This window comes from Triticum urartu, chromosome 1A (genome assembly GCF_056163025.1).
Source record: "Triticum urartu cultivar PI428250 chromosome 1A, HENAU_Tu73, whole genome shotgun sequence".
NCBI lineage: Eukaryota > Viridiplantae > Streptophyta > Magnoliopsida > Poales > Poaceae > Triticum > Triticum urartu.
Window position 1 is genome coordinate 570,482,794 of NC_141873.1, and position 71,637 is coordinate 570,554,430.

General features: G+C 48.1%; 3 protein-coding genes and 2 non-coding genes across 6 annotated transcripts; all 5 read right to left on the reverse strand.

Annotated features, from left to right (window-relative positions):
- Window positions 1-36,475: 36,475 nt before the first annotated feature.
- LOC125530320 (iron-phytosiderophore transporter yellow stripe 1) lies at window positions 36,476-40,194 on the reverse strand. 2 transcript variants are annotated; one of them, XM_087532225.1, is made up of 8 exons: window positions 40,131-40,194; window positions 39,280-39,680; window positions 39,018-39,187; window positions 38,589-38,686; window positions 38,320-38,454; window positions 38,013-38,202; window positions 37,785-37,902; window positions 36,476-37,683 (listed from the first exon to the last, which is right to left on the reverse strand). In XM_087532225.1, the coding sequence occupies exons 2-8, from the start codon at window positions 39,656-39,658 to the stop codon at window positions 36,752-36,754; spliced, it is 2,022 nt and encodes a 673-aa protein (XP_087388351.1). In that variant the 5' UTR covers window positions 39,659-39,680; window positions 40,131-40,194; the 3' UTR covers window positions 36,476-36,751. The 2 variants fall into 2 exon arrangements, with proteins under 2 accessions (XP_087388351.1, XP_087388356.1); XM_087532230.1 differs by lacking the exon at window positions 40,131-40,194 and adding an exon at window positions 39,964-39,982.
- A 5,236-nt stretch (window positions 40,195-45,430) lies between these two features.
- LOC147992869 (galactoside 2-alpha-L-fucosyltransferase-like) lies at window positions 45,431-48,103 on the reverse strand. Its single transcript, XM_048694748.2, has 2 exons — window positions 47,760-48,103; window positions 45,431-47,112 (listed from the first exon to the last, which is right to left on the reverse strand). The coding sequence occupies exons 1-2, from the start codon at window positions 47,965-47,967 to the stop codon at window positions 45,629-45,631; spliced, it is 1,692 nt and encodes a 563-aa protein (XP_048550705.1). The 5' UTR covers window positions 47,968-48,103; the 3' UTR covers window positions 45,431-45,628.
- A 2,685-nt stretch (window positions 48,104-50,788) lies between these two features.
- On the reverse strand, window positions 50,789-50,859 carry TRNAG-GCC (transfer RNA glycine (anticodon GCC)). The gene has a single exon. It is a non-coding gene; the product is annotated as a tRNA-Gly (tRNA).
- A 1,964-nt stretch (window positions 50,860-52,823) lies between these two features.
- Window positions 52,824-52,943, reverse strand: LOC125533432 (U5 spliceosomal RNA). The gene has a single exon (XR_007294306.2). It is a non-coding gene; the product is annotated as a U5 spliceosomal RNA (small nuclear RNA).
- A 10,549-nt stretch (window positions 52,944-63,492) lies between these two features.
- LOC125530360 (protein MIZU-KUSSEI 1-like) lies at window positions 63,493-65,083 on the reverse strand. Its single transcript, XM_048694768.2, has one exon. The coding sequence runs from the start codon at window positions 64,709-64,711 to the stop codon at window positions 63,809-63,811; it is 903 nt and encodes a 300-aa protein (XP_048550725.1). The 5' UTR covers window positions 64,712-65,083; the 3' UTR covers window positions 63,493-63,808.
- Between the last annotated feature and the right edge of the window lie 6,554 nt (window positions 65,084-71,637).

Here is a 71,637-nt window from a genome sequence, read left to right on the forward strand (position 1 = left end):
TGATGCAGAACCCAATGTCGTCGGTCCTTTCTACAACCTTGAAGGTCTCATCACCCATATCTTGGTTCAAGGGACAGCCGTGAATGAACCTGCAGATGTTGCTGAATCAGATGAAGCGCCTGCAGCACCGAAGCCAAAGAAGCAGCCAAAAGCTTCAAAGTCTGCCTCTGCTCCAAAACTCTCATGAGCGAAGCCACTGGCAACTGCACCTCCTGAAGACAGTGTGCAGTCTGAAGATTTGTCCCGCATCTCCAAGCCCCAGAAGGTCAAGATGCCTTTGCCACACACCGGCCAAGAGCTAACAGCTGCTGCCATTCTGCGCAATGATGCCATTGATCTGTCAAGTGATGAAGATCTTGCAGATGACGCTCTTGAGCAACTCATCAAGAGCAAAGAAGAAGCAGAAATCTTCAATGATCTGCCTCTCTTTGATGTAACAATCATCCACAACTTCATTGATGAATGGTTTGACACGCCAAACATCAGCTTCAACGATCTCCAACTACCCATTGGCCTCAGTGTCGCCTTCCATGGCGCCATTGCTTCAGAGTTAGCTATCGCCCAGCGCATTGTTGAACTGAAGCAGAATATTGACTTTGAGAAATCTCAGTTCAAGAAGCATATGGCCAAGCTCAGCGTGCAAGACGTGAAGAATTTCAAGATTATGCTGCACGAGCTCAAGGAAGCCTTTTTAAAGAAACGTGCAGAAGCTCAGGGTTCTCGTGAGCGCATGAAGGTCCTGGCTGATAGGTGTGTGCAAGCCTACAATGAGGTTGAGAAGCGCAAGGCCCTTGGGCGTCCTGGCATCGACCCCAGGATGGCTGCCAAGAAGCAGAGGAAGCCCGCTATGGCTGAACCTGAAGCACCACGGCAAGAGGCAGATCCCCTTGTCTTCCCAACTCACATGACTGGCCCGAAGCCAAAGGCCAGGTCAACCGCTTCAGAACTGAAGAAGACCAGGACTGCTGAGGCTGAAGCAAGGAAGAGAAAACATCCTGAAGCCTCTGCTACTGCCCCGCCAAGAAGAAAAGAAAGACCAAGAAGGAACGGGCTGCTCCCACAGAGCCCTTGATTGTTGAACCTATTTCCATGGTTCACCCCGACGCTGATCCACAAGAACGTCAACTGACTGTCCATGAGCCGGCTTTCACAGAGGCTCATGAAGCTGAAGACTTTCCAGCAGCTGATCCCATCGCTGCTGAAGACATTGGTCACCATGACCATGTAGAAGATGGTGCAGTCCTTCCTCAGCTCGAGCACAGCGAACTCATCAGCATTGGTCGTCCTCTGACGCTAATTGCTCAGGATGCTTCATGGGCTGATCGCCCACAAGAGGAAGAAGACTTTGAGGCCCAGCCAACTCCAACTACACAGGCGTCGCCTGCGTTGCGCAGGCTTCGCAAAGGACCAAGGCCTCCAGTCTCTGCGTCTGAAGCTGAAACCGCTGAAGACATTTCGGCTGCATCAGCTGATGAAGAAGAAGCACCACAAGCTGCTACTCCCCTGTCCCACCAAGAAGCATTTCTCGAGGAGAACGTGATCGTGATCGACCCTCCTGCTTGTCAAGTGGAGGTTGAACATTTTGAGGCTGCTACCACCAACACCATTGAAGCCACTGACGCTGTCATGGCTGAAGCAAATGTGGAGCTCTCACCAACAAAAGCACCAGAAGTCAGCGAAGCCACTGATCTCGCTGCTTCTGTTCCCGCGTCTGCTGCCGGTCCCCAATTTGACTATCATGTTGAGCACAGGCCTCAGGTACAGAAGCCAATCCCAAGATTGCCAAGGTTCCCAGGTCCTGCATCAGCACCTGGCTCCTTCAATATCAATGGCTTCAGAGCAGACAACACATTCTTCAACAGCTCCAGCAACCCCCACTCCAGGGAAAGAATATCATCTGATCGGTTCTGGAGTTATCCGCAGTGAAGCTATTACTCATGCGTTCTTTACAACCAAGGTCGCATCTTCCCACACAAGCGCCTTGACATTGAAGCAATAGCTGGTCTGCCCTATCTGGAAGAAGCTCTGGATTGCTTCAAAGAGGTTGGACTGCTGCCGTTCGTCACTGACCAAGAGCATTGGAATGAAGAGTTGCTGCTCCAATTCTATGCCACACTTCACATCCGCGGGTATAGCAGAGATCTGAAGACTTGGGTCCTGGAGTGGATGACAGGAAACGTTCATCACGAAGCCAAATACTTTGACATCATTGAGCTCATTGGTTTGCCCACTCCTGGCGATCTCTACGAGCATGGCTGTCAGCTTCATAGTGAAGCTATTGAGAGCATCTTTCAGAAGACTGAACCTAATATGAGTCAGATGCTCAGTATGATGAAGCCATTGCCCCAAGATGCTGCTTATCCCACGGAGTTCTTCGTTGAAGACCTTGAGTATCTGCCAAGAACCATTTATCACATCATAAGGCGAACTCTCTGGCCAATCAAAGGACATTCTCCCCATGCCAAGCTGGAAGGTGCAATGAAGACTTTGGTCTTCTACATTCTTCATGGAAAATGCTTCAATACACAGGATTTCTTCATTCGCCAACTTGCTGCATCTGGCTCTGATCTGTTTGGTTTGAAGTTCTACGCCCCTTGGGTGATGCGGCTGATCAAACTTCACTCCGCTATCTCATATCAGCCCTCGGCCCGCAACCATCGGATCTTTTTGCCTGATGTGGATATGTCTATTGAAGCCATCTATCCTGAGCCTGCCAAGGAACCTCTTAGTCTTCAGAATGCAGAGCATCAAAGTTTCACTCAGAACGTTGAAGGCGCGGAAACCGTAACTCGTGTGTATCCTTTGGCTGGCACTACACGTGCACCGCATCCTGCTCTCACTGAAGCCACTGACAGTACAACTGCTCCACGACCCAAGAAGCGCACTCGTGTTCTCAATGACCGAGAGCTTCTTGTGGCTCTTCATCAGAAACAGGATATGCATCATGACTGGCTGAAGCGTCAGATGCAAAGCCTCTTGGTGGATGTTAATCGCATTTGCAATCTTGCCACCAAGAATGCTTTTGTTGCCCATGAAACCTCTCGCCGCACATGGAAAGGGCTAATGCTGATGTGTTCTGAAGATGATCTTCAAGAGGATGGCTTCACTGAGCGATTCAAGTTTGACTCCACACCTCCTCGAAGGGCAGTGCTGCGACGAACTCCATCCCTTGAAGACTCCGAGTTCTCTTCCTCTACTGCAACTGTGAATGCCAGAGTGATCGAGGATGAAGACGATGCTACTTCACCGCCACCTTCTTCAGCATGCTTCGACTCTGCTCCAAGCTCTTCAGCACCGCCAAACACCACCAACGACCCTTCTGCTTCACCTACTCCTCATGGGAACGAGTAGATGCTCTATGTCTTCAAACCTTTTTGGTCCTTACTGACAAAAGGGGGAGAATCATATGAGGTTGATAGTCTTCAAGTGGGTCCGTATGGGCGGGTGCTTTATATTTTGCTTCGTGCTTACAACTCTCGTTTTGCTACATTTGGTTCTTTGAGTTGTAACACTTAAACTCGATGGTCGTCTGCTACTTATCTGCCACCTTGTGTTGCGACGATAAATTCCACACTTAGATCATTCTGCAGACGTCCATTTACCATTATGCATGTCATTATCTTCATATACTTTCACATGCATAGTGGATTGTCATCATAAGTTGAAGTGGATCTCCACAAGTACAACCTGCCATGTGCATTTGCATTCCAAAAGCAAATTACTTATATGCACATCTTCAGGGGGAGCCCTTGCAACTTATGAAGACAATTCCTTATCCTTTACAATTTCACAGATTATATTCCCCGTTGAAAACTTCAACTAGTTTGTCATCAATCACCAAAAAGGGGGAGATTGTAAGTGCATCTAGTGCCACCCCTAGTTGGTTTTGGAGTATTGACGACAAACCTAGTTGAGGGACTAATGTGTTTGTGAGAATTGCAGGATAACACAGGTAGAAGTCCCTCATTGATTCGGTTTTCCTACCAGAGATGACCCCTAAAAATGTATGAAGACATTGAAGTCAAAGGTGGTATATGAAGATATTCACATTGAAGACTATGACAAGAGAAGACACCACATGAAGCCTATGGAGCTCGAAGACTTAGATCTTTCGTAGTTCTCTTTCTTCTGTGTTGAGTCATAGGAACCACTGTACTGTTAAGTGGGGTCCAAGAGAACCAGTCAGAATGACTGAAGTGATGCCTAACCAAAACCTATGTCTTCGAGTGAAGACTATGAGAGCGAATCTTGTCCAGAGTCGGACAAGTCAGCTTTGCTTGAAGCCCAAGTAAAGTTGCCGTGTGAGTTTGAAATCTGACCGTTGGAACACGTGTCAGTTCCTTAGTGACCCAGGGTCATTTCGGAAAAATCAGGTCGGGTTGCAAGTGGCTATAAATAGCCCACCCCCTACAACCATAAACGGTTAGCTGCTCAGATTCAGAATACGGCTTTTATCGTTTGAGAGCAACCCACCTCAAAGCCTTTGAGAGAGAATTCCTTGCGAGGATAAAGCCCTAACCACCCAGAGCCAAAGAGAATTAGTCATCACTTAAGTCTTCTTGTCTGTGTGATCTGAAGACTTATTACACTTGAGGACTGTGCATCCTCCAGCCGGTTAGGCGTCGCGTTCTGAGCATCCAAGAGACATTGTGGATTGCCGGTGAACGAAGTCTGTGAAGGTTTGGGAGTCTACCTTGAAGACTTACCAGAGTGATTGGGTGAGGTCTGTGTGACCTTAGCTCAAGGGGAATACGGTGAGGACTGGGTGTCCTGAGCTGCGTGTTCAGGACTGGGTGTCCGGGACTGAGTGTCCTAAGGTTTAAATACCTAGCCGCCCTAACCAGACGTACAGTTGTCACAGCAACTGGAACTGGTCCAACAAATCATTGTCTTCAGCGAGTCACTGGTTTCATCTTCCCTTCCCTTTACTTACTGTTACTCCTTGTGAAGTCATTGTATGTTCGCACTATCTTTTGTCTTCACTGAGTGACTGTGTGTTCTGTGTGGCTTCACAATATCTTCCTACCTGATCCTTACTACATTGCTGCTATTAGTCATTGTGCTTTCACTCTATTGAATACTTGACTAAGGCTTGCCTAGTGTAGTCTACCTTCCGCTACAGGGTAATAGGTTTATTTCTATCGTTTGTCTTCATAACTTCCACGTTTTGAAGACTTTCATAAAAATCGCCTATTCACCCCCCCCCCCTCTAGTCGATATAACGCACTTTCAATACCACTAAGACCGAATACCTTAGGGAGTGTTCGGCGTCACGAGTTTGGCCTTATATGCATCAGCTCCGAATCATTGTCTTTGGTCAAATGTTGGGTTTGCCCGACTCCTGTGTTTTGGTGCCTTATGTTCCGCTTTACTGGCTAAGGTAGCACCAGGAGAACTAATGCGATTATGCCCTGGTTCATCCGGATGAGCACCTCAGTAGAGAAAGCCAAAAACTGACTGTCATGATATAGCGTGAGACTGGTCAACCAATCGACGACCTGTCGGAATGTTAGAATTCCTCCGCCTTAACGAAGGGCCATTTTCCGGCCAGGCATGTACGCACCCCGGGATCGAGAGAGTGCGGAGCCACCAGGGGCTATCCAGTAGCCCCCCTGTCAAACTCCTATGGCTAAGTGAAAGTGCTAAAGCATTATAGTCCAGTTGCCTCGCTCGCGCTGCTATCACCTCATTAATAGGACCAAGACGTTGGGTTAAGTGTGAACGCGTGTTTGTGCGAGCACCTCCGCATTATATGCGTGAGGGTTGAAGCCGACGACTGCAATCTTTCAGGTTATACACATGTATACATAAACGGCCGCACAGGAGGCATCATATTACTTTCAGGCAAAAGTATAAAAATAGCCTTACAAAAATTTATAAAAGCATTTCTCTTACAATGAGATTACATATCACTCAAACATAATATTTTTTGAGCACTGGGTCTCTATCAAACGAGCACCCTCAAGAACTTCTTCAAAGTAGTGCTCAGCAGCCCTTCGACCTATGGCCGAATCCCGCGCTGCAACGGTGGTAGCATCCATCTCCGCCCAGTATGCTTTAACACGGGCAAAGGCCATCCGTGCGCCCTCTATGCACGCCGACCTCTTCATCGCATCAATGTGTGGCACCACGTCAAGGAACTGTTGCACCAAGCCGAAATAAGAGTCCGGTTTTGACCTTTCCGGCCATAGATGATCCGCAACAGACCTCATGGAGAGTCCGGACAACCTATTTAGTTCGGCCCATTCGGCCAATTGGTCACTCAATGAAAGTGGACGCTCGTAAGAATGGAATTGTCTCCAAAACAGCCGGTCTACTTCACGGTCTATCTAACCCTGGAAATACTTGGCCGCATCGGCAGCGCTCACCGCCAAATCCATGTATACATCCTCCAAACTCCACAGCCGATCCAGAGGAGCATATCGTGGATCTCCGAACTTCCTCCGCAACATAAAGGATTTCCCGGCTACAATATCTCTGGCTTCCCGCAGATCCTCCTGCTTTGCCCTCATAGCAGAGCGGAGGTCCTTTCTCGTCGCAGCAGCCTTCTCAAGGTCCGATGCCTTCGCTTGGTTTTCCTTTTCGAGAACCCGGCAACGGTCGGCGGCGGCTTTTAATTCTATGGCCATCTTGGCCATCTTGTCTCGGCTCTCACCATGCGCGACCTTCTCGGCTCGCAACTCTTCGACCGCCTTCAAAGCAGCCGCATTACCCAACCTCGCTTGTTCCTTGGGTCGGGCTAGTTCCGCCCGCAAGGCTTCAATGGTGGCAGCTCCATCTGCAGTCATAACATATTAAAGATACTGGCTTCATACTGCTCTTACTATGCGGCGTTTACCAGATAATGACGCTTACCCTGTGCCTCGTCAAGCCTTTTGTTAACAAGCTCGATGTCGGCGTCTGCCTCATCCAACTGCCATTCTAAATGGGAAAACTCGCTCGTCCGGCTAGCCACCGGAGCCTCCATTACCTGCAAATAAAGGCAGTATGGTTATTACCTGGGAATATGATCCTCTGTTTGTCGTCATTTCCGACGACAACCAGAGTCTCAGGGGCTACTATCTACACAGGGCACACCTAGCATGTGCAGGACTATCATACATTGTTTTACGTACCTCAAAGCCTGTCAGTAGACTCATAAAAGCTTCATGCAATCCTCTTTCGGCGGACGATATCCTCTCCATCACCGTATTCATCAGCACACGGTGTTCGTCTGAGATGGCCGCTCGCCCCACCAACTCCCTCAGAACATCCGATCGCACACTAGACGGTGTCGGACTCTTTTGTCTGCTCTCTTCGGGAACCGGACACTGGGAGCTTCGGGGGTCAACGGGATTATTTTCTGGCCTCGCTGGACTCGGAGAAGCCCTCCGCGACGACACTTCAGGGTCACCCGCTTCCGGAGCGGAGGAGTCCGGAGGAGGCGTTTCACTCTCCATCATCTCTGGAAGGAGATCCCCCAAAGACGAGCTCATTTGAGAGGGGCTAAGGCCCGAACTACAAAGATATATGCGGTGGTTACTTTCTCAGAAGAAAAAGATGGCGTATGTGTACTATTAAAGTATTTCGGGTCAATTACGACTCGTGGGAGAATTGATCCCCCCCCCCCCGCAGACTTTGTGCGGCAACAGCGCCCCCCAGGGTAAGACCCTCTGTGGGAGACTTCTTCTCCCGTTTGGAAGCTTCGGCTTCCGAACCCCCGGGCGCGGTCCTTTTCCTCCCCCGGTCGTCTTCCTTCATGAAGACGCTTGCTCCCTCGGTTAGAATGGGCAGCGTTGGGGGCCCGCGTCCGCCCGTATTATCCTTCCCGGTATCTTCCTTCAAGGGCTCCGGGCAGGGTGCGACCTGGAGCATCTTTTCCAGTACCGGATTTTCCAAATCCTCGGGAAGGGGGGCCGAACACCGGATCAGCTTTGCCTTTGTTAGCCAGTCCTGGTCAAAAAGCAAACTCTCAGAGATAACTTCGTAACAAGTGAGAGATAGTATATTTGGCCGGAAGATTCCCTACCTGTTTGGCGGCACGGATACTGCTCAGGCCCACTTGAGGTCCGAAGAACGACTTGTACATCTCCTCGTGCATCAGGCCGAGGAAATTTTGAATGACACGCGGTCCCTCGGGATTGAACTCCCACAAGCGAAGGGGCCAGCGTTTGCAAGGCTGGACTTGACGGACCAGCATGACTTGTATCACCGCAATCAAACTGAGATCTCCATTAAAGAGATCTCGAATGCGGCTTTGCAGCATAGGCACATCCTTGGCTGGACCCCAGCTCAGTCCTCTGCTAATCCATGACATCAGTTGTGGTGGAGGGCCCGAGCGGAAAACGGGGGCGGCCGCCCACTTGGCGCTTCTAGGAGCCGTGATGCAGAACCACTCCTGTTGCCACAATTCAGATACCTCTGGGATGGAACCTTTGGGCCATGGAGCTCCCTTCATCTTGCATATTGAGGCACCTCCACACGCCGCATGTTGCCCCTCGATCATCTTCGGCTTTACTTCAAAGGTCTTGAGCCATAGGCCAAAGTGGGGGGTAACCCGGAGGAAGGCCTCGCACACGACGATAAATGTCGTGATATGAAGAAAGGAGTCTGGAGCTAGATCATGGAAATCTAGCCCGTAGTAAAACATCAAGCCCCTGACGAAAGGATCCAAAGCAAGGCCTAGACCTCTGAGGAAGTGGGAGACGAACACGACGCTCTCGTTGGGTTCGGGGGAAGGGACGGCCTGCCCCCGGGGAGGCAGCCGATGTAAAATCTCGGCGGTCAGATATCTGGCCTCCCTCAACTTTTTGATGTCTTCTTCCGTGACGGAGGAAGGCACCCATCGTCCTTGAAGGCTAGATCCGGACATGACTGAAGGTTCGGAGCACCTGACCTGGACCTTGGGCGTTTGAGCTTGAGGCGGGGGAAGGATTCGATTGAACACGGGAGGGAAAAGTAGAAAGCCTTGTCCCTTTATAAAGAGGGTGAATATCAAGCGTCCTCTCCGTGTCCGCTTGGACTTGCCTATAATCTAGGAGCCCCAGAAGCGGTTGGGTTACCCACGCCCGTATTGATGAGAATCTCGGAATAAGGAGACACGATCTCTGCTTCGACAAGACGTGTCAAGGAAACCGCCTCGCATGACGCGCTAAGGTGGGATAATGAAACGACTCGGATGAAGGCTTGGTTGTGGTGTGTCACACTACGGAATACGTCAGCAGATTAGATTTGTGTAAATATTATTCTCTCTATGGCAATATGTGGAAACTTATTTTGCAGAGCCGGACACTATCTTTGTGTTCAAAATCTTCTATGAAATACTTGGAGGAGGAACCCGCCTTGCAATGCCGAAGACAAACTGCGCGCCGGACTCGTCGTCATTGAAGCCTGGTTCAGGGGCTACTGAGGGAGTCCTGCATTAGGGGGTGTTCGGATAGCCGGACTGTACCTTCGGCCGGACTCCTGGACTATGAAGATACAAGATTGAAGACTTCGTCCCATGTCCGGATAGGACTTTCCTTGGCGTGGAAGGCAAGCTTGGCGATACGGATATATATACAGATCTCCTACCATTGTAACCGACTTTGTGTAACCCTAACCCTCTCCGGTGTCTATATAAACCGGAGGGTTTTAGTCCGTAGGACAACATAGACAACAACAATCGTACCATAGGCTAGCTTCTAGGGTTTAGCCTCTCCGATCTCGTGGTAGATCTACTCTTGTACTACCCATATCATCAATATTAATCAAGCAGGACGTAGGGTTTTACCTCCATCGAGAGGGCCCAAACCTGGGTAAAACTTCGTGTCCCTTGCCTCCTGTTACCATCCGGCCTAGACGCACAGTTCGGGACCCCCTACCCGAGATCCGCCAGTTTTGACACCGACACTGGGCTCCTTGGCAAGGGCAATAGCTCCAGTGTTGTCACAGAAGAGATTCATCGGGCCCGACGCATTGGGAATGACTCCTAGGTCGGTAATGAACTCCTTCACCCAGATTGCTTCTTGTGCTGCCTCCGAGGCTGCCATGTACTCCGCTTCAAATGTAGATCCCGCCACAGCGCTTTTCTTGCAACTGCACCAGCTTACTGCCCCACCATTCAAAATATACACGTATCCGGTTTGTGACTTAGAGTCATCCAGATCTGTGTTGAAGCTAGCATCGACGTAACCCTTTACGACGAGCTCTTCATCACCTCCATAAATGAGAAACATATCCTTAGTCCTCTTCAGGTACTTTAGGATATTCTTGACCGTTGTCCAGTGTTCCATGCCGGGATTACTTTGGTACCTTCCTACCAAACTCACGGCAAGGTTTTCATCAGGTCTGGTACACAGCATGGCATACATAATAGACCCTATGGCCGAGGCATAGGGGACGACACTCATCTTTTCTCTATCTTCTGCCGTGGTCGGGCATTGAGCTGTGCTCAATTGCATACCTTGCAATACAGGCAAGAACCCCTTCTTGGACTGATCCATATTGAACTTCTTCAATATCTTGTCAAGGTACATACTTTGGGAAAGACCAATGAGGCGTCTCGATCTATCTCTATAGATTTTGATGCCTAATATATAAGCAGCTTCTCCAAGGTCCTTCATTGAAAAACACTTGTTCAAGTAGGCCTTTATGCTTTCCAAGAATTCTATATCATTTCCCATCAACAGTATGTCATCCACATATAATATGAGAAATGCTACGGAGCTCCCACTCACTTTCTTGTAAACACAGGCTTCTCCATAAGTCTGTGTAAACCCAAATGCTTTGATCATCTCACCAAATCGAATGTTCCAACTCCGAGATGCTTGCACCAGCCCATAGATTGAGCGTTGGAGCTTGCACACCTTGTTAGCATTCTTAGGATCGACAAAACCTTCCGGCTGCATCATATACAATTCTTCCTTAAGAAAGCCGTTAAGGAATGCCGTTTTGACGTCCATTTGCCATATCTCATAATCGTAGAATGCGGCAATTGCTAACATGATTCGGACGGACTTCATCTTCGCTACGGGTGAGAAAGTCTCATCGTAGTCAACCCCTTGAACTTGTCGATAACCCTTAGCGATGAGTCGAGCCTTGTAGATGGTCACATTACCATCTGCGTCTGTCTTCTTTTTAAAGATCCATTTATTTTCTGTGGCTCGCCGATCATCGGGCAAGTCAGTCAAAGTCCATACTTCGTTTTCATACATGGATCCTATCTCAGATTTCATGGCTTCTAGCCATTTGTCAGAATCTGGGCCCGCCATCACTTCCTCATAGTTCGAAGGTTCACTGTTGTCTAACAACATGATTTCCAAGACAGGGTTTCCGTACCACTCTGGTGCGGAACGTGTCCTTGTGGACCTACGAAGTTCAGTAGCAACTTGATCTGAAGTTTCATGATCATCATCATTAACTTCCTCTCTAGTCGGTGCAGGCACCTCAGGAACATTTTCTTGAGCTGCGCCACTCTCCAGTTCAAGAGGCAATACTTCATCAAGTTCTACTTTCCTCCCACTTACTTCTTTCGAGAGAAACTCTTTCTCTAGAAAGGATCCATTCTTGGCAACAAAGATCTTGCCTTCGGATCTGAGGTAGAAGGTAAACCCAATAGTTTCTTTAGGGTATCCTATGAAGACGCATTTTTCCGATTTGGGTTCAAGATTTTCAGGTTGAAGTTTCTTCACATAAGCATCGCATCCCCAAACTTTTAGAAATGGCACCTTAGGTTTCTTCCCAAACCATAATTCATACGGTGTCGTCTCAACGGATTTCGACGGAGCCCTATTTAAATTGAATGCGGCAGTCTCTAAAGCATCGCCCCAAAATGACAGCGGTAGATCGGTAAGAGACATCATAGATCGCACCATATCCAATAGAGTGCGATTACGACGTTCGGACACACCATTACGCTGAGGTGTTCCAGGAGGCGTGAGTTGTGAAACTATTCCACATTTCCTTAAGTGCGTGCCAAATTCGTGACTCAAGTATTCTCCCCCACGATCTGATCGCAAGAACTTGATTTTCCTGTCATGTTGATTCTCAACCTCACTCTGAAATTCCTTGAACTTTTCAAAGGTCTCAGACTTGTGTTTCATTTAGTAGACATACCCATATCTACTCAAGTCATCAGTGAGGGTGAGAACATAACGATAGCCACCGCGAGCCTCAACACTCATTGGACCGCACACATCAGTATGTATGATTTCCAATAAGTTGGTTGCTCGCTCCATTGTTCCTGAGAACGGAGTCTTTGTCATTTTACCCATGAGGCATGGTTCGCACGTGTCAAATGATTCGTAATCAAGAGACTCCAAAAGTCCATCTGCATGGAGCTTCTTCATGCGTTTGACACCTATGTGACCAAGGCGGCAGTGCCACAAGTATGTGGGACTATCATTATCAACCTTACATCTTTTGGTATTCACACTATGAATATGTGTAACATTACGCTCGAGATTCATTAAGAATAAACCATTCACCAGCGGGGCATGACCATAAAACATATCTCTCATATAAATAGAAAAACCATTATTCTCGGATTTAAATGAGTAGCCATCTCGAATTAAACGAGATCCTGATATAATGTTCATGCTCAATGCTGGCACTAAATAACAATTATTGAGGTTTAAAACTAATCCAGTAGGTAAATGTAGAGGTAGCATGCCGACGGTGATCACATCGACCTTGGAACCATTCCCGACGCGCATCGTCACCTCGTCCTTCGCCAGTCTCCGCTTATTCTGCAACTCCTGCTTTGAGTTACAAATGTGAGCAACCGCACCGGTATCAAATACCCAGGAGCTACTACGAGTACTGGTAAGGTACACATCAATCACATGTATATCACATATACCTTTAGTGTTGCTGGCCTTCTTGTCCGCTAAGTATTTGGGGCATTTCCGCTTCCAGTGACCACTTCCCTTGCAATAAAAACACTCAGTCTCGGGCTTGGGTCCATTCTTTGGCTTCTTCCCGGCAGCTTGCTTACCAGGCGCGGCAACCCCCTTGCCGTATTTCTTGAAGTTCTTCTTACCCTTGCCTTTCTTAAACTTAGTGGTTTTATTCACCATCAACACTTGATGTTCCTTTTTAATCTCCACCTCCGCTAATTTCAGCATCGAATATACCTCAGGAATGGTATTTTCCATCCCCTGCATATTGAAGTTCATCACAAAGCTCTTGTAGCTCGGTGGAAGCGACTGAAGGATTCTGTCAATGACCGCGTCATCCGGGAGATTAACTCTCAGCTGAGTCAAGCGGTTGTGCAACCCAGACATTTTGATTATGTGCTCACTGACAGAACTATTTTCCTCCATCTTACAACTGAAGAACTTGTCGGAGACTTCATATCTCTCGACCCGGGCATGATCTTAGAAAACCATTTTCAGCTCTTCGAACATCTCATATGCTCCGTGTTGCTCAAAACGCTTTTGGAGCCCCGGTTCTAAGCTGTAAAGCATGCCGCACTGAACGAGGGAGTAATCATCAGCACGTGACTGCCAAGCGTTCATAACGTCTTGGTTCTCTGGGATGGGTGTGTCACCTAGCGCTGCTTCTAGGACATAATCTTTCTTGGCAGCTATGAGGATGATCCTCAGGTTCCGGACCCAGTCCGTATAGTTGCTGCCATCATCTTTCAGCTTGGTTTTCTCTAGGAACGTGTTGAAGTTGAGGGCAACATTAGTGTGGGCCATTTGATCTACAAGACATATGCAAAGATTTTAGACTAAGTTCATGATAATTAAGTTCACCTAATCAAATTATTCAATGAACTCCCACTCAGATAGACATCCCTCTAGTCATCTAAGTGAAACATGATCCGAGTCGACTAGGCCGTGTCCGATCATCACGTGAGACAGACTAGTCAACATCGGTGAACATCTTCATGTTGATCGTATCTTCTATACGACTCATGCTCGACCTTTCGGTCTTCCGTGTTCTGAGGCCATGTCTGTACATGCTAGGCTCGTCAAGTCAACCTAAGTGTATTGCGTGTGTAAATCTGGCTTACACCCGTTGTATTCGAACGTTAGAATCTATCACACCCGATCATCACGTGGTGCTTCGAAACAACGAACCTTCGCAACGGTGCACAGTTAGGGGGGACACTTTCTTGAAATTATTGCGAGGGATCATCTTATTTAAGCTACCGTCGTTCTAAGCAAATAAGATGTAAAACATGATAAACATCACATGCAATCAAATGGTGACATGATATGGCCAATATCATTTAGCTCCTTATGATCTCCATCTTCAGGGCGCCATGATCATCGTCGTCACCGGCATGACACCATGATCTCCATCATCGTGTCTTCATGAATTTGTCTCGTCATCTATTACTTCTACTACTATGGCTAACGGTTTAGCAATAAAGTAAAGTAATTACATGACATTATATGTTGACACGCAGGTCACAAATAAATTAAGACAACTCCTATGGCTCCTGCCGGTTGTCATACTCATCGACGTGCAAGTCGTGATTCCTATTACAAGAACATGATCAATCTCATACATCACATATATCATTCATCACATCCTTTTTGGCCATATCACATCACACGGCACATCCTGCAAAAAACAAGTTAGACATCCTCTAATTGTTGTTGCAAATTTTTACGTGGCTGCTATAGGTTTTTTAGCAAGAACGCTTCTTACCTACGCCAAAACCACAACGTGATATGACAATTTCTATTTACCCTTCATAAGGACCCTTTTCATCGAATCTGATCCGACTAAAGTGGGAGAGACAGACACCCGCTAGCCACCTTATGCAACTAGTGCATGTCAGTCGGTGGAACCAGTCTCACGTAAGCATACGTGTAAGGTCGGTCCGGGCCACTTCATCCCATGATGCTGCCGAATCAAGATAAGACTAGTAACAGCAAGTAAATTGACAATATTGACGCCCACAACTGCTTTGTGTTCTACTCGTGCATAGAAACTATGCATAGACCTAGCTCATGATGCCACTATTGGGGAACGTAGCAGAATTTAAAATTTTCTACGCATCACCAAGATCAATCTATGGAGTTATCTAGCAACGAGGGAAAGGGGAGTGCATCTACATACCCTTGTAGATCGCGAGCGGAAGCGTTCAAGATAACAGGGTTGATGGAGTCGTACTCGTCGTGATCCAAATCACCGATGACCCAGCGCCGAACGGACGACACCTCCGCGTTCAACACACGTACGGTTGGGAAGACGTCTCCTCCTTCTTGATCCAGCAAGGGGGAAGGAGAGGTTGATGGAGATCCAGTAGCATGACGGCGTGGTGGTGGAAGCAACGGTGATCTCGGCAGGGCTTCGCCAAGCTCAGCGAGAGGGAGAGGTGTCACGGGAGGGAGAGGGAGGCGCCAGGGGCTAGAGGTCGCAGCCCTCCCTCCCCCCTATTTATATAGGGGTCCAGGGGGCGCCAGCCCCTCTAGATCCCATCTAGATGGGGGGGCGCCGGCCAAGGGGGGTGGCTTGCCCCCAAGCCAAGTGGGGCGCCCCCACCCCTAGGGTTTCCAACCCTATGCGCAGGGGGAGGCCCAAGGGGGGTGCACCAGCCCATCAGGGACTGGTACCCCTCCCACTTCAGCCCATGGGGCCCTCCAGGATAGGTGGCCCCACCCGGTGGACCCCCGGGACCCTTCCGGTGGTCCCGGTACTGTTGGAAATATGCCCTAGAGGCAATAATAAAAGGATTATTATTATATTTCCTTGTTCATGATAATTGTCTTTTGTTCATGCTATAATTGTGTTATCCGGAAATCGTAATACATGTGTGAATACATAGACACCAACATGTCCCTAGTAAGCCTCTAGTTGACTAGCTCGTTGATCAACAGATAGTCATGGTTTCCTGACTATGGACATTGGATGTCATTGATAACGAGATCACATCATTAGGAGAATGATGTGATGGACAAGACCCAATCCTAAACTTAGCACAAGATCGTATAGTTCGTTTGCTAGAGTTTTTCCAATGTCAAGTATCTTTTCCTTAGACCATGAGATCGTGTAACTCCCGGATGCCGTAGGAGTGCTTTGGGTGTACCAAATGTCACAACGTAACTGGGTGACTATAAAGGTATACTACGGGTATCTCCAAAAGTGTCTGTTGGGTTGACACGGATCAAGACTGGGATTTGTCACTCCGTATAACGGAGAGGTATCTCTGGGCCCACTCGGTAATGCATCATCATAATGAGCTCAAATTGACCAAGTGTCTGGTCATGGGATCATACATTACGGTACGAGTAAAGTTACTTGCCGGTAACGAGATTGAACGAGGTATTGGGATACCGACGATCGAATCTCGGGCAAGTAACATACCGATTGACAAAGGGAATTGTATACGGGGTTGCTTGAATCCTCGACATCGTGGTTCATCCGATGAGATCATTGAGGAGCATGTGGGAGCCAACATGGGTATCCAGATCCCGCTATTGGTTATTGACCGGAGAGCCATCTCGGTCATGTCTACATGTCTCCCGAACCCGTAGGTCTACACACTTAAGGTTCGGTGACGCTAGGGTTGTAGAGATATAATATGCAGTAACCCGAAAGTTGTTTGGAGTCCCGGATGAGATCCCAGACGTCACGAGGAGTTCCGGAATGGTCCGTAGGTGAAGAATTATATATAGGAAGTGCAGTTTCGGCCATCGGGAGAGTTTCGGGGGTCACCGGTATTGTACCGGGACCACCGGAAGGGTCCCGGGGGTCCACCGGGTGGGGCCACCCATCCCGGAGGGCCCCGTGGGCCAAAGTGGGGAGGGGAACCAGCCCATAGTGGGCTGGTGCGCCCCCCTTGGCCCACCCCATGCGCCTAGGGTTGGGAACCCTAGGGTGGGGGGGCGCCCCACCTGGCTTGGGGGGCACTCCACCCCTTGGCCGCCGCCCCCCCTAGGAGATCCCATCTCCTAGGGCCGGCGCACCCCCTAGGGGGCCTATATAAAGGGGGGGAGGAGGCAGCCGCACTCTTGAGTCTTGGCGCCTCCCTCTCCCCTGCTACACCTCTCCCTCTCGTAGTAGAACGGCGAAGCCCTGCTGCGGTGACCCCTGCATCCACCACCACGCCGTCGTGCTGCTGGATCTTCATCAATCTCTCCTTCCCCTTGCTAGATCAAGAAGGAGGAGACGTCACGCTGACCGTACGTGTGTTGAACGCGGTATTGTGGGATGAAGCGGCCCGGACCAACCTTACACGTACGCTTACGTGAGACCGGTTCCACCGACTGACATGCACTAGTTGCATAAGGTGGCTGGCGGGTGTCTGTCTCTCCCACTTTAGTTGGAGCGGATTCGATGAAAAGGGTCCTTATGAAGGGTAAATAGAAGTTGACAAATCACGTTGTGGCTTTCACGTAGGTAAGAAAACGTTCTTGCTAGAACCCTATTGCAGCCACGTAAAACATGCAACAACAATTAGAGGACGTCTAACTTGTTTTTGCAGCAAGTGTTTTGTGATGTGATATGGCCAAAGTTGTGATGAATGATGAATGATATATATGTGATTTATGAGATGTTCATGCTATTGTAATAGGAATCACGACTTGCATGTCGATGAGTATGACAACCGGCAGGAGCCATAGGAGTTGTCTTTATTTTTGTATGACCTGCGTGTCATTGAGAAACGCCATGTAAATTACTTTACTTTATTGCTAAACGTGTTAGCCATAGTAGTAGAAGTAATAGTTGGTGAGCAACTTCATGGAGACACGATGATGGAGATCATGATGATGGAAATCATGGTGTCATGCCAGTGACGAGATGATCATGGAGCCCCAAGATGGAGATCAAAGGAGCTATGTGATATTGGCCATATCATGTCACTATTATTATTTGATTGCATGTGATGTTTATCATGTTTTTGCATCTTGTTTACTTAGAATGACGGTAGTAAATAAGATGATCCCTCATAATAATTTCAAGAAAGTGTTCCCCCTAACTGTGCACCGTTGCGACTGTTCGTTGTTTTGAAGCACCACGTGATGATCGGGTGTGATAGATTCCAACGTTCACATACAACGGGTGTAAGACAGATTTACACATTCAAACACTTAGGTTGACTTGACGAGCCTAGCATGTACAGACATGGCCTAGGAACACATAAGACCGAAAGGTCGAGCATGAGTCGTATAGAAGATACGATCAACATGAAGATGTTCACCGATGTTGACTAGTCCGTCTCACGTGATGATCGGACACGGCCTAGTTAACTCGGATCATGTTATACTTAGATGACTGGAGGGATGTCTATCTGAGTGGGAGTTCATTGAATAATTTGATTACATGGACTTAATTATTATGAACTTAGTCTAAAATATTTACAATATGTCTTGTAGATCAAATGGCCAACGTTGTCCTCAACTTCAACGCGTTCCTAGAGAAAACCAAGCTGAAAGACGATGGCAGCAATTATACGGACTGGGTCCGGAACCTGAGGATCATCCTCATAGCTGCCAAGAAAGATTATGTCCTACAAGCACCGCTAGGTGAAGCACATGTTCTCCTTGCAGAACAAGACGTTATGAACTCTTGGCAGACACGTACCGATGATTACTCCCTCGTTCAGTGCGGCATGCTTTACAGCTTAGAACCGGGGCTCCAAAAGCGTTTTGAGAGACACGGAGCATATGAGATGTTCGAAGAGATGAAAATGGTTTTTCAAGCTCATGCCCGGGTCGAGAGATATGAAGTCTCCGACAAGTTCTTCAGCTGTAAGATGGAGGAAAATAGTTCTGTCAGTGAGCACATACTCACTATGTCAGGGTTACATAACCGCTTGACTCAGCTGGGAGTTAATCTCCCGGATGACGCGGTCATTGACAGAATCCTTCAGTCGCTTCCACCGAGCTACAAGAGCTTTGTGATGAACTTCAATATGCAGGGGATGGAAAAGACCATTCCTGAAGTATTTGCAATGCTGAAATCAGTAGAGGTAGAAGTCAAAAAGGAACATCAAGTGTTGATGGTGAATAAAACCACTAAGTTCAAGAAAGGCAAGGGTAAGAAAAACTTCAAGAAGGACGGCAAGGGAGTTGCCGCGCCCGGCAAGCAAGCTGCCGGGAAGAAGCCAAAGAATGGACCCAAGCCCGAGACTGAGTGCTTTTATTGCAAGGAAAGTGGTCACTGGAAGCAGAACTGCCCCAAATACTTAGCGGACAAGAAGGCCGGCAAAACGAAAGGTATATGTGATATACATGTAATTGATGTGTACCTTACCAGTACTCGTAGTAGCTCCTGGGTATTTGATACCGGTGTAGTTGCTCACATTTATAACTCAAAGCAGGAGCTGCGGAATAAGCGGAGACTGGCGAAGGACGAGGTGACAATGCGCGTCGGGAATGGTTCCAAGGTCGATGTGATCGCCGTCGGCACGCTACCTCTACATTTACCTACGGGATTAGTTTGGAACCTCAATAATTGTTATTTAGTGCCAAGTTTGAGCATGAACATTGTATCAGGATCTCGTTTAATACGAGATGGCTACTCATTTAAATCCGAGAATAATGGTTGTTCTATTTATATGAGAGATATGTTTTATGGTCATGCTCCGATGGTGAATGGTTTATTCTTAATGAATCTCGAGCGCAATGCTACACATATTCATAGTGTGAGTACCAAAAGATGTAAGGTTGATAATGATAGTCCCACATACTTGTGGCACTGCCGCCTTGGTCACATAGGTGTCAAACGCATGAAGAAGCTCCGTGTAGATGGACTTTTAGAGTCTCTTGATTACGAATCATTTGACACATGCGAACCATGCCTCATGGGTAAAATGACCAAGACTCCGTTCTCAGGAACAATGGAGCGAGCAACCAACTTATTGGAAATCATACATACTGATGTGTGCGGTCCAATGAGTGTTGAGGCTCGCGGTGGTTATCGTTATGTTCTCACCCTCACTGATGACTTGAGTAGATATGGGTATGTCTACTTAACGAAACACAAGTCTGAGACCTTTGAAAGGTTCAAGGAATTTCAGAGTGAGGTTGAGAATCCACGTGACAGGAAAATCAAGGTCCTGCGATCAGATCGTGGAGGAGAATACTTGAGTCACGAATTTGGCACACACTTAAGAAAATGTGGAATAGTTTCACAACTCACGCCGCCTGGAACACCTCAGCGTAATGGTGTGTCCGAACGTCGTAATCGCACTCTATTAGATATGGTGCGATCTATGATGTCTCGTACCGATTTACCGCTATCTTTTTGGGGCTATGCTTTAGAGACTGCCGCATTCACTTTAAATAGGGCTCCGTCGAAATCCGTTGAGACGACACCGTATGGGTTATGGTTTGGGAAGAAACCTAAGCTGTCGTTTCTAAAAGTTTGGGGATGCGATGCTTATGTCAAGAAACTTCAACCTAAAAAGCTCGAACCCAAGTCGGAAAAAATGCGTCTTCATAGGATACCCTAAAGAAACTATTGGGTATACCTTTTACCTCAGATCCGAAGGCAAGATCTTTGTTGCCAAGAATGGATCCTTTCTAGAGAAGGAGTTTCTCTCAAAAGAAGTAAGTGGGAGGAAAGTAGAACTTGATGAAGTATTACCTCTTGAACCGGAAAATGGCGCAACTCAAGAAAATGTTCCTGAGGTGCCTGCACCGACTAGAGCGGAAGTTAATGATGATGATCATGAAACTTCAGATCAAGTTGCTACTGAACTTCGTAGGTCCACAAGGACACGTTCCGCACCAGAGTGGTACGGCAACCCTGTCTTGGAAATCATGTTGTTAGACAACGGTGAACCTTCGAACTATGAAGAAGCGATGGCGGGCCCGGATTCCGACAAATGGCTGGAAGCCATGAAATCCGAGATAGGATCCATGTATGAAAACGAAGTATGGACTTTGACTGACTTGCCCGTTGAGCGGCGAGCCATAGAAAATAAATGGATCTTTAAGAAGAAGACAGACGCGGATGGTAATGTGACCATCTATAAAGCTCGGCTTGTCGCTAAGGGTTATCGACAAGTTCAAGGGGTTGACTACGATGAGACTTTCTCACCGGTAGCGAAGCTGAAGTCCGTCCGAATCATGTTAGCAATTGTCGCATTCTATGATTATGAGATATGGCAAATGGACGTCAAAACGGCATTCCTTAATGGTTTCCTTAAGGAAGAATTGTACATGATGCAGCCGGAAGGTTTTGTCGATCCTAAGAATGCTGACAAGGTGTGCAAGCTCCAACCTCGATTTATGGGCTGGTGCAAGCATCTCGGAGTTGGAACATTCGCTTTGATGAGATGATCAAAGCGTTTGGGTTTATGCAGACTTATGGAGAAGCCTGCGTTTACAAGAAAGTGAGTGGGAGCTCTGTAGCATTTCTCATATTATATGTAGATGACATACTTTTGATGGGAAATGATATAGAGCTTTTGGACAGCATTAAGGCCTACTTGAATAAGAGTTTTTCAATGAAGGACCTTGGAGAAGCTGCTTATATATTGGGCATCAAGATCTATAGAGATAGATCAAGACGCCTCATAGGTCTTTCACAAAGCACATACCTTGATAAGATATTGAAGAAGTTCAATATGGATCAGTCTAAGAAGGGGTTCTTGCCTGTGTTGCAAGGTGTGAAATTGAGCTCAGCTCAATGTCCGACCACGGCAGAAGATATAGAAGAGATGAGTGTCATCCCTATGCCTCAGCCATAGGTTCTATTATGTATGCCATGCTGTGTACCAGACCTGATGTAAACCTTGCCGTAAGTTTGGTAGGTAGGTACCAAAGTAATCCCGGCAAGGAACACTGGACAGTGGTCAAGAATATCCTGAAGTACCTGAAAAGGACTAAGGAAATGTTTCTCGTTTATGGAGGTGACAAAGAGCTCGTCGTAAAGGGTTACGTCGACGCTGGCTTCGACACAGATCTGGATGACTCTAAGTCACAAACCGGATACGTGCATATTTTGAATGGTGGGGCAGTAAGCTGGTGCAGTTGCAAGCAGAGCGTCGTGGCGGGGTCTACATGTGAAGCGAAGTACATGGCAGCCTCGGAGGCAGCGCATGAAGCAATTTGGGTGAAGGAGTTCATCACCGACCTAGGAGTCATACCCAATGCGTCGAGGCCGATCAAACTCTTCCGTGACAACACTGGAGCTATTGCACTTGCCAAGGAGCCCAGGTTTCACAAGAAGACCAGGCACATCAAGCGTCGCTTCAACTCCATTCGTGAAAATTTTCAAGATGGAGACATAGATATTTGTAAAGTACATACGGACCTGAATGTAGCAGATCCGTTGACTAAACCTCTCCCTAGAGCAAAACATGATCAACACCAGAATTCCATGGGTGTTCGATTCATCACAATGTAACTAGATTATTGACTCTAGTGCAAGTGGGAGACTGTTGGAAATATTCCCTAGAGGCAATAATAAAAGGATCATTATTATTTTTCTTTGTTCATGATAATTGTCTTTTGTTCATGCTATAATTTTGTTATCCGGAAATCGTAATACATGTGTGAATACATAGACACCAACATGTCCCTAGTAAGCCTCTAGTTGACTAGCTCGTTGATCAACAGATAGTCATGGTTTCCTGACTATGGACATTGGATGTCATTGATAACGAGATCACATCATTAGGAGAATGATGTGATGGACAAGACCCAATCCTAAACTTAGCACAAGATCGTATAGTTCGTTTGCTAGAGTTTTTCCAATGTCAAGTATCTTTTCCTTAGACCATGAGATCGTGTAACTCCCGGATGCCGTAGGAGTGCTTTGGGTGTACCAAACGTCACAACGTAACTGGGTGACTATAAAGGTATACTACGGGTATCACCGAAAGTGTCTGTTGGGTTGACACGGATCAAGACTGGGATTTGTCACTCCGTATAACGGAGAGGTATCTCTGGGCCCACTCGGTAATGCATCATCATAATGAGCTCAAAGTGACCAAGTGTCTGGTCACTGGATCATGCATTACGGTACGAGTAAAGTGACTTGCCGGTAACGAGATTGAACGAGGTATTGGGATACCGACGATCGAATCTCGGGCAAGTAACGTACCAATTGACAAAGGGAATTGTATACGGGGTTGCTTGAATCCTCGACATCGTGGTTCAGCCGATGAGATCATCGAGGAGCATGTGGGAGCCAACATGGGTATCCAGATCCCGCTGTTGGTTATTGACCGGAGAGCCATCTCGGTCATGTCTACATGTCTCCCAAACCCGTAGGGTCTACACACTTAAGGTTCGGTGACGCTAGGGTTGTAGAGATATAATATGCAATAACCCGAAAGTTGTTCGGAGTCCCGGATGAGATCCCGGACGTCGCGAGGAGTTCCGGAATGGTCCGGAGGTGAAGAATTATATATAGGAAGTGCAGTTTCGGCCATCGGGAGAGTTTCGGGGGTCACCAGTATTGTACCGGGACCACCGGAAGGGTCCCGGGGGTCCACCGCGTGGGGCCACCCATCCCGGAGGGCCCCATGGGCCAAAGTGGGGAGGGGAACCAGCCCATAGTGGGCTGGTGCGCCCCCCTTGTCCCACCCCATGCGCCTAGGGTTGGGAACCCTAGGGTGGGGGGCGCCCCACCTGGCTTGGGGGGCACTCCACCCCTTGGCCGCCCCCCCTAGGAGATCCCATCTCATAGGGCCGGCGCGCCCCCTAGGGGGCCTATATAAAGGGGGAGGGAGGGGGCAGCCGCACCCTTGAGTCTTGGCGCCTCCCTCTCCCCTGCTACACCTCTCCCTCTCGTAGTAGAACGGCGAAGCCCTGCTGCGGTGACCCCTGCATCCACCACCACGCCGTCGTGCTGCTGGATCTTCATCAACCTCTCCTTCCCCTTGCTGGATCAAGAAGGAGGAGACGTCACGCTGACCGTACGTGTGTTGAACGCGGAGGTGCCGTCCGTTCGGCGCTAGGATCTCCGGTGATTTGGATCACGTCGAGTACGACTTCCTCATCCCCGTTCTTTGAACACTTCCGCGCGTGATCTAAAAAGGTATGTAGATGCAATCCGATCACTCGTTGCTAGATGAACTCATAGATGGATCTTGGTGAAACCGTAGGAAAATTTTTGTTTTCTGCAACGTTACCCAACAGGTACAATACCGGTGACCCCCGAAACTTTCCCGGTGGCCGAAACTGGACTTCCTATATACAATTCTTCACCTCCGGACCATTCCGGAACTCCTCGTGACGTCTGGGATCTCATCCGGGACTCCGAACAACTTTCGGGTTACCGCATACCAGTATCTCAACAACCCTAGCGTCACCGAACCTTAAGTGTGTAGTGAAGGAAATATGCCCTAGAGGCAATAATAAAGTTATTATTTACTTCCTTATAATCATGATAAATGTTTATTATTCATGCTAGAATTGGATTAACCGGAAACATAATACATGTGTGAATACATAGACAAACAAAGTGTCACTAGTATGCCTCTACTTGACTAGCTCGTTAATCAAAGATGGTTATGTTTCCTAACCATGAACAATGAGTTGTTACTTGATTAACGAGGTCACATCATTAGTTGAATGATCTGATTGACATGACCCATTCCATTAGCTTAGCACCCGATCGTTTAGTATGTTGCTATTGCTTTCTTCATGACTTATACATGTTCCTATAACTATGAGATTATGCAACTCCCGTTTGTCGGAGGAACACTTTGGGTACTACCAAACGTCACAACGTAACTGGGTGATTATAAAGGAGTACTACAGGTGTCTCCAAAGGTACATGTTGGGTTGGCATATTTCGAGATTAGGATTTGTCACTCCGATTGTTGGAGAGGTATCTCTGGGCCCTCTCAGTAATGCACATCACATAAGCCTTGCAAGCATTACAAATAATATGTTAGTTGTGAGATGATGTATTGCGGAACGAGTAAAGAGACTTGCCGGTAACGAGATTGAACTAGGTATTGGATACCGACGATCGAATCTCAGGCAAGTAACATACCGATGACAAAGGGAACAACGTATGTTGTTATGCGGTCTGACCGATAAAGATCTTCGTAGAATATGTAGGAGCCAATATGGGCATCCAGGTCCTGCTATTGGTTATTGACCGGAGACGTGTCTCGGTCATGTCTACATTGTTCTCGAACCCGTGGGGTCCGCACGCTTAAGGTTACGATGACAGTTATATTATGAGTTTATGCATTTTGATGTACCGAAGGTTGTTCGGAGTCCCGGATGTGATCACAGACATGACGAGGAGTCTCGAAATGGTCGAGACGTAAAGATTGATATATTGGAAGCCTATGTTTGGATATCGGAAGTGTTCCGGGTGAAATCGGGATTTTACCGGAGTACCGGGAGGTTACCGGAACCCCCCGGGAGTTAATGGGCCTTAGTGGGCTTTAGTGGAAAGGAGAAAGGGGCAGCCCAAGGTGGCTGTGCGCCTCCCCCCCTTCCCCTAGTCCTATTAGGACTAGGAGAGGTGGCCGGCCCCCTCTCTCTCTTTCCCCCCTCAAGGAATCCTATTCCAACTAGGATTGGGGGGGGAATCCTACTCCTAGAGGGAGTAGGACTCTCCTGGCGCACCCTCCCTTGGCCGGCCAGCCTCCCCCCTCTAGTCCTTTATATACAGAGGTAGGGCACCCTAAAGAACACACAAGTTGATCCACGTGATCTATTCCTTAGCCGTGTGCGGTGCCCCCAGCCACCATATTCCTCGATAATACTGTAGCGGAGTTTAGGCGAAGCCCTGCTGCCGTAGTGCATCAAGATCGTCACCACGCCGTCGTGCTGACGGAACTCTTCCCCGACACTTTGCTGGATGGGAGTCCGGGGATCGTCATCGAGCTGAACGTGTGCTCAAACTCGGAGGTGCCGTAGTTTCGGTGCTTGATCGGTTGGATCGTGAAGACGTACGACTACTTCCTCTACGTCGTGTCAGCGCTTCCGCAGTCGGTCTGCGTTGGGTACGTAGACAACACTCTCCCCTCTTGTTGCTATGCATCACATGATCTTGCGTGTGCGTAGGAATTTTTTTGAAATTACTACGAAACCCAACAGTGGCATCCGAGCCTAGGTTATTTATGTTGATGTTATATGCACGAGTAGAACACAAGTGAGTTGTGGGCGATATAAGTCATACTGCCTACCAGCATGTCATACTTTGGTTCGGCGGCATTGTTGGACGAGACGACGCGGACCAACATTACACGTACGCTTACGCGAGACCGGTTCCCCCGACGTGCTTTGCACATAGGTGGCTTGCGGGCGACTGTCTCTCCAACTTTAGTTGAACCAAGTGTGGCTACGCCCGATCCTTGCGAAGGTTAAAACGGAGTCTATTTGACAAACTATCATTGTGGTTTTGATGCGTAGGTGAGATTGGTTCTTGCTTAAGCCCGTAGCAGCCACGTAAAACTTGCAACAACAAAGTAGAGGACGTCTAACTTGTTTTTGCAGGGCATGTTGTGATGTGATATGGTCAAGGCATGATGCTGAATTTTATTGTATGAGATGATCATGTTTTGTAACCGAGTTATCGGCAACTGGCAGGAGTCATATGATTGTCGCTTTATTGTATGCAATGCAATCGCGATGTAATGCTTTACTTTATTACTAAACGGTAGTGATAGTCGTGGAAGCATAAGATTGGCGAGACAACAACGATGCTACGATGGAGATCAAGGTGTCGCGCCGGTGACGATGGTGATCATGACGGTGCTTCGGAGATGGAGATCACAAGCACAAGATGATGATGGCCATATCATATCACTTATATTGATTGCATGTGATGTTTATTTTTTTATGCATCTTATCTTGCTTTGATTGACGGTAGCATTATAAGATGATCTCTCACTAAATTATCAAGAAGTGTTCTCCCTGAGTATGCACCGTTGCCAAAGTTCGTCGTGCCCAGACACCACGGGATGATCGGGTGTGATAAGCTCTACGTCCATCTACAACGGGTGCAAGCCAGTTTTGCACACGCAGAATACTCAGGTTAAACTTGACGAGCCTAGCATATGCAGATATGGCCTCGGAACACGGAGACCGAAAGGTCGAGCGTGAATCATATAGTAGATATGATCAACATAACGATGTTCACCATTGAAAACTACTCCATCTCACGTGATGATCGGTTATGGTTTAGTTGATTTGGATCACGTGATCACTTAGAAGATTAGAGGGATGTCTTTCTAAGTGGGAGTTCTTAAGTAATATGATTAATTGAACTTTAATTTATCATGAACTTAGTCCTGGTAGTATTAGCATATCTATGTTATAGATCAATAGCTCGCGTTGTTGCTTTCATATGTTTATTTTGATATGTTCCTAGAGAAAATTGTGTTGAAATATGTTAGTAGCAATAATGCGGATTGGATCTGTGATCTGAGGTTTATCCTCATTGCTGCACAGAAGAATTATGTCCTTGATGCACCGCTAGGTGACAGACATATTGCAAGAGCAGATGCAGACGTTATGAACGTTTGGCTAGCTCAATATGATGACTACTTGATAGTTTAAGTGCACCATGCTTAACGGCTTAGAATCGGGACTTCAAAGACGTTTTGAACGTCATGGACCATATGAGATGTTCCAGGAGTTGAAGTTAATATTTCAAGCAAATACCCGAGTTGAGAGATATGAAGTCTCCAACAAGTTCTATAGCTAAAAGATGGAGGAGAATCGCTCAACTAGTGAGCATGTGCTCAGATTGTCTGGGTACTACAATCGCTTGAATCAAGTGGGAGTTAATCTTCCTGATAAGATAGTGATTGATAGAATTCTCTAGTCACCATCACCAAGTTAGTAGAACTTCGCGATGAACTATAATATGCAAGGGATAACAGAAACAACTCCCAAGCTCTTCGTGATGCTGAAATCAACGAAGGTAGAAATCAAGAAAAACATCAAGTGTTAATGGTTGACAAGATCTCTAGTTTCAAGAAAAGGGCAAAGGGAAGAAGGGGAACTTCAAGAAGAACGGCAAGCAAGTTGCTGCTCAAGTGAAGAAGCCCAAGTCTGGTCCTAAGCCTGAGACTAAGTGCTTCTACTGCAAAAGGACTGGTCACTGGAAGCGGAACTACCCCAAGTGATTGGCGGATAAGAAGGATGGCAAAGTGAACATAAGTATATTTGATATCCATGTTATTGATGTGTACTTTACTAGTGTTTATAGCAACCCCTCAGTATTTGATACTAGTTCAGTTGCTAAGATTAGTAACTCGAAACAGGAGTTGCAGAATAAACAGAGACTAGTTAAGGGTGAAGTGACGATGTGTGTTGGAAGTAGTTCCAAGATTGATATGATCATCATCGCACACTCCCTATACTTTCGGGATTGGTGTTGAACCTGAATAAGTGTTATTTGGTGTTTGCGTTGAGCATGAATATGATTTGATCATGTTTATTGTAATACGGTTATTCATTTAAGTAAGAGAATCAATTGTTGTTCTGTTTACATGAATAAAACCTTATATGGTTACACACCCAATGAAAATAGTTCGTTGGATCTCGATCGTAGTGATACACATAATCATAATATTGAAACCAAGAGATGCAAAGTTAATAATGATAGTGCAACTAATTTGTGGCACTACCGTTTAGGTCATATTGGTGTAAAGCGTAAGAAGAAACTCCATGCTGATGGGCTTTTGGAATCACTTGATTATGAATCAGTTGATGCGTACGAACCATGCCTCATGGGCAAGATGACTAAGACTCTGTTCTACGGAACAATGGAGCGAGCAACAGATTTGTTGGAAATCATACATACTGATGTATGTGGTCCGATGAATATTGAGGCTCGCGACAAGTATCATTATTTTCTGATCTTCACAGATGATTTGAGCAGATATGAGTATAACTACTTGATGAAACATAAGTCTGAAACATTTGAAAAGTTCAAAGAATTTCAGAGTGAAGTGAAAAATCATCGTAACAAGAAAAATAAAATTTCTACGATCTGATCGTAGAGAAGAGTATTTGAGTTACGAGTTTGGCCTTCAGTTAAAAACAATGTGAAATAGTTTCACTACTCACGCCACCTGGAACACCACAATGTAATGGTGTGTCCGAACGTCATAACCATACTTTATTAGATATGGTGCGATCTATGATATCTCTTACCGATCTACCACTATCGTTTTGGGGTTATGCTTTAGAGACGGCCGCATTCACGTTAAATAGGGCACCATCAAAATCCGTTGAGACGACACCTTATGAACTATGGTTTGGCAAGAAACCAAAGTTGTCGTTTCTTAAAGTTTGGGGCTGCGATGCTTATGTGAAAAAGCTTCAACCTGATAAGCTCGAACCCAAATCGGAGAAATGTGTCTTCATAGGATACCCAAAGGAGACTGTTGGGTACACCTTCTATCACAGATCCGAAGGCAAGACATTCGTTGCTAAGAATGGATCCTTTCTAGAGAAGGAGTTTCTCTCGAAAGAAGTGAGTGGGAGGAAAGTAAAAACTTGATAAGGTAATTGTACCTTCTCCCTTATTGGAAAGTAGTTCATCACAGAAATCTGTTCCTGTGACTACTACACCAATTAGTGAGGAAGCTAATGATGATGATCATGTAACTTTAGATCAAGTTACTACCGAATCTCGCAGGTAAACCAGAGTGAGATCCGCACCAGAGTGGTACGGTAATCCTATTCTGGAAGTCATGTTACTAGACCATGACGAACTTGCGAACTATGAGGAAGCGATGATGAGCCCAGATTCCGTAAAATGGCTTGAGGCAATGAAATCTGAGATGGGATCCATGTATGAGAAGAAAGTATAGACTTTGGTTGACTTGCCCGATGATCGGGAAGCCATAGAAAATAAATGGATCTTCAAGAGGAAGACGGACGCTGATAGTAGTGTTACTATCTACAAAGCTAGAATTGTCGCAAAAGGTTTTTTGACAAGTTCAAGGTATTGACTACGATGAGATTTTCTCACTCGTATCTATGCTTAAGTCTGTCCGAATCATGTTAGCAATTGCCGCATTTTATGAAATATGGCAAATGGATAAACAAAACTGCATTCCTTAATGGATTTATTAAAGAAGAGTTGTATATGATACAACCAGAAGGTTTTATCAATCCCAAAGGTGCTAACAAAATATGCAAGCTCCAGCGATCCATCTATGGACTGGTGCAAGCATCTCGGAGTTGGAATATACGTTTTGATAAGTTGATCAAAGCATATAGTTTTATACATACTTGCGGTGAAGCCTGTATTTACAAGAAAGTGAGTGGGAGCACTACAGCATTTCTGATAAGTATATGTGTATGACATATTGTTGATCGGAAATAATGTAGAATTATTCTGTAAAGCATAAAGGAGTGTTTGAAAGGAGTTTTTCAAAGAAAGACTTCGGTGAAGCTGCTTACATATTGAGCATCAAGATCTATAGAGATAGATCAAGACGCTTGATAAGTTTTTTCAATAAGTACATACCTTAACAAGATTTTGAAGTAGTTCAAAAATGGAGCAGTCAGAGAAAGAGTTCTTGCCTGTATTACAAGGTGTGAAGTTGAGTAAGACTCAAAGCCCGACCACGGCAGAAGATAGAAAGAGAATGAAAGTCATTCCCTATGCCTCATCCATAGGTTCTATAAAGTATGCCATGCTGTGTACCAGATCTATTGTATACCCTACACTGTTTTAAGCAAGGGAGTACAATAGTGATCTAAGAGTAGATCACTGGACAGCGGTCAAAATTATCCTTAGTGGAATAAGGAAATATTTCTCAATTATGGAGGTGAACAAAAAGGTTCGTCGTAAAAGGTTACGTCGATGCAAGTTTTGACACAGATCTGGATGACTCTAAGTCACGATCTAGATACATATTGAAAGTGGGAGCAATTAGCTAGAGTAGCTCCGTGCAGAGCATTGTTGACATAAATATTTGCAAAATACTTACGGATCTGAATGTGATAGACCCGTTGACTAAAATTATCTCACAAGCAAAACATGATCACACCTTAGTACTCTTTGGGTGTTAATCACATAGCGATGTGAACTAGATTACTGACTCTAGTAAAACCCTTTGGGTGTTGATCACATATCGATGTGAACTATGGGTATTAATCACATGGTGATGTGAACTATTGTTGTTAAATCACATGGCGATGTGAACTAGATTATTGACTCTAGTGCAAGTGGGAGACTGAAGGAAATATGCCCTAGAGGCAATAATAAAGTTATTGTTTATTTCCTTATAATCATGATAAATGTTTATTATTCATGCTAGAATTGTATTAACCGGAAACATAATACATGTGTGAATACATAGACAAACAAAGTGTCACTAGTATGCCTCTACTTGACTACCTCGTTAATCAAAGATGGTTATGTTTCCTAACCATGAATAATGAGTTGTTATTTGATTAACGAGGTCACATCATTAGTTGAATGATCTGATTGACATGACCCATTCCATTAGCTTAGCACCCGATCGTTTAGTATGTTGCTATTGCTTTCTTCATGACTTATACATGTTCCTATAACTATGAGATTATGCAACTCCCGTTTGCCGGAGGAACACTTTGGGTACTACCAAACATCACAACGTAACTGGGTGATTATAAAGGAGTACTACAGGTGTCTCCAAAGGTACATGTTGGGTTGGCGTATTTCGAGATTAGGATTTGTCACTCCGATTGTCGGAGAGGTATCTCTGGGCCCTCTCGGTAATGCACATCACATAAGCCTTGCAAGCATTACAACTAATATGTTAGTTGTGAGATGATGTATTACGGAACGAGTAAAGAGACTTGCCGGTAACGAGATTGAACTAGGTATTGGATACCGACGATCGAATCTCGGGCAAGTAACATACCGATGACAAAGGGAACAACGTATGTTGTTATGCGGTCTGACCGATAAAGATCTTCGTAGAATATGTAGGAGCCAATATGGGCATCCAGGTCCCGCTATTGGTTATTGACCGGAGACGTGTCTCGGTCATGTCTACATTGTTCTCGAACCCGTGGGGTCCGCACGCTTAAGGTTACGATGACAGTTATATTATGAGTTTATGCATTTTGATGTACCGAAGGTTGTTCGGAGTCCCGGATGTGATCACAGACATGACGAGGAGTCTCGAAATGGTTGAGACGTAAAGATTGATATATTGGAAGCCTATGTTTGGATATCGGAAGTGTTCCGGGTGAAATCGGGATTTTACCGGAGTACCGGGAGGTTACCGGAACCCCCCGGGAGCTATATGGGCCTTAGTGGGCTTTAGTGGAAAGGAGAAAGGGGCAGCCCAAGGTGGCTGTGCGCCTCCCCCCCTTCCCCTAGTCCTATTAGGACTAGGAGAGGTGGCCGGCCCCCTCTCTCTCTTTCCCCCCTCAAGGAATCCTATTCCAACTAGGATTGGGGGGGGGGGAATCCTACTCCCAGAGGGAGTAGGACTCTCCTGGCGCACCCTCCCTTGGCCGGCCAGCCTCCCCCCCTCTAGTCCTTTATATACAGAGGCAGGGCACCCCAAAGAACACACAAGTTGATCCACGTGATCTATTCCTTAGCCGTGTGCGGTGCCCCCAGCCACCATATTCCTCGATAATATTGTAGCGGAGTTTAGGCGAAGCCCTGCTGCCGTAGTGCATCAAGATCGTCACCACGCCGTCGTGCTGACGGAACTCTTCCCCGACACTTTGCTGGATCGGAGTCCGGGGATCGTCATCGAGCTGAACGTGTGCTCAAACTCGGAGGTGCCGTAGTTTCGGTGCTTGATCGGTTGGATCGTGAAGACGTACGACTACTTCCTCTACGTCGTGTCAGCGCTTCCGCAGTCGGTCTGCGTTGGGTACGTAGACAACACTCTCCCCTCTCGTTGCTATGCATCACATGATCTTGCGTGTGCGTAGGAAATTTTTTGAAATTACTACGAAACCCAACATGTAGACCCTACGGGTTCGGGAGACACGCAGACATGACCGAGACGACTCTCCGGTCAATAACCAACAGCGGGATCTGGATACCCATGTTGGCTCCCACATGCTCCTCGATGATCTCATCGGATGAACCACGATGTCGAGGATTCAATCAATCCCGTATACAATTCCCTTTGTCAATCGGTACGTTACTCGCCCGAGACTCGATCGTCGGTATCCCAATACCTCGTTCAATCTCGTTACCGGCAAGTCACTTTACTCGTACCGTAATGCATGATCCCGTGATCAACCACTTGGTCACATTGAGCTCATTATGATGATGCATTACCGAGTGGGCCCAGAGATACCTCTCCGTCATACGGAGTGACAAATCCCAGTCTCGATTCGTGCCAACCCAACAGACACTTTCGGAGATACCCGTAGTGCACCTTTATAGTCACCCAGTTACGTTGTGACGTTTGGCACACCCAAAGCACTCCTACGGCATCCGGGAGTTGCACAATCTCATGGTCTAAGGAAATGATACTTGACATTCGTAAAAGCTCTAGCAAACAAACTACACGATCTTTGAGCTATGCTTAGGATTGGGTCTTGTCCATCACATCATTCTCCTAATGATGTGATCCCGTTATCAATGACATCTAATATCCATAGTCACGAAACCATGACTATCTTTTGATCAACAAGCTAGTCAACTAGAGGCTCATTAGGGACGTGTTGTGGTCTATGTATTCACACATGCATTACGATTTCCGGATAACACAATTATAGCATGAACAATAGACAATTATCATGAACAAGGAAATATAATAATAACCATTTTATTATTGCCTCTAGGGCATATTTCCAACAGAAGGAAGTAGGAGTCCCACTTCATACTTTCCTTTTCCTCCTCTCCTTTCCCTTTCTCTCCACGTGGCTGGTGTGTTCCCTTACTTGGCCCATTAAGCCCATATCTTTGTCGGGGGTTGTCCGGAACCCCTTCCGGTGACCCTGTATCACCCGGAACACTTTCAGTGTCCAAATACCATCGTCCTATATATGAATATTTATCTCTCTACCATTTAGAGACTCCTCGTCATGTCCGTGATCTCATCCAGGACTCCGAACAAACTTCGGTCATCAAATCACATAACTCATAATACAAATTGTCATCGAACATTAAGCGTGCGGACCCTATGGGTTCGAGAACTATGTAGACATGACCGAGACACATCTCTGGTAAATTACCAATAGTGGAACCTGGATGCTCATATTGGCTCCTACATATTCTACGAAGATCTTTATCGGTCAAACCGCATAACAACATACGTTGTTCCCTTTGTCATCGGTATGTTACTTTCCCGAGATTCAATCGTCGGTATCATCATACCTAGTTCAATCTCGTTAGCGGCAAGTCTCTTTACTCATTCCGTAATGCATCATCCCGTGACTAACTCATTAGTCACATTGCTTGCAAGGCTTATAGTGATGTGCATTACCGAGAGGGCTCAGAGATACCTCTCCGATACACGGAGTGACAAATTCTAATCTCGATCTATGCCAACCCAACAAAAACCTTCGGAGACATTTGTAGAGCATCTTTATAATCACCCAGTTATGTTGTGACGTTTGATAGCACACAAGGTGTTCCTCGGGTATTCGGGAGTTGCATAATCTCATAGTCAGAGCAACATGTATAAGTCATGATGAAAGCAATAGCAATAAAACTAAACAATCATTATGCTAAGCTAACGGATGGGTCTTGTCCATCACATCATTCTCTAATGATGTGATCCTGTTCATCAAATGACAACACATGTTTATGGTCAGGAAACATAACCATGTCTGATTAACGAGCTAGTCAAGTAGAGGCATACTAGGGACACTCTGGTTTGTCTATGTATTCACGCATGTACTAAGTTTCCAGTTAATACAATTCTGGCATGAATAATAAACATTTATCATGATATAAGGAAATATAAATAACAACTTTATTATTGCCTCTAGGGCATATTTCCTTGAGGACCTCGGTCTCTCTGGCCTGGATTTCCTTCTCAAAGGCGTTCAGCTCCGCCTTCCGGCGGGACATCTTCTCCTCTTTCTCCTTACGGTCGCGAGCTTGGTTCGCCACACTCCACTCATACTCAACCACCTTCAGGCGGACCTCGTCCTCACGGCTCTTCACCGCCGTGAGCTTCACCTGAACCTCCTCCAGCATATCTTGGCGTTGGAGTGCCGCCACGCGCTCCCTTTGACTGCACTCCGCAGACACCTGGCGGAACTTGGCGCCCAGAAGCTCAAGGTGTCGACGCTCCAAGTTGATGGCCTCGACACCACGGTCGAACTCGGCTTGCATGGCGTCAATGGTGTGCTTCAAGATCTCCGCCGCGGTGCCCTCCAGCCGGAAGGCACCTCGGCGGCCATGGATTCGGACGGTCCAAGCATCCTTGCCCATAACTTCATCGAGAAAGCTCCCCACGTCGAAGAGAGCGTTAAGATCAGGATCAGCGCCAGCCTGACCCCCCGTCGGTGTGCTAGCGCCCGGTGCCGGCGGCTGGCGGGGAGGGGCCGGCCCGGCGCTAGGGGTGCCATCAGTCGCGCCGACAGAAGAGGCGTCGGCGGCCTGGGTTTTCACCTCGAGCGTCTCCACAGTCTCCTCCTCCTCATCGTCATCGACCATGATAGGGCAAGCATCGGTGCCACCCTGGTGGCGCGGGCCTGCACCCGCCGAGGGCGGCGCCGCGGATTCCCCTTCAGGCCTCGCCGGGCCCCCTCCTTGAGCATGGCCCAGGCCCTCGCGAGTATTTTCCTCGGGTGGAATGACCTCCTCGGCCCCCGGTGTGGGGGCTGCACCTGGTGAGGCGGGCCCTGCACCACCATTCGCCCCCTCACCGGTCGTCGCAGGCGGCGACTCTTGTGGTACCCACCTGTCCTCCGGCATCACCGGGGTGGCCTCCGAAAGAAGAGGGTCCCTTGCGGGACCGGCGGCATCAGTGCCTCCTACAAGCTCGGGGGCTGGCGGCACCTCGCTCGGCCTCGGGCCCCTGGCAGCCCTACGAAAAGCATGACTAGCGTCAGGAAAATGCAAGAAGTCAAGATCTAGGGAGGCCGCATATAAAACTCACCGTGGAGAGAAGATCAAAGCCCTCGGCCGCCTTTTCTCCTTGAGGGGGTTGGTGGTCGAGCCCCCTGCTCCGGAGCTCTCTGCGGAGGGCCCGGCCTTGCTGCCCCGAAGCAGCCTCTTCAGCCTCGGGGGCTCGCTTTGAGCGTCAGCCCCGCCCTCATCCATAGACTGCGCCGGGCGAGAGGGGCCAACCTGGAAGTCGTCAGTTGTCTCCTCATCGGAGGAGATCGTCATGGGCCGGCGCCGCTTCTGGCGCGGCCCCTCGGACCCACCGCATCAGAGAAAGAAATTCCTGAAGAGGAACATGAAAGTCTATGAAATGTAGGATCTTAGCAACTCCTTCCCCTAGCCGCATGGTCTGCTACTCGTGAATGATGGAAGCAACCACCTACCATGAAGGCCTGATGGACCATTGGCCTCGCTCAAGTACGCCATGCGCGGAAGTCCCACTCCAGTTTGTAAGGACACTTATGTGCAAAGTGATCGGATTTCCATTTATACATGCTTACAAAATACCCAGTGATCAATAAGTACAATACATAAGCTATACCTTATGGATCGTGTAGTACCAGGAAAATGTAAGTTATCCGAATAATCCACAAGTATAGAGTACATTTGTATCCTGTATTCACACCAATTCAGTAGACACATACACCATCCATCAGATGTACATTTATGCACAAGACGTAAACCACACACCAATATATCATCTCTAGATAGCTCACATACTAAATCACCTGGAATAAAAACAACACGGTGCAAATAAAGTTAAACGGCAAACTACTATGGAAATACAATGTATCTTTGGCTACCCAGTATAAATCTTCAGTTGTGTATTTGCCCCCACATTCTTGAACGAAATGATTCTCTAGGGTGCAGGTGTAAACTGCATGCAAATTGGTGGTTTAATCTTGGCAATGGCAAGTATGGAAGAAGGGAATGTCCATATTCCATCCCCACATATCAAACCGGATGCAACCGCAGGGACCATGAAACCAGCCTCCTTTTTGTTTATCTTGTTCCAGACAAAAACCACCAAACTTCCAACGCACATATCAATTGCGAAGCTCCCGCCGACAAGGAATGGGACTGCCATGGCCATGGGTATGGGCACATACTTGCTATATCTGTGTGGCATGACATCTCTTGCGATGCTGAGGAGTGCTGCAAATGCGAAGAATCCACCAGAGAGTGCTAGACAAAACTTCGGCAACACCGAGAACCCCTCCACGCCAAGTATTGCCATATTACGGTATATCAATGCATACGGCGCCTTCCAGTAACCATCTGGGTTGCCAATATCAAATGCCTTGTAGAAGAGCATGAACGTAAGGGGAGCAAGGATGCAGCCCATGACCGTACCAATGGCCTGTGCCACCATCATGGATCTTGGTGATGTCTTTGTTAGATAACCCGTCTTGAAGTCATGCATCAGATCTGCAGATATAAGAACCAACTGCTTCACACATGTACCAGTAACAAGGCCTGCAACGACACCATTGTCCCTGCCAGCCCAACCCGCAAAGACGAAGAGTCCAATCTTCCCATAGTTATACCCCATGTTGATATCAGTAAGCCCTGTGCCGTAAGAGTTGGCGAATCCAAGCATGGGGGCTACGACATAGGCTATAACTATGTAGTACCATTTCACTTGTCGAAACATTATTGGCGTGGTAATCGCTGCAACGACGCTTAACACGGCATACCCAGAGTATGCCATCCAAGCGGGGAGATGGCCTCTCTTGAAGACCTCATCGCGCTGCATATCCTCGAGTGAGACCGTATTGTCCATATTTTTCGCTGTAATTCATCCAGTCAACATTAGAACAACATAATTGATTCTAAAATGGAAAATGTCGAAGAACAAATGTACTGGATTTATGTTGTCCTGCTGTCCTCACCTCTATTACTGATATACTTACGGCTAAATTGTCGATACATGCCCTTAAAAGTGATGCTAATAATTTTGATGAATTGGTAGAGTCCATCCCCCAAGATAAGAGCGATACATATGAAGGCCTGGATGGTGAAGAAAATTGTTACTAATGAAGATAAACTATGACTGCTGTTGCTATTAATTAACGGAAAATGCCACCAAGGAAAAGGATTATGCTACAATTAATAAGTACCTTGTAGCCGTACAAACTTTTCATGCTGCTCTCTTTTACAGTTGCAGGGTACCAATCACCCTTGTTTTTACTGATGAGTGGGTACAATATTCCATATGAAAGAATTGCACCTAGGAGGGTGGAAACATTTACTATATGTGGGCAAATCATCCCAGCGCCGACGTATGTCATGCTGAAGTCAAAGAAAAATCTGACAAAACAAAACGTGGCGAACTAATTAAGAAAGTCTGCTGCACACCACGAATCTGACAAAACATAGCGTAATGGCGATCGACAATGAGGAGCAGAATTGCGAAAAGGATTTTACGTCTGCTTCCAGGCCTTGAGACCAAAAGTAGGGAACTGAACAAACCCACAAGCATCGCCGCCGGTGTAGAACCACTGGAAGAAACTCCATATGAAGCTACCCCCAAAGTATTTCAGAAACCCACGTATTTGCTTCCTATCATGGATGTAAAGGAAAGATTAATTCATTTGTATAAAATCAAGTAGTCACTCCATATTGTCCAATTTAATGTCTGAAAGAACAACGCGACGGGCATAACTCCTCAGGTCAGAATATACAAATATACATACTTTGAATTCTTGTCTCCCTGGGTGGTATGGAAGCCGTTTATAAGAACTGCAGTTGCCGTCCCACTAGGGTAAGTTAATTTATAGTCGACGACCAATACCTGAAAACATGCATGATGTTTCATATTTAGTGACAAAGGCCGATGAACCGCCCGGGCACAATTCTATAATATGGCGTTGCTAGTTCTTGGTTGTTTTTCCCTTTTCTTTTTGAGGAATTAGAGCAGCAGAGGTTCCAACTCTATTTTTTGCTTGCTCGCTGGTTATTGTTTTTATTTCATTCATCTAATTTTTTGTGTACGTTAATCCTAGCAACGGAGTACACGTGCACAAACAGGAGGATAAAGAAGCTAGCGAGAGGCAACCGAGCAGCAAACTAGAGTTAAGCACACTCAAATCTGTTATGCATTCAATTTAAAAAAGAAGCGGAACCTGTCTAAGGGGAATCAAGGTGAGGAGTCCACCGAAGCAGCAAGAAAAGAGGAATGCCGTCATCCAGCCAATCCCTGGCTCCTTGTAGCTCCCCGGCCCGTTGGCCACCGAGTCGCCGGCGAGCTCGTACGTCTTTTTGTTTAGACCCAGCAAGGTTGACCCGAACCCACCTGCAATGCATCACTCAAATAGCCAATCAGGTAGTGCAAAGCTAGTAACTGATACTAGTAGGAAGACATGGCAGGATATGCATGGCCCTAACCGGCGAAAGCGATGGTGTAGCAGGCCACGCCGCATGTCTGGACGATGGTGTTCTCCTGTGGGGTGAAGGGTCGTGACACGATGCCGAAGCGGTCCAGCAAGCTGGTCCAGCCACGGAGCGCGAGGAAGGAGAGCAGCGCGGCGGAGACATTGAGCGTGGGCACTAGTCCGGTGGTGAGCGACATCCTCATGACGATGACGGTGTAGATGCACCCGATGAGCAGCGCTGCCACCATGCCGCGCACCGTCAGATCGTCCTGCCACCGCCCCACGGGCTCCAGCTCGTGCTCGCGCGGCCCCGCGGCGAGCGCGGGATCTGATGACTCCATGTCGCCTTCCGCGGCCTCGTGTTTCTCCATCTCCGGCGCGACGACGTCCATGCCCACTCTCTGCTCCTTGCCTCTGCATGCAGGAAGAAAAATGATACTACCTCCAGTCCGATTTAAGTGTCGTTTTTTTTAGCAAAAGAGGGTTTCCCCTCCGATTTCCATTAGAGAAACCAGGTCGAAGCCGAGCAGTAGTCTAGTAGTTCGATACAAGTTCAGGCTCAAATAAGAAACATAAAGCAGAGCAGGGGCTTAGCTAGCCTAGCGACCCTGCGATAACAAATCCCAAAGCTACATTACAACTCCAAAACATAATGAAGAAGGCAAAGGACGCAAAGTAACAGTAGACAAGCTCTAACGATTTAAGTGTCGTAGAAACAACGATTGGTCAGTACAAATTCCTACTAAGCTGGCGACACGAATTTCGGATTGGAGGGAGTTCAAAAAAACGTTTCTTAAGAATGACCCAATTTGGAGCATTTCAATTTCAGCGCGGCAGAAGAATTTAACATGCAAGATCGCTTACCTCAACGAGATAAGAAGAAACCACACCGCTCGGCCGACTAGCTGGTTTCCGGGGAAGTCACGCCCTGTTTCGTGACAATCCAAGCTGGGGATGAGATCCTGATGTTAGTGATTGCCGATGGTATGGTTTTATGTAGGGAATCATTGGGAAAAGTCCACTCTCTTGTTTTTTTTCCTATATCTAGCTGTTTCCTATATTTTTCTTGTGTGTTGAAGTATTTGATTCTCTTGGCAGGAGAAGGCTACCGCCCAAGTAGAGATGAACCCAAATTCTTTAACATCTGGTTGCATCCCAATCTTATTATTTTTTCGTTGTTAATGATGTACTAGTATCCAGAAAGAAGCTGGTTGCCATTTCCATTGGCTATGACTATGAGTAGTTTGACTATGAATTTCTCAAATAAAGAAAGAAATATGGCAGAAAGACTAGCGGTGGCAGCAGTCGATCTGGGCCACGCTAACGGTTGTTGGGACTTGGGACAGAGAATAATGTGCCCTGTTAATAGCACTAGGGGGACAATAATGTGACGATTAAATAACATTGTACAACTCGTATATATTTTAGGGAGTCAACGAGAGAGAAATGTTCCTTCCACAGCTTGGAATTGGTAAGGTACGTGATTTGCCGGGATAAAAGCATCTCTAGCCCACACCGCATTCCGTCAGCCTGCAAACCTACGATGAGGGGCGCGACAAACAGGTTTGCAGGTCTATTTTTGCCCGCGGCAGAACAGACACCACAATGCCGAACTGCAAAACAGAATTGCACAATTCAAAAGAAATTCTGATAATTAACAAGAATAGTTCGGCATTGCGGTGTTTGTTCTGCTGCAGGCAAGAATGGACCTGCAAACCGCAAAAACAGAATTGCACAATTCAAAAGAAATTCCGACAATTAACAAGAATAGTTCGGAAATTCAACATATATAGTTCTCACATAAAAATAACAAATAATATAGTTTTAAGCATCTAGGGAACCGAATTGAACATTTTTGCATCAAAACAACAACAATAAAGTGGTGAAACCTTGATAAACAACCATCAAGCACCATCAACACCACCAGAACCAACACCACCGTTGGAAGCCATCCTTCTTCGCTCCAAGATCCCCTTTCTCATCAAATCATGCCACTCCAAGGTTAGCGCATCCATCTCATTACGGTTCATGGTCATGATTTTGTTCTCCTGGCAATGAGCTTGGCAAGAGCCTTGGTTTCCTCGGCTTGGGCTCTTTTCTCCTCAATTGCGGCCTTGCGCAACCTATCCGCCTCTTCCACGGCTGCCTTGCACAACTTCTCCTCCTTGATTAGGTTCACTTCTCCTCTTTCTCTTGAGACCTCTTCATTGCCAACTCTTTTTTTTTGCTTCTATAGTCATGGTAACCATCAACTCATTTGAGTGCACCATATGATCTATCTTGTCTCTCAAACTTGATGCGTCGGACTCCTTCTTCATATTCTCCTTGGCCTTCTTGTTGCCATCCGGCCTAACCTTGTTTCTCCCTCCTTCATCATCTTCTTCATCATCCTACAAGGTGAAGGTACCTCTCTTCGGTGGTGCTTCTTTATCCCTCACCTTCCATTTCTCGCTTTTCTTAAGCAATGCTCAACAATGCTCGAATGCAAAGGGCTTGCCCCTGGATGCCGACATGTCCCTATACCTCGCGGCTGCAATTTTATCCTACAACCAAAGCAACTATGTCAAAGCACTATCATTTGCAAACATCGTCACCAATATGATTAAGGAAAAAGCACTCACCCAATCGGCTTCATTAGTGCCACCTGGAGGTGCATTGTACACTTGCTCCAAGCATCCACACCACCGGCTAACCGCCGCCTTGATCACATCCCAACCTCCTTGGAGTGGTCTATAGGTGCGTGGTGTTGGCTCAACATTCCTTGGCATCAACCGGAAGAACTTGTCTTCTATCATTTGCCAATACCTCTTCCCGGTTTGGTCGGTGCCGTGGATGGCATCGAGGGACACGGCCTCCCAAGCTCGGATCAGCACCTCATCCTCTATTTGGGTATAGCTCTTCGACCTTTTGCTATATGTTGCTGTTTGCGATGCCTCGAAGACCTCCCCTTCAATCTCTTGCAACTCATCCTCTTCATCGCCGCCACCGTGTACCCCGCCGTCCATCTTGTCGTATACATAATCTTCGAGGGGTGCATTCTCAATGTTCACTGCGTTTACCTCAAGGAGAGCCGCATAGTCGGAGCTACAAAGAGTCGCATAGTCCCCAAATTATTGAGCTAAAACCCGAACGGCGACAATCAAAACTGGTGGGGGTGGACGTACCTTGCAGGCATTTCATCGAACACCGGTGGGGCGGCGGCAGGGGGCGAGCGTAGAACTCGCAGGGGCCTTCTTGGCTGCAGGCGCCCGCTTGCGTTTTGCCACGACGTTCCTCACAGGCTGCGCCGGCTCGGTATCACCAATGTTACCGACGATGGTAGGGCGAGCGGCAGCGCGAGCTGTAGTGCGAGCACCCCTCTTCGGGGCGGCTACGGTGGCGGCAGGAGCGGGCGTGCCTCCCTGCACGATGACGTTGCTCAGTCGCTTGCGAGGAACAACGCCGGAGGAAGCTTCGGACGCGCCCACAACATCACTAGTGGGGAGATCCACCGCGGCGCTGCCCGCCGTCGATTTGGCTAACCCTACTTCCACAGTGATGAGCGTGGAGTCGGGGGTGTCCATGGCCTCACTGGAGGCCGCGGTGAGGTCTGCCGGAGCGGGGAGGTGAAGATTTGCGCCGGCGGCGGAGGGGGAAAGCCGGAACTGCCGCGGTGAAATGTCCCTCCCGCCAAATCAATCTAGGGATAGAGGGCGCCTTCGGGCCGACCACGCAAATGCCTTTTTGACAGTTCCGGAGGGGGAAATTGCCGCGCCCCTCAAATTTTTTTGCAGGCCGGTCACTTTTATGGTATCTGGTCTGGCAGCGTTTTTTCGGCCCAAAACGGCAAAACGGCAATTATTTTACAGTTTTGCCGGAAATGCGGTGTCTACTAGAGATGCTTTAAGATAGAGGAGAACAGTACGCCTAACTCAAGCCGCTTTGCCCTGCTTTGCAACAATGATTGTGGCAAGAAGTACAGTTGTATTGTAGTTGACTTTGGACACAAGTGACAAGAAACACAGTTTCTTTCAGTTTGAGCAGCAAGGGCCCTTTGTTTAGAATTGACGTAAACAGCCGTGGAGAGAGAGAATAGTGATAGTGTGTAAGAAATTCGTATAATATATCGTTGGGTGCAAGGGGGCACGTTATATTTGATTACTCGGGATGGCTGTAAGCCACCTAAATGGGCCTGTGTTGACGATACTATTTCTACATTTAGAAATAATTTCAGTTTATATATAGTATAGTACAGTGGTGTAGCAAGGATTGGAGGGGCAAAAATGTTAGGTCAAAAAAAAACTACCAAAGAAAAGCTGTTGTAATGGCATAGAAAGCTCGGTTGTAGGAGCTTATTAGGTTTGAGATTTGCATTTCTTATTTGCTTCAGTGTTGAGATTATTAATAGATAAAATATATTCATCTTTAGACCTAAAATGTGAAATCAGTGGCAAACAATTGGTAAACCATATAGTCAGTTGTTCTTCCTATTTTGTTCCTAAAACAAAACATTACCAGGTTGGCTAGCCGAGGAGAGCTGCAGAAGCGCCGATGAGCAATCAGGACCAGGAGTTCTTCTCCGACCAGCGGCAATCAAGATCCGACATTTGGTGGTCTCTTCTGCAGTTTTCTCTTCAGTAGCAAGAATTTATGCAGTTGGCCGATTTGATGGTCTCCTGCTTCCATACAACTCCGACAACGAGGAGTAATCAGCAGCAGGAGTGGTTCTCCGACCAGCAGAAATCGGGCGGCGCCAGGTCGCCGGCCGACGGTCCCGCGAGGCGGAGGACTGGAACCTCTGGAGACTGGAGGAGGCGACGTGGGCCGGGGGCGGCGGCGCGCCCCTGCCGCAACGGCCAAGCGATGCATCGAGCGAGCAGAGGGGGGCAGCGAGCGACGGGACACAGTCCCAACCCTGGTCCTCGCTCTCATGTTCTCCTGGGCGAGCGAGTTGCATTGGGCTGACCAAAACTTGCGCTGCATCCCGGGTCAATATTTTTCCACGTAGAAGATGGGCCGGAGTTTTCGTTGCAATCCGGGCCATGGCCCTAGTTGCCGGGGACCCCAGCTCAGCCCCTGGTCTAGCTAAGAGCAACTCTAGCAGACCCCGCATCCTCCCGGCCCGCAAAACGTGTTTGCAGTTCACGCAAGAACGTCTTTCTGAAAGTAGAGCTATCATTTCTGTTGATATGAGGAGCAGGAGGGAGACGGTATATGAGATCAGGCTGTAGGGTATATATTGTACAACTATCTTTCCCCTTATGACTATCTGGCCTCCCACCTTTCCCACTTTGAATGACGAGGTTGATCACAGTGAGTGACCTCGGATAATTTGCCCCTTCGCCTTGATATGGCCCATCTCTGCAGTTTCTTCACTCGCTATGACTTTTGTAGTTGCGCTTTTTTGCCTCTATGACAAGACATTGGGATTGCATGCGAAATATTAAAACTTGAGCATTTATGATATGATTAGTTGTCCCTTTCTTTGTTTGTGTATAGTATTCCCTTCGTTTTTATTTAGTCTGCATATTTGATTTGGTCAAAGTCAAGCTTTATAAACTCTGACAAAGTTTATAAACAAAAATATTAACATATACAATAAATAATTAATATTATTAGATTTATTATTGAATGTACTTTCACATCATATAAATTTGAACGATAAGTGTTTATATTTTCTTCTATAAACTTGGTTAAACTTTATGAAGTTTGACTTTAGTTAACTCTAATATGCAGAGTAAATAAAAACGAAGGGAGCACCTTGTAATGCTTTTATTTGGTTATTGGACTACTTGACCTCGCATAGCTCTTCAAGCGGATTGGGCACTTAGCGAGCTTACACAGTGCCAAAGTGAAATAGTAAAAAACAGACTTCTCCGAGCGATAAACCATGTGAACTGCATGTGTTGTTCCGCTTTGCACACAATTAATTGTATCTTGGCTGCTACGTTATGAGCTAGAATTCGTCCGTGCTTGCCAATCGAGATGCATGTTTTTGTTTGTTGATAATAATGAACGATGCAACACTTGCGACCTGAAAGAATTAACGTTTTGGGTTTGCACCCAATATATTTCATACTTTGTCCGAAAGCCGGGAGTCGTTCTTGGTATGTGCTCCAGTGCAATCACATGCTCGTTGTGTGTCATGGCGTTTTTAGTAGATTGGATATAAGGGCGGACTGCGATGACTAAATGCATGGTGTTTTTGGGCCCAATTGGGGCATGTTTTGAGATTGTGAGTGTCTTGTCGTACAGGTGGAGGGTGTTGGCGCTGGGGAACAATTCTATTTGTTTCATCTACACTAGCTAGATTAACCACCTAGCTAGAACCTGTGATGCCTTTATATGAGACAATATATATATTCCCTACAAGTTAGCACTGGCTAGCTGCTTTGGTTGGCAATCTTGATCCCCCAGCTCACGTCCTCACAGTGCCGCACATACGGCACCACCTTCCCCACATCCACGTCCCTCCTCGCCGTGCAGTCATAGTAGGACGGTGAGTGGAAGCACGGCTCGACGGACATCGCTCGCACACACGGTGGTTCCGGTACCTCCTTTTTCTCAGCCAAGTCGGACTCGGACCAGATGGGTGTGCTGGGCATGATCCACGGTCGTATCCCGCCAAGCCCCTGCGCGACGTACCCGAACGTCGAGAAGCCGGTGGTGACGAGCACGTCGCAGGTGCTGAGCAGGTACATCTCACTCAGCGCCCTCCTGTCGTGGGACGTGTCCCCCCACTTCTGCCGCCCCTCGTGACTCGGCTGGTGCACGCCGCCGGCGACCCTGCCTCCGCCGTACTCCTCCCTGATCCTCTCGTAGTACCACGCGCTCAAGGAAGTGACCAGGATAGCCTGGTCGGATGCGTTGATCTTGGACGACGACGTGATCTCCGGGAGAAGCTTCTCCCTGCGGACGCACGAGAGGACCTGGTCCAGTATGTGTTGTAGCGGCGTCGGCTTCTTCTGGAACACCCGGATCTGTATGCCGACACGCTGGCCAACGCCTGCGAGGTTGGTGCGGTAGTAACTGGTGACTGCGCGCCAGACGTCGTTAACCGGGTGGAACAAGTACCGTCCGAGGTGGAAGAACGCCATGTCCTTCTCCGGGAACATCCTGCCCAACTCGTCCTGGAACGACGGGACGAGGAAGAGCCCCGGGACGAGGTAGCTATCCGTCTTCATCAGCAACCACGGCGCGCCGTGGAGGAGCAGCTGATGCTCGTCGCAGTAGAAGAGCTTGTCGTGGAAGTCGTAGCCGCCCTCGAGGTGCAGGTAGACGAACGGCGGCCGGCGATCACCGCCGTCCGACCACGACGCGTTCCCGTGGGCACCCACGGAGATGACGTTGGCTTTTAGCATGTTGCCGAGGCTCTCGTTGGAGCCGATGCCGTAGTCCCTGAGGTGCCCCAAAGGGAAACTCCTGCCAGAGGGTAGCAGCCACGTCGTCCCAGGGAAGGGCTCGCAGAAGAGGGCGCTGATGTCCTGCTTGTACTGGTGGATGAGGAGGACACGATCCGTGAGCACGGCGTAGAGGAAGGCCGAAGCGGTGGCGAGCATTCGGTTGCCGAGGCCGCGGTAGCTAATGGAAATGAGGTAGCGGCAGTCCGTGGCGGCAGCGCCCTTACCGGACTTGAGCTGCCGGACCGCCGCCCTATACGGGGCTGTGCCAGGGCCGCACCGCTTCTGTAGGGCTTCGTGCCTCCGGAGCTTGCCAAGTAAGTAGGGGGATGGTTTATGCGATGCGTTCTTCTTCTTCTCGTGGTAGCTGGCGAACTCGTACCGGCTCCGGCACGACCGCTTGCTGAATTCTGCGGTGAGCAGGCCGTCGAGGAGCTGGTCGGCGGTGAGGTCAGATGGAGGTGCGTCTAGAGATAAAGAGACATTTTATTAGCAAACCCGTGGTCGAAATTTCAACATTTTATTACCACCACATGGCATAGGTGTTGCTCTACATCAGCTTTTGATTTACTCCCTCCGATCAGAAATATTTGTTGAAGAAATGAATAAAATAAATGTATCTAAAATTAAAATACTTCTAGATATTTTGATTTCTTCAACAAGTATTTTCGGACAGAGAAAGTATGATTTTGTAATTGCCTTGATAGGAGAAATTAGACTATATCCCATGAAAGGGATTCCTAGTCCAGCCTGTTTTATAGTTTAGGTGAAAGAGAATACGGTGGACTTGGGAGTACATGCTCAATTAATTAGCTACCGAGTCTCCACTGTCCAGTGGCACATGGTAAATTGTGACTTTGACGTGCGTCCACTACTATCACTATAATGGTATAGTATAGGCACTTGACCCAAGGAAGAGAAAAAGAATGAATTCAGCAACTCGATGGAACTCCAATCATAGCGCTCTACACTCTAAGTTTCTTTAGAGATTTAATATAAATTATATACAAAGCAAAACAAGCTTAACCTATACTTTAAAATACGTTTATATACATATATCCGTATGTAGTCTATAAAAAAATCTCTGAAAAAAATTTAGAAACGGAGGGAGTACCTTGCAGGAAGGACCAGGGCGAGTCGGCGGAGAAGACGACGACTGCGAGCACCGTCGCGGCCAGGACGCAGACGGCTGGCACGAAGCTCTTTGGGCGGCTTGGAAGCCGCCGCGGCCGCCTCTTGGCGGTCTCCAGGTCGGCCAGCGATGAGGACGACGACGGCGCCGGGTCCCTTGCGGCGTCGGTGCTGCTTCTCTCGACTTCCATGCTCGCTTCCGGCCTTGGTCGCCTCGCGGACTTGCGTGGATAGAATAACGAAGGGAGGGAAACAAATGTGCGGGAGCTCCACCGCGGCTGTGTGCATATTTGTGGGAAGAGAGACCTGGTATTGGGTTTTGTTTTCTGTTTTCTTTTTTTTTAGGGGAGAAGACCTACGGTTTTGGACTGGGTAGGTCAATGATTCCAATCGGGCAGCCGATAGCGACCATGAGATGCGCAACCAGGCCTGTAGCGATGCGATGCGTGCCTTCGTGGGCATGCATGGACGACTTCGCCTGCCTTATCCTATTCCACATCCCATCCGTGTTGTCATCCACACGTCTCCTGAGCTTGGGAGTTTAGTACAAGGTGATCACCATAGTATATTTTATTTACAAGGGCCGGTGTGAGCTACTCTCTGGTTGTGGCTCACATGAACTAAGGTTTCTTGGAAATTAGTTACGATTTGAATTCAAAGATGAGTTCGTCCCAACCACCCACGCATCTATCTATCTGATTACAAGCCGGCCTCAGCCGCCCAATTCCTAGGCAAGAGAGAAGGAAATCAGGGAACGGCTACAAGTAGTAGCAGTACACGAGGTTAACGGGCCAGTTTGGACTTGCAAGCCACCGGGGAAGTTTCTTGGGCCTGTCGACTTGCAGTGGTGGAGCCAGCAAATATGCATTAGGGAGGCCAGGTGCTGCTAAAACTGGTTGGGGAGGGTTTTTCCCAGTCCGGCGCCGCATGGCGACCAGGGGGGAAAACCTAATCCGCCGTCACCAGCTCCCCCGGCCCTTCTCCCCTCCTCCCTCGTCGCTGCCACGGGGCCGGACTGGGAAAGGGGGGGGGGGGGGGGTCTGCATAGGATTTCGGTGTTGAGCATATTTTGTTTTTGCTATCTTAATATAAGCCATACCTAGTGAAAACAACCATAAATTAGCAATGCTTGCAACAAACATGCAGGTGCATCATATTGTGATCTACAAACCAATTTCATGGAAGTTGATTAGCTATGTTGGTTTACAAGCTAGAACAAAAAATTGCTAACCAACAATGGATGGGTGTTTTGACTCACCAACATTTAGATTTGTACTTTTTTTGGCACTTGGAGGCAAAAACAAAATTACAGTCCAGAAGCATCTTTATTGCATTATAGATGCTACAAAACTAATAAACACTAATGTGCTAACTAAGAAACACTAATGTGCTATCGTGAAAACATATCTAAACCTAGATGGAAGCAACAAGATTTTGAAATCAAGTCGAACACTCGCATTACCGCCAATATTGGGAATTTTCAATCCCATCAGATTATTGTGATATGCACAAAAAATTAACCAAAATTTGTAGATGACACAACGCTCCACTACACATCAGATATAACATATATACGCTCAGCAAAATTCATCGAAGCAAACACTACATCTAAAAGTAACGCAAAACAAAACAATTGATTAAAAATGAATCAAAGAAGAGATGAACCATAGTTCGGGTGAGTACAAACCAGGGGGTGACGCCTGTGATGCGCGTGTAGCTTCTTTGCCGCCTCAAAACGGTGCACCAACACAAGAAGGGGATTGTGATGGGTATGGCCTGGTGCGTGACCGAGGCGGCGATGGGGGTTACCAGTCCAGTGATAAGAGCAATGCTTGGTGCAGTAGACAGGGGGCCGGACGTAGCAGTGACGCCCGAGTAATGGTAACCGTGGTGGAGCTGATGGTGCGGACGTAGCCGTCGTGGTGCGTGAGCTCGGCGAGCTCAGGAATGGGCTCACCCGTGCGTTGGGAGGCGGGAGGTGGGTCGGGGAGGCAAGATTTACTCACGACGGATGGAGCAACACGTGAGATTTCAACGAGAGTTACTAGGAAAGGATTAAGTCATGCAATTAATTGACAGATAGAAAATCATATATATTTTTTCTTTTTGTGAGAGGCACGGCCTACCTCTCGCGTAAGCACATCCGTGCATCCACGAGAAGTAATTTCGTCCCTCTCTTGGCAAGAAAAAAGAAAATGCATTTATATACTCCCTTCATTTCTGAATATATAAGTCTTTTTAAAGATTTCGTTATGGACTACGGAGCAATATGAGTGAATCTAAATTCTAAAATCCATCTATATCGTAGGGAAAACGTTTGTCTATATACAGTCGTATGTAGTCCAAATTAAAATCTTTAAAAGAACTTATATTTAGTAATGGAGTACATACTCCCGGCGGATGCTTGTACACGACGATCTTGAATTCTTCATGTGCCCAGGAAAACCCTTTCCTGGTGTTCCAGCTCCAGAGCAGCCGGGTGGCGGAAGCCCTGTCGGGGCGGATCGAGCTGCCTTCACCGAAGGAGATGATGTAAACTTCATTACTCAACCTGGTTGCATCATAGTTCGAGTACGAGGACTGGCCGGCGGAGCGGTGCTGGCGGGAGAGGATCGAGGAGGGGAGGAAGGCGATCCACGTCGCGGCGAGAGGCAGGGTGTGGCGAGCTACCGGGGCGAGCACTGCTGGTGCTGAACCAAGCGCACCATGATCTCACCAAGTACCTCTGATATGTACTCCCTCCATTCCTAGATTCATTTGTTTTGCTCCGTATGTAGTCCATTTAGTGAAATCTTTACAAAAATTTATATTTAGGAACAAGAGGGAGTATTCATCCTACCCTGACTCCATGGACGGAAGGTGCTCGTATCACTTGCTGGATTGCGCTTCGTTTCTTCATAGTACGCACTACATGCGCACGTTGCATGTGCCCGTGATGAAGTGCAAAAGAAAGCAGAATTCATGTGACATACAGAGAGAAGACGTCATAATAATTAAGAAAAAGAAAAAGAATGCACCAGCCGGGAATCGAACCCGGGTCTGTACCGTGGCAGGGTACTATTCTACCACTAGACCACTGGTGCTGCTATATGCTATTTCTTTAGAGAATATAATAATCACAGACCTAGGCCAATGGTGCTTCTGTGATGTAATTATTTTATCAGTATAGGTAGACCATGTAAGAACATACTCTATGATGCAATGAAGAGTTATGGATTTTGCAGCTCCTAGCTAGAAATGGGGGCGGAACTCCGGCCTGTCTGTCCATGCGCTCGTCTACTATCTTAATTCAACCATCCCTGGCATCATTGTCCAAGATTTCAAGTCTCAATACCTCGTGTAAGCGAACCTTTCTTTGAAATCGACCGGTTTTCATTTCTTTTGATGGATGCTAAAATTATCAAAGAACCTCCATAAAAGGAGGCAAACCTGAGTGGCCTTATAAAATATGTGTACCCTGAATCTGTACTCCATAATGTTACTTACTTGAAGTTTCTCTTGTCTGCACTTCTGAATAAATATAATATGTAAGTTGTGGGCTCTCTGGCTTTGTAGGCATCTCTGTTACAGGGACGCATTAGATAATTAGTTCTATATATGATATTGTCATTATTTGTCTGCCAAATAACTGAGCTGTTGCAGACAGTCTTTATATTGCCGCTGACATAGACAGCCTTTGCCCAATTAACCAATATAGGCAGATTTGTCTATTATGCGGGCACCACTATTTATTTTGTAACTTCTTGGCACAATGTGCTCCTGTCTGAAGCTTGATTTCTGTAAGAACTCATTTTGCTTACTTCCTACTACTTTCCCAGTGTCACATGTTATGCCAATGACTAAATATGATTATACTCTTGGGAACTGATCTGCAAAAACCACGTTGTAGAGTGAAGTCCATGCTTTGACATTTACTGATCTATTACAAGAATTGGGTGGAAACTCACACATGCAGCACAGTTAGGCGACTCAAATACAAATGGGTGATGACAAGTGAGATCACATTCTAGTTGACAACTTTAAGCCTTTGCCCCGTTCAGGTTAGTCCCTACATCAGCAGAATGAGGCTTGGACTTTCAGATATTGGAATCCTGCTAATGTCATTACAAACTCTGTGATTTACTATCTAGTTGCCTTTCAGATCAAGCAAGTCCTCTGTGCAATCCAGATATGTATCCGAGAAAACCGATGTATCTTCTATGGCGCGACGAAACGACGTTCCAAGCGCGATCTGACTTCGATCCCTATTTCTTTCACAGGTGTAACTTTTACGGAGGGGTTTTAGCAGAAATACTAGTACGTTCCAAGCGCGGCCTTGAGCGGATCGTAGGAGACGCTAATGTATAGGCTGAAACATCTCTAGTACTACTGTGGATGATGGAATGAAGATTATGTTCCTTGGACAGAAGCAGATGTTGTCACATGAGTTCTATGTGCAAGAATTACATAGTATCTAGGCACAGAGGAACCAGATCATCAAAGATTATGAACTGACACATACTAGTAAGCTGGTGGTGGGCCCCAAACCGGGCAAAACACAGAAGGAAAGAGAGTAAAGTTTCAACTAGAACAGAAGGGAAAATAAGAGAACAGTGAGCAGAGCAAAATCTGTTCTTGAATTGCCCTCATCATTGCAGAAGTTCATTCCGCAATGTGCTTACCAAAATTGTCGGAGGACACCATCGAGAACGTTGTTTGTTAGCCAAGGAGACACCAACCAGTATCTCAGCCAAATCAAAAGAATCCTCTAAAAGAAGCTAAATCGAAAGAAAAGGAAATTATGTGAAAGCACAGCACACATAAGAAACAAGTAAACCCGCTGTCGTCGTTCAATAATATTACAAATTAGCAAAAAAAAACTAAATATGATAGAACCAAACATTAGATACTATAAAAAAACTCAATCATCAAGAGTCACATTATTGGAAGCAGGCTGTGAGATATAACCAAAATGAAGAGTTAGGAACCCCAACACAAACTTCAGAGAACAGTTTAACAAATGAATCATTCTGATGAAACTCAAAATTTTCTGAATTTGATTTGTGAGACCCTCCTCAGAAGAGGAAAGACCCTTTAAAAATTAGCGTATGCTGTTTATTGTGGCGTGCACACGGTATTCTTTAGTAAAAGGCGAAAGAATAGTTCGCTTTGTGCTCACCACGCAGCTGCGTGCCTTTCACAGTCTGCCCTGCCTGCTCTCTTATACTCTCGCTGGCCACCCATTCTCCCACGACTAGCGATGTGGGACTAAAAAGAGCGCTCCTACAGCCTCCCCTCCCCCTGGCAGGCAGCTTTTTTTTGTTTTTTGAGACAACCCTGGCAGGCAGCTGGAGTCGATGCCTCAGCAATTGCCAGGCCCAATACTGGATGGGCCTGGGCCTGGCCCTGATTCAACAACAGAGACTCGCGTGTTGCTTCTTCTCTGTTTTTCTTGCTTCTCCCGGCGGTGGTCACCGATGGGAGTACGCTCACGTGGCGAACACACATGGTTTACTACGAATGCCGCATCCCGTGGAGACCAATTGCCTGCTGTTATTCATATCCCGGTATTTTTCTAAAATGAAATGCTCCCTCTATTCCTAAATATTTGTCTTTATAGAGATTTCAACAAGTGACTACATACGTACGGAGCAAAATGAGTGAATCTATACTCTAAAATATGTCTATATACATTCGTATGTAGTAGTCTATTTGAAATCTCTAAAAAGACAAATATTTAGGAACGGGGGAGTATATAATATCTTTGTACACTTTGCTGGTCTGCATGTTGATCAAGGCGGGAGAGAGGGACGCATCTCACATCACATCGTGTCACATGTGGATGTGGTGGCAGAAAATGGACTTGTGGAGAGACGCACAGAGACCTACCTCCTCCCGGTCACGTCGCTCACACAGTGCATGTATATGTATGTATGTATGCAGTGTACTACTACTACTAGGAGTACATGCACATGCACACCGATGCCACCTCTCGAGTCTTGACTCGTCAAGGGTCACGAAGAACAGTAGATAGACAATCCAATCCAATCCCCGTTCTCATCACCATGCTCGCACCCCTTCGCCACCTCATGGCTCGCAACTTGGCAAAAGAGCTACTCCGTGTCCATGGTGATGGGATACCACCACTCCAAATCACATATTTCTTGTGCAAAGCATAGTGCTCAAGATGCAAGCCTCACTAAAATCTGGAAATGCAAAAAAATATAAAATTATTTCACTCACCAAATGAGAATTATCTGATATACGGGCAACGGTCGCATTTCCAGATTTTAGTGAGGCCGCATGTCCTAGCAAATCATGTTTGACGTTCATTGTGTCAAATTTAGTGAGAAGTTCGTGGTTTTCTGTACCCTTCATTCATTTATTTATTTTTCCTTTTTCCTTGGTTTTCCTTTTTCTTTTCAAATAAGGCTCACAATGTGTTTTAATACATAAAAAGATCACACATTTTAGAAAATGTATATGTTTTTTAAAGAGGGTTAATTAAAAAATTATGTTTCTGTTTAATTTTTTGAAAAACCTATTGGAAACCAAAAAAACCACTGGAATACTAGAGCAGGGAAAAATCACTCACCATCTTCTATGCGCCAGATTAGACCTTGTAGGGTTTCTTTCCCACAAAAGAAGACCATGTACGTTTTCTTTTTTGGTTGAACAGGAAGAAATCGTAGACCAAAACGAACAGGGGCTGCATGCAAGAAGGCGGCCCATGACCCACACCGGTCAAGCGTCGTCGTCGGGATCTCTGAAAGGCCAGATCTGGATTGAGCCTGATATTTTTTTCTCTTTTTTTTTTGCGGGGGGGAAAAGCATTTCATTACTCAAGTGTTACCAGTTTTACATTCATCAGCAACGATAATACTAATCTCCGGTGGTGCGTTTGCAAGCCAACAGGCCGTTCGCTGTTGTCCGCGTCCAATTGCTGCCATGGCATGCCCAGCTTTGTTCTGCACACGGCTAATCTTTCGAAATCCAGCTTGCCGTTCCTTGAGCGGCTCAACGATTTCGGCGACTTGGTGCATGTTCCTGGAGCGGTCCGCTGTCCCAGCATTGATCAATGCTACGATCTCGGCACAATCAGTCTCCACGAGTAGCGGCGCTTGGGACCAGTGCAGGGCTAGCCTAAGCCCCTCCTCGCACGCCGCTAGCTCAGCTCCCAGAGGTCCATGGCAGTTGAACAACCATCTACATGCAGCAAAGATTATCTGTCCTTCGTGGTCACGTAAAATCATACCTGCGCCCGCTTCGCCCTCTGCTGCGACGTACTCCCTCCGTAAACTAATATAAGAGCGTTTAGAATACTAAAGTAGTGATCTAAATGTTCTTATATTAGTTTACAGAGGGAGTAAGAGCCATCAAAGTTGAGCTTGACATGTCCTGCTGGAGGTGGCACCCATGTGACATCAGGAAGTAAACGGCCTGTCATATGAGTACTCGGTGTGATACATCCACTCAGGTCAGCCGGGAATTTTCCTTTAGTGATGTCCGCCTGCGGGTAGTGCTTGATCATGAGCAGATAGTCCACGTATCCACACAGAAATTGTTTAGATGCTTCAATCGGAATCATTGGCTTATCATGGGTCAGTTCATTATGCACATGCCACACACGCCAGAATACCATGATAACTAACATGCGTTGTGTGTCATTCAGCTCTTGGAGGAGCATTAGCAGCCAGTCCGGTTCAGAATTTCTGAGTGCATCATCAGGCGGAAGATTCCAGACGTTTTCCATTTCATTCCAAAGGTTACGAGCATGGGGGCATCGGATGAGTGCATGATGGGCAGTTTCATTCTCTTGCCCGCAAATCGTGCACACACTAGCTGTCTCCATATGCCTTCGATGCTTGTTTGCCCGGGTGGCTAGCGCCTCATGAACAACTTTCCATGCGAAGATGCAAACTTTCGGTGGAGCTCCACAATTCCATAGCAGTTTCCAAGCCGGTCTAGTACCATCAGGTCTGGTGCTCGAGTCACCAACACCTTGCTGGGCAATGATTTCGTCCCGTGCCATATTGTACGCGGAGCGGACTGAGAAGCGACCATGCTTGTCCGGTTGCCATGCAATTGCATCATCTACCATCCGGCTAGAGGGTTTGATTTTCAGTATTTCCGCGACGTCCATTGCGAAGAAATGCTGCCGGAGAAGAGTTACATTCCAGGTCCCGTCAGCATTCAAAAGATCAGCGACCCACTTCAATCTACACCGGCGTTTTTGTGTGATCAGTTTAAAAGGTGCCCCCCTTGGAATCCAAGGGTCACGCCAAATGCGAATGTTTGCCCCATTTCCGACACGCGAGATGTATCCTTTCTTTACCAGTTCGAGGCCGTGTTCAATGGCATGCCATGTAGTCGACCCATTCCCTGTGAAAACTGTACAAGTGATGTTGCCAGAGGGATAATACTTGGCTCGAAGGACCTGTGCACAAAGACTGTCCGGAAACTCAATAAGTCGACATGCTTGCCTTGCTAACAAGGCCTGGTTAAATAATCTAAGATCTTTAAATCCCATACCGCCTCTTCCTTTCGGACATAGCATGCTGTCCCAACTAACCCAATGAGTTTTGCGCTTGCCCTTTTCTGCACCCCACCAGAAGCGACGAATCATCTTTGTTAACTCCTCACACAGGCCAGCAGGTACCTTGAACACACTCATGATATAGACCGGGAGAGCTTGCGCAACCGCTTTAATTTTTATCTCCTTCCTTGCCATGGACAGTTGATCATCACCACACTCCATCAGACTTTTTGCTAATTTCTCCTGTAGGCTTTTTAGCTTCCCTTCACTCATTCTGCCATCTGGGGTAGGGAGGCCGAGATATCTAGCTTCAAAGGTAGTTTGCGTGACCTGAAGAGTGATTTTAATGCTCTCTTGGGTTCCCTGCTGACACGCTGGGCTGAACAAGATTGAACACTTGTTTGGATTGATCATTTGCCCTGTTCCCTTAGCATACACATCCAGAATGTGCTTCACTCTTTCTGCCTGCCCCAGCTCTGCCTTGAAGAACAACAAGGTGTCGTCTGCGAATAGCAAATGGGAAATTCCCGGTGCTCTTCGGCAGACTCTCAGCGGAGTGATTGTACCCTGGGTCACTTCCCGTTGCAACAGAGCAGAGAGGCCATCAGCGACAAAAAGGAACAGAAAAGGGGATAGTGGATCACCTTGGCGAAGATCTCTTGTTGGGAGAAACGAATCAAGCAGGGTTCCATTGAATTTTACCGAATAGCTCACCGAGGTCACACAGGACATTACCCAATCTATCCATCGGGGGGCGAAACCCAGACTCTGCATCGTTCTTTTAAGAAATTCCCAATCAACTCTGTCGTACACCTTTGATAGATCTAGTTTATACGCACAAAAAGATTCATGTTCCTTTTTGCAATGCTCAATTGCATGAAAGCACTCAAATGCCACTAACGCATTATCAGTTATCATACGCCCGGGGACGAAGGCACTTTGATTTAAGGAGATTATCTCCCCAAGCAAAGGGCGTAACCTGTTCACCAAGCATTTGGCCACTATTTTGTACAGCACCGAGCACAAACTAATGGGTCGGAACTCCTTCAGTGTCTCCGGCTGATCAGACTTTGGGATCAACACAATAGCAGTGGCATTCGTTTCTGACGGCATGTGTCCAGTAACAAAGAAGAGCCTAACCGCGGCAACAACCGTATCCTTTAAGACAGCCCAGTTTCTTTGATAGAACCGCGCTGGAAACCCGTCCGGCCCTGGAGCTTTTAGGGGTCCTATTTGAAACAACGCATCCGCAATTTCTTTCTCCGAGAAATCTTTGCAAAGTGACTCGTCCATTTCAGCCGTTACTTTTTCCTCTATAAGACCAACAATCTGATCTGCATTTAACGATGGGTCACGGGTGAACAATTCCTTGAAAAAGGACGAGGCCATCAGCTCCATAACCGATGGTGTAGACTGCCAAACTCCATCATCATCTTTCAGTTTTTGGATTTTATTCTTACGTGCTCTCCAAACAGATCTATTGTGAAAGAACTTAGTATTTCGGTCCCCCTCCTTTAGCCAAACAACCCGCGATCGTTGCAGCCATAGGAGTTCTTCTTTATAGAGTAGTTCATTCATGCAGTCAGAGAGTCTTCTGATTTCATGCTGGTCACCATTGGATTGCAGCAGCTGGTCCAGTCTTCTACGTGTCTTTTCAAGCTCTCGCATGACATTGCCAAATCTTCTTCTGCTCCATCCTTGCAAATGTTCCATTACACCATTCAGTCCAGCTGTAACCGACGCAAGGTTGCCACTGGTATGTGTGGCAGCCCATGCTTTTTCAATTAGTTCTGGTAATTCCCCCGCACGCTCCCAAAAGACCTCATATTGACTTGATCGTCGGCGTCTCGGAATAGCCTCCTCTCTCTGCATATGAACAAGGATCGGAAGGTGATCAGAACATGGCGACACCAAGTGTACCACATGCGCATCTGAAAAAATATCCCGCCACCGATCATCAGCTAGGGCTCTGTCCAGCCTAACTTTAACATTTGCTCTACCTATCCTTTTATTGTCATAGGTGAAAGGAGCACCTTTAAATCCTAGATCATGAAGCTCACAGTCTTGCACCACTTCACGGGACGCGGCAATCTGGCCGGCCGGCCGCGGGGTAGTAGACAAATGTTCGCATTGCCAGAGTGCCTCATTAAAGTCTCCCATGAGCATCCATGGAAGATCACTGGTAGCACACAAATCAGATAATATGGACCACATGCGATGCCGGTTTTCAGTGCGTGGTTCTCCATACACACAAGTAAGATGCCAGGGAGGGTCAGACGGAGTCGCACGTACATGAGCATCAATCACTCTATCATTTGTATCCTTGATCTCGACTGACATCTGATCGTTCCAAAACAAAGCTAACCCACCACTCTGACCATTGCTATCGACACCCGGCCCCATTTTTATACTGACATTTGTTTTTGCTTTTTTGCTCGGCTGTATGCTTGCATTATTTGTACGCTTTGACGCTGTGCAGGCTGATCGGGCGACAGAGGGGCCGGCATGTCACATCACCTCGTGCTGCATGCAGCGGTAGAAATAGACTGGTAGAGAGACGTACAGAGACCTACCTCACGACCAGTGTATGCAGTGTACGAGTAGTATGTACTACGTAGTACACCAGTACATGCAGATGCAGTGCTGCATCTCATCTCACCGTGATTTTTCGAGGCAATCGTCCAATCCACCCTTCTCATCGATCATCCTCGCCATCATGGCATCATCACAAGTACTACCACTTTGGTGGCACCTCACTCCCAATCTCGCAAAGCGCAACAGCGCCGTGAGTCGACTGTGATGATGGCCGTAATGATGGGATCCCACCGTCCCAGATCACACGATCCAGTGACCGGTGACGGCGAGCGACACACACCGGCCGGCGGCATAAAAACTTCAGACGGATGGATGGATCGATCCTGCTGAGGTCCCTGCGTGCAAAGCAAGCAGATGGTAGTATGAGTGAGCCTCCGTTGATTGCTTTTTTATCCCTTTGTACGTATCGTTTTCTATCTTCTGCTGCTGCTGCTGCTGGGCTGCGTGGATCCGTTGGCACTGTCGCCGGCTAGCGCATAGGGATCCCGGAATTCTGCAGGTGCAGCCATGCACTGTGCGGGCGATGTGCGACGGTACCGGGCGAGTGATGGGCGGCTTCTGCCATGCAGCAGCGCAGTGCTGTGCTGCCTCGGGATGGCCAACAAAATGCGACTAGGCAGTAGCGATAGGCACTAGTACGTAGGGATAGAGGCTAGGCTAGGCATGCATCCATGTCGAGTGCCCCTCGGCGCAGGGACCACGGCCCGTGTCGTCTTTGTGTCACCCGCAACCACCAGCCCGCTCTCGCCCCGGCAGCTTCCACCACTCCACATGCCATGCCATTCAAGGACCGACGTACTCCATGCTTTGCCTTTGTTTCTTGATCCATGGTTTCTCAAGCATTGGTGCCTAGCTTTGATCGCGTGTCCCGTTATTCTTGTACAGTGTGCACAATGTGATCACATGGGACATACATAATGTCACCACATGAGAATGTCTTGCAACAAAGACTCCACAAGAAGTAAAAACTAGAATTTTCACTTCAACAGAATTTTGTGCCATGCCAAAACTCCGTCCACCATCGTATTCTGTAGTCGCCGAGGCAACACTGAAGAAAGAGATGAGTTACCGTCATACCCAAATCTGAAGAGGCACCTTTGCATACAAGGATGATTTTCAAGCCAATGAACCGGACCGCCGCAAGTGACTTTGTGGCACGTCAGCCGGGGTTCTTCATCACCGGAGCACCGTCAACTTCATCCGACGCGGTCGAAGAAGAGGAACGCTGCTGTTTGTCGCCATCCACACACCTCACTGCAAGACACCAAACACAACCATAACAGACAATGCCAATGCATCTGAGAGAGTGTTGTGCGTCAACTATCGGACACAAATCTCATCAGATTTGAAAGACCGGTAAGAAGACCGAGCCACCGGCTCCTCGGTGCCATCCATTAGAACGTCACATATATGGAGTAATTAGCAGAAGCAGATTATTCCGACATGGCGCCGTCTCCACCATTGATGCAACATCTCTAACAGAAAACTATGCCTAACCTATCTTCCTACCGAACAATAAGAGCATCTCCAGCCGCGCCCCCAACACGCCCTCCCCAAGCGATTTTGCCGCGCCGGCGTCGAAAAAACGGCCCAGTCACGCCCCAGAAGCCCGTTTTTCGCCGGCTCGGGGCGAAACTGGTGCCGGCGGATTCAGGCCGAACCCGGCTTCCTGGAGGGCGCCTGGGGCGCCGGCTCAAGCGAAAAGGGCGCGTGGGTCTGCCTTGTCGGTGAGGCGAGCGCCTGTTCCCGCCGTTTCTTCCCGCGTTTTCCCCACTTCCCTCCCGTACTCTTCCCTCCTCCCGCCAAACTCCCTCCCGCTCGCCTCCCTCCCAGCCGGCCGCCATGCCACCGAAGAAGTACGTTGCCCCCCGCGCGGCGGCAACCGCGACCGCCTCCGTCGCCCAGCCGAAGTAGAGAAAGCCGAGGGCGCCGCCGACCAAGCCACCGGGCATGACAAACGCCGAGTGAAGGGCGGAAGTTCAGCGGCGGGAGGCTGTCACCGCCGACCGGCGGAATAGGGCCATCGCGAAGAAGGCCCGCGACAACGCGGCGCGCACGGCTGCGACTGCCTCGGCGGACCAAATCAAAGCTGAGGCGGCTCACGCGGGGATGATGAATCCACCCGGAAGCCACGCCCAGTACGCGCCCTGGGGTCAGCAAGGCGTCGACTCTCCGCAACCATGGGCATCGCCCTCGCCGGGCTACGCCGACGGTGACGCGCACGGTGGGTTCAACCCAAACGTCACCTTCCCCCATGGATACGCGGTCCAGCGCACGCCCTCACCCGCCTTCGTCGGCGTGCAGTACCCTCCATACAACTACTCGCCGCCCGCCTACGCTTCATCCCCGACGCCCGCGCTACGCCGTGGCCCGCTGCCCTACTCGCACCTGGGTCAGGACAGGCGAGCCGCGCATCAAGTGGGCATCCAAGGAGAAGGAATGCCTCGCCGAAGCATGTAAAGTCGTCTGCCTCGACCCGACGACCGGCACGAAGCAGAGCGTCGACCCCTACTGGGACCGCATCAAGGCCGAGTTCGACGAGCGCAAACTCGTCGACCCCTACTTCAAAGGCGTCTACATGCAGCGCAGCTCCAAGGCGATGGCGAACCATTGGGGGCGTATCCAGGGGGCGTGCAACAAATGGCATGGGGTCGTCGAGGAGGTCGCGGCTCGCCCGAAGAGCGGCACCAGCGTCGAGGATCAGGTATGCCACGCCGGCCTCCCGCCTCTCTTCGCCGTGTACCCGCGCCAACTGTTTGTCCCTCCGCGCAGTTGCTGCGCATGTTCACCCTGTACCGGTGGAGCAACAGCGACGCTGAATTCAAGTACCTCCACGTCTACAAGCACATTGACAAGTGCGAGAAGTGGGCGGAAGTCCGGCACACCCTCGACAAGGCCAAGGAGACCTACAAGCCGGACGCGCCGACCCCTGGCGCATCGGAAGGGCGGCCGGACGGCAACAAAGTTACCAAGAAGGGGAAATACGCCGACGCGGTCACCGCTCGAGTGCAGGAGTCCATCGAGCACTGCCTCACCAACGCGCAGGCCCGGGCCGTCCTTCGTGAAGAGAAGACCGAGGCGCAGTGGTCGGCGTTGATGTCGAGCAGCGCCGTCAAGCTCGATCTGCTTCGGACGAACGTCGCCGCGAAGAAGAGAAACACCGACCTGGCTTTCCTGCTGGGCGGGGCAGACATGCTCCAGAGCACCGACGAGGCGGTCAAGGCCTCATCCTGAACCAGCTTCCCTCGACAAGGCCGCCGACGCCGACGCCAACGCACACGCCGACGCCGACGCCAAGCCCGCGTGACGACGCCCAGCACCACCAAAGCCGCGCCGACGCCGCCCAGCGCAGAGGCTGCTCCGACACCGCCAAGCCCGCGCACGCCAACTCCGCCGACGCCTGGGGCAGAGCCCGCCGAGTGATGCGCACGCGAACTTCTGCCGCTCTATTTTTTGTACGCCGAACTGTGGCTTGCGATCGCCCGACTTGTGACGCCTTTTGTGAGCGGGAACGACCAAGTTTGAATTTTTCGCGTCCTAGGGCCGGCGCCTGGGGGCGTGACTAGGAGCTAGGTCGCCCCCGGGGGCCGAACTAGCGCCGGTGCGTCCCTAGACCGTTCTTTTTTAACGTTCTGGGAGGTCGAACGGCTGGAGATGCTCTAACTGCCAGGGTCCGCGTCCGCTCCCGTCGCTGGAGCGACAGACGGAGAGGAAGAGGGAAGGCAGAAGATCGCCTTCGATCGCCTCACTGGAGCGGTTTTCATGAAAGCGAACGAAGAGGTTCACTCTCCCGGTCTCCCCGTCTCCCGATATTCGTATTGTGTGTGTGTGTTTTGTTTTGGCTATTTTTGCAAATGGGTTTCTAACCTTGTTTTTTTTCAAATGATTTGGAGCAGTTTTTTTGTTTTTGTTTCTGAGCGATGCATGAGCAGGTGATTGGTAATCGAATGGACAGGACGCACAGTAAACAAACGGGGCGGCAAAAGAGAGTAAAGGAAAAGGCTGAATGCTAGAGCGAGGGCGGCCCACCACAAAGTGGTAAAATTTGAGTCTTTTGAGAAGGGTGGAGAAAACTTGTTCCTACCAGTACGTACGTACCTGTCCTTTTTTTTTGCATGGACGTAAGTACCTGTCTATCAGTCCACAACGTGACGTGTTTTCACATTCTGCACCTCTGACAGCCGGCCGATGGTATATGAACAAGGGCATTTACAATCATAATAGACAAATTTGACCTCTCGAGGGTTCACAGTTATGATAATTTTTTTACATGAAGACAATGGATCACCAAACAGCTACTACCGTCGTTAGAATGAACCACCACCGATGCGCCGCCCCTCTATCGAAGTCGGTTTGACCTTGTCAATAAACCAGCCAAGAAGTGTTCATGCACGTGTCCTAAAGGACCAGCATCCCGAAAACGCCCTTGAATCCATTTGAAGGGTTTGAATGTCATGTCCATTTGAATCTTATTGAATTTTGATTTTGATTGCATCAAGGAAAAACCATAGAAATTTTATGAAGCATATAAGAAATTCGGAGTTCCTAATAAAATATTTGAATCAAAGAGGCCCAAAGATACAAAATGAAGGACAAAACTACAAGATACCCGAATGATAATACTATTTTATTGATGATCGCAACATGCGTGGTACTACTGGTAGAGCTACTACCACTCCAGTTCAGTTGTCCGGAGTCCATCCAAACTATTCGTCTCAATCTACAGAATCATTACACCCAACACTAGCAAATGACTCCCCTGCTTGCTAAACAACAGAACGTAGTATTTGGTTCCCACCCCCGTTTACGCTTCCAACGAGCGTAAACGCCCCCTGAAGCCTAACCCGTTTCCACCAACCGAATGCACAAAACCGAAAGAAACGCTAGTTGACCGACGACCATCCACCTGCCGTGCCGGCCGATCAGACTCTGAGGAGGTAGACGCTGAGCTCGGGCCCGCCATTGATGCCGGAGCCGGAGCTGCTGCTGTCGGGGTTCATCATGTAGAAGGCCTCCGAGTCGCGGGACCCCACCACCCGCTCGAACCGGGCGCGCATGTACATCACGTCGCCCTCCCCGCCGCCGCAGCTCGCCGCGGGGATCACCCCGGCGCCCATCGACACCGGCTCCAGCGCGCGGAGCACGCGCCAGTCCGCGGCCCCGCACTCGCGCCGCACCGCGTACCCGCAGCTCTTCCCGTTCACGTACGCGCGCCACACCGTCTCCTCCACCAGCTTCCTCCCGCCCCCGTCGCCGCCCCCGGTGGCGGCCTTGGCGCGCTCGCACTCGAGGGCGATGCGCACCAGGCCGGACGCCATCTCGCGCACCAGGGCCCCCGTGGGCGCGGCCAGCTCCAGCAGCAGCGCCGGGCACGCGCGCGGGTCCGTCTGGAACGCCAGGTGCACGTGGCCGCGCCGGTGGCCGTAGAGCGTGCCGGTGAGCCGCGCGCCGAGCCCCACCTGCCGCCGCCGCCCCGACACGGCCGCCGACAGCGCCGACCGCAGCCGCGCCACCGCCGTCCGGACCTTCCTCCTCTGCTGCTGCTTCTCCTGCGCTGGCGCGGCGGTCCCCGTCACCGGCTTCTTGGGAGGGGACACGAAGTCCTCGGAGTGGAAGGAGGGGCAGGCGGACGAGAAGGCCATGGCGCGCTCGTCCTCCTCCTCCTCCTCCTCGGCCTCCGAGCCCCTCACATACCCCTCGTCCCCGCTGGCCGCGCCGGCGCCACGGCTGCCGCTCTTGCCAAGAACCGGCCACCTGAAGTGCCTCCTGGAGGACGACATCGGGTCGTTCCCGTGCGGGCCCTTCGCCGCCGCGATGGCTCTCATGGCGACCTCGAGCTCGGAGCAAGCAAGCTCTGCTTCACTAGCTACGGAGGCAGAGAGTGTTGTATCCAGTCAGTAGTGGTCTACTGCTTTGTCTCTGAAGCTAACTAGCGGTGGTGGTTTTGTACTGGGTGGGGTGGTGAGCAGTGAGCGGAGCAGAGCCCCCGCCAAAAGCAGAAGAGGGAGAGAGAGGGAGGAGGAAGGAGAGAGAGCTTCTTGTTCTTGGCATGGACCGGAGCTCTGATCCCGGGCTTGTTTTCTTGCGAGGAAATGGTGGACAGGGACGCAGGCCGTGGCAGGCAGGAGAAATCGACGGCAGGTGAGATGATGGACGGCTCAGAAGAGATGAAGAGAGTGGCAGCCGTTAAGAAAAAAAGCAGAGTCGAGAGCAGTGAGAGTGACATGGCAGGGGAGGTTTACTGGCCTCGGAGTGGGCGATTGGTTTGCTGTGGGGTTTAATTTGAGTGGCTGATGAGGCTGAAATAATGTAGTGTAAGCTTCAAGGTGTTGTGATTTTATTTTTGAGGTTAGATGTTGTCTGGTCTTTGGAGAAAGGTTAGAGCAAACAGGTGAGAAAAAAGTTTACTTAGGATTGATTAAGAGCGAACAGGTGAGAAAAAGTTTACTACTTAAGATTGTTTAAGTATGGTGGAGGTCTTTTTCTTTATGATAGAAGTTACTGTTTTTCAATCATCTACGTCACGTGATCCCTGTGGTCAAATTCTTTTATTCAAGCATATTTTTCCAAAAATATTGTGTTCAGGCATGAAGCATAAATAACATGGAGATTACATGCCAGATGCTATGCCTCAAAATTTTCAAATCATTGTGCTACTCTTCATCTTCGGCGATTGCTGTTCTGATCTTATGGGGTCTTAATACGACAATTTCTCAACTGTTTATTACAACAAGTTTTGCCAGCTCCGGCAAAGGAGGGGTTGTAGATGCTCTAACATCACAAACAAAGTGCCACCAAGACTGGATTGGGGCCACATGACTTTAATTTGAGACAACACCACCATCACGCCGGAACGATGAGGCCATAACATAAATTTAGAGCATCTATAGTTGGACTTAACAAATCTGATCCCTCAAACGCCCGGACGCGTCCGCGAGCACTGACCGGGCACCCCTTAAATAATGTAATCCACATCCGGACACCTCAATTACCATATCTCAAATCTGTACAAACTCATGCAACTACGTCGACGCACATGCATCATCCGGCTACTCCATCACACTACACTAAACATGTCATCGGATTGCCAAAATTTGGCATGTTTGGCTATGGTGGAGTTCATCCACGGTTTCCCTTGCCCTTCCCGGTGCCCCTGCCGTCCTTCTCGTGGAAGTACCGGTCGAAGACACAGTACGGATCGAGCCAGATCTGCTCGTCGTCGATGTCCTGCTTCTCCTCTTTCGGCGGCAGTCCGGCCATGGCATAGACCGCCCGATTCTGCTCTCGGACGAGGGCGCGCGTGTTCCTCCGATGCCGTTTCTTCACAATGCAGACGCAGATGATTTCCTCCTCTGGGGCCGCCCGCGCTGCCGCATCAGCCGCCTCTGCCACCGCCATTTCCGCCGCGATACGGGCCTTGGCAGCCCTTATCCTCTCCTTCGCAGGGCGGGCCACCCGTTCCTGGTGGGATTCATATTCTGCCCGACCGGTGATGGGGAAGGAGAGGTGTTCCGGGCCGGACCGCGAGGATCCAGCACCAGAGGACCCGGGTGCCTGGAGAGCCGACGCTATGGCGTCGCGGCGGACAGATTCGTCCGTCGGTCGGGCGCTGTCCTCCCGAGAGCGGCGGAGTGCAATGCGGACTGCCATTGCCTCCTCCAACCCACACGGGATGACACCCCAGTCGACGGATCCGGACTGGTCGGAGTCCGATCCGCTGCCTGCCATGGCGGAGAAGCCAGAAACCACCGAAGATGAGCTCGGGTGAAGGAGGGGAGTGGAGTGGTTAGGGTTTGCTTCGGAGAGCGGATGGGAACAAATAAATGGGGTCGGGTGGGCCAGCATGGGTCGGGTCTGACATGACGGGCGTGCCCGGGCGCCTCTATATTCACCTCATATTTGGGTTGAATATGGGAGGTGCCGGTCAGTCCACACATTCGAGGCCCGTTTGAGGCATCCGTCTGGGTCAAAAAAACATGATCGGTCACCCGACGGCCCGCCCAAACGTATGAAATGGATTTGAGAAGTCCGCCCGTAGATGCTCTTAGTAAACAATGACCGTGAGACGAGAATCCTCTCCCATTTTATTTTTGCTAGTACAAGTTGTCTGCTCTCTCGAGAAAGGTTGGAGCAAATAGGTGAGAAAAAGTTTACTTGTGATTGTCTAGGTAAGGTGGACTTCTGTTTCATTATGATATGTAAAAGTTACTGTTTCAAACATCTACGTCACATGACCCCTATCGTCTAATTCTTTATTCGGCCATTCTTTTTCCAAAAATAATGTATTCAAGCATCAGGCCTATTGGCAGCCATTAAGAAAAAAAAAGCAGAGTGGAGAGCGGTGAGAGTGGCATGGCAGGGGAGGTTTATTGGCCTCGGAGTGGGTGATTGGTTTGCTGTGGGGTTTAATTTGAGTGGCTGATGAGGGTGGAATAATGTAGTGTAAGCTTCAAGGTGTTGTGATTTTATTTTTGAGGTTAGATGTTGTCTGGTCTTTGGAGAAAGGTTAGAGCAAACAGGTGAGAAAAAGTTTACTGCTTAAGATTGTTTAAGAGCAAACAGGTGAGAAAAAGTTTACTTAAAATTGTTTAAGCATGGTGGGGGTCTTTTTGTTTATGATAGAAGTTACTGTTTTTCAATCATCTACGTCACATGATCCATGTGGTCACATTCTTTTATTCAACCATATTTTTCCAAAAACAATGTGTTCACGCATCAGGCCTAAACTACATGGAATCGAGAAATTTCAACCATTATGGCATCTAGAAGCAAATCTCATTGAACCACCGTAATCGAAGATTGTTGCATACAATGGAGATTAGCGATCACAATGAGCATATCAACGGGGTCGACGCCTTGATATAGACATGACACACATCCATGTCTATATCTTTCGACTAGGGTGTCGACCTTGCTCAAGGAGTCTCAGAAGAAGGGAATATGACAAGGCAGCGAAGATTTATGAGCCTCGGTGATTGGTTTGGTGTGGGATTAATTTCAGTGGATGATGAGGCTGAAATGGAGCGTAAGCTTGAAGGTATTGTAATTTTGTTTTCAGATTACTGCCTAGCTGCTCTTTCGAGAAAGGTTAGAGCCAACAGGTGAGAAAAGGTTTACCTAAGATTGTTTATTAAGAGCAAACTGCTGAGAAAAAGTTTACTTAAGATTGTTTAAGCATGGTGATGTTCTTTTTCAGTATGGTAAGAGTTACCCTTTTTCAATCATCTGCTAAATCGGTTGGTGTTCTCAGCTCCCTTGTAAGTGTAGCGGCAGATGTCACTAGAAAGGCGGTTTTGGGTTGATCCATGTATATATTTTGTCACTTTGTTGAATAATTTAATAAAAATGATTGTGTGCATCCTTGGATGCAGAGGCGGTGGAGGGTTTCAACCACCTTTTTTTAAACGATCACTGTAGTCAACTTTATTCAATCACATTTAAAAACAATGTGCTCACACATCAGGCCTAAACAACATGGAATGGACAATATCGAGAATCATTGTGTTACTATAGCTCTTGTCGGGAATGGACAATATCGAGAACTTCCAACTGTTATGGTATCTATAGAAGCCAGTGAAGGAGCAAAACATCGAACCGCCGTAATAGCAGATTGTCGTGTATAATGGAGATTATCAATGGCAACGAGCAATGCCTTGATATAGACACACATGCATGTATATCTCGAGGTATCGACCTTGCTCACGGAGTCTCAGAAGAAGGACATATATAAGACAATGTTTACCACCAACGGGCCTATTTAGCTACACCGACACAACGAACAACCCGTTATCCATGAAAAAAGTAGGGTTCTAAATACCCCAAGCACCTTAACAACACAGACAAAAGTGCCATGGACTGGGGCCACATGACTTTAATTTGAGACAACACCACCATCACGTTGGAACGATAACACCGCGACATGAAAAGCTAACCAAAACTTAGTACACAACGATGGAGAGACGAGAATCATTGTGCCGAAGCAATCGCAGATGGAGAAGAGAGGGGGGAGGGGGGGGGGGGGAGGGTTGTTATTTAGACGCTGGCTGCGGGGTTTCGCTTCCGTTGGGAAAAGGTATATATTGATGAGAAAACTACAGGCGTATATCGATAATTCCATATAAGCAACCTAACAAATGTAGACATGCCCCTGCAAAATAAAAGGACGTACTCCATCATGACAAAATTTCTTTCCGGGGAGGGCTCCATCATGGCTTTAATCGTGAGTGCACTTTATCTTTTGTTGGATCGAATTGAGTCAGTAGTACTCTGTTCTCCCGGTGGATGGACATATGGCCGAAAACTACTTTGGAACCTAAGCATCTTTCTCAGTGCTAGTGAAATGATTCAACCAGAAACCAACGATAAAGCATATCTTCCTTAAAATACGTACGCACATGGACAAGCAGCTGCTTTACCTAACTGTACCGGCCTGATTGAAGGATCTTTTGTAACGGAGCTCTAAAAAGCTCATTTCACGGTAGCTATCCTCGCAACTCAGCAAGAGTTCAGAGGTCACGAAACAGAGTACGGTGGCAGCGGATGGCTCAATATGGTGGACGCCGTGTAGTACTCACTGTAAACGGAGTAAGACGTTTTTTCCACACTTATGAGAGTTTGACAACGTGTGGCCGCCAAACATGTCTTAGTTCGAGAGACAACCATTATTAAAAAGTTGTAAGAGCAACTTCAACGGGTCGACCTATTTCGTTCGTTTATATTCGTTTGGGTCGCCGTGGATAAAAATACCGGTCCAACGTGCTGACCCATTCCTAAAAACCGTCTACTTCATGTCCGCGCGGACCCATTTTTAGTCCAAAATTGCGTCTGAAATGCGTCCACCGCGGTTTCATTTGGCGGTCGTCCAACTACCACTGGCCGTCTAATTTATGACGACCATCGACACCGAGCCCACTAGTCAGCTAGTGGAAGCGTCGTTTTTTAACCCACGCGTGCGGAGGGGGTGGGGGCATCCACATCTGCCCCCACCACCCCCTTCGTGCTTCCTCGCTGGCGACAACCCAAACCCTAGTCATGGGGCTCTTCAGCAGTAGCTCCGGCAGCGGCAAGGGCAAGGGCACCCCCGGCGCCCTCATCCTCCTGTGCTCCTCCTTCGCCATTGGCGCGTGCCCACTCGGGTCGGCAGCGTCTGCACATCCCGGTGCACCAAGCGCGGTGGCACTGGGAATTCAGGCAGCCGGTGCCTTACCTCCACGTGACGCTACCGCACTAATGGCACCTCGATCCGGAGCGGATCCCGGTGTCGACGGTTCCGCAAACACAGCGGCACACGACGAGGAGCTGCGCAGGCGCCGGGCATGGGCAGGCATAAATTGCGAGCACTGGCTAGGCCAAGTGGCGGGTGTTTGAATGTGGGCGCCTGAGTGAGTTTCTCAGCCGTCGTGCCTATTTAATGCTGCCAGACAGACGGACGTGCTGTCGATGTGAATGTGGTAGATAGCCGTCCCGCTTCATCCAATCACGTCTCTCTGACATTGAACAGGCACGGCGACTGGGATGCGGCGCTGGCGGCGCTCTCGGCTAACGCGCCGCTTCAATGTCGGCTCCAATGAAAGGTCATGTCTCACTCTATTGTGGCATGAATGCACGCTAGCACTTTGAAGCGACGCTCACTGCCATGAACACATCGATCGATGGGGTATCATGTTGGATAGCAAACTAAGTTTGGATCGCTCAGTCCGAACGGTTACAGATGGTTTGAGGGTCTGCGTAGGTGGGCATGGATCCATAATCACTAGCATATAGATCTCCCACGAACGAACCAGATGTGCTCTGAGAGCACACAACCTTCTCTGCTTCCTGAACACTACGACATAGTGCCTCACGTCAGAATTTATTTTCTATGAGTAGTAAAATTGTGTATCATAGTTTTATAAAAGAAGATAATTGTAGTATAATATGACTATCACTCGCTGTGAACAATGAGCGTAGCACGAACATCACACCGGGTTAGTCTAAAGACAACTACCAACGAAAACACAACTACAAGGCAAAAGAGTCTGTCCAAACCAGAAAAACCTTGTCGTGTCCCGACCGCTGTCGGTCACCTCCGAAGAACAATATCTCCCCCTAGTATTCCTTGTCGACGCACCATCCCCCCATCAGCTACCTCGCATCGGAAATTCCAAACGATGATTCCGGCGCTGCCTACACCTGAATCATTGAATAGATTCTCCCTGGAGTTTCGGTAGCATGGATGGGCGAACGGGCTTTAGAATAGTTTGAGGTGAAAAGTGGCCGGAAGGGAGATGATTTGTGGCACACAAGTGCGGGAGCACGTATGTCTTTGGTGCTCGCTTTTTATTTTGGCTTTCGATTTTCAAAGTTTTATATATTTTAAATGAAAATTTGAATTAAGTTTTGTTTTCATATTCATGTTTCTCATGGCCATCATTTTCAAACAAGATTCATTTTGAATATATTTTGATGAGTTATTAAAAAACATGTTAAGTTTCAATGTTGACACTTAATACGAGCAACCGATAAAAAATCAATTATTTTGTGTCTAAGACCAACAAAAAAATTGCTCGAAATTATATCTCTGAATTGGTTGAAACTTGGCAGTCTTAGATGCAAAAACCATAGGTTTCATCGTTGAAACTTATTTTTTTGAGGCATTTTATTTTTTACTGTGCCCTTGTGCTGGATTGAACTAATGCGTGAATCGCGAGGCAAAATGAGCGAACGGTAGGACTTGGCAGATGAGTGCGCCACACTCGTGTGCCACTGTGCA

Coding starts and splice junctions, on each gene's coding strand:
- LOC125530320 (XM_087532225.1), bottom strand. CDS start 39,658: ATGGACGTCGTCGCGCCGGAGATGGAGAAACACGAGGCCGCGGAAGGC. Junction 39,188..39,279: donor CTACACCATCGCTTTCGCCG/GTTAGGGCCATG, acceptor GATGCATTGCAG/GTGGGTTCGGGTCAACCTTG. Junction 37,903..38,012: donor AAAGTTTGTACGGCTACAAG/GTACTTATTAAT, acceptor TTCACCATCCAG/GCCTTCATATGTATCGCTCT.
- LOC125530360 (XM_048694768.2), bottom strand. CDS start 64,711: ATGAGAGCCATCGCGGCGGCGAAGGGCCCGCACGGGAACGACCCGATG.
- LOC147992869 (XM_048694748.2), bottom strand. CDS start 47,967: ATGGAAGTCGAGAGAAGCAGCACCGACGCCGCAAGGGACCCGGCGCCG. Junction 47,113..47,759: donor GCCCTGGTCCTTCCTGCAAG/GTACTCCCTCCG, acceptor CTTTATCTCTAG/ACGCACCTCCATCTGACCTC.